The following is a 72,089-nucleotide window of genomic DNA, read 5'->3' as shown; positions in this document are numbered from 1 at the left end:
GACTTTTGTCTCAACATATGTCCTTATAAAAATCACCATAATGATGGGATCCCCAAATATAACTTCAAAAAAGCCAACTATGATCTCATAGACAATGACCTCTCATCCCTTGATTGGCAAATTCTATTTCCTGGCTGCAATACTGCTGAAGACATTTACAACATTTTTTCACTTGAAGTCAAAAGAGTCATCAAACTATACGTATCACTAAGAACCCAAAAACCAGAAAAAATAAATTACCCATAACAATAAGGAAGTTCCAATCCAAAAAGAAATATCTTTGGCGAAAAACCAAAATGGATACCTAGCCAATTTGGTATTTTTGTTTAATTGTATCACCCAATTGTCCCAGTTTAGGTTGAGGGGAGATGGATCTCCACTCCTGGGCTTGGTCTTTTTCCCCCTGAAGACTGAAGTGGTGGTCTAAAATGGCCACCCCAAAGAAGAGGACTCAGCTGGGCTAAGATTTTTGCAGGAGAGAACAAAGAGGCTCCCCTCAACCTGGCTTGCGGCTTCCCCTTACTCCACCGCCCCTCCAAGGCAGCTTCAGCCCCTAATCACAATGATTGGGGCTCTCCAATGAAAGAGCACAGACTATAGCTGTGGACAGTTGCGATCTACGGTCTGTCAGTGAGGAGGGCTCAACCCGGAAGTCAGACTTCTGTAAAGCCTTTGATTCAGTGGTACATGACAAAATACTCCTAAAACTAAAATCTTACAGTATCTCTGGACACCTGCATAACTGGATAGAAGCATTCCTGTCAAACAGACAACAAATAGTCAAATTTGGGAGCGTCCTATCAAATTCTGTACCTGTCAACAGTGGTGTCCCCCAAGGCAGTGTTCTAGGACCAACTCTTTTCATATGCTACATAAATGACCTCTGTGATCATATTAAGAGCAACTGTGTTCTCTTCGCTGATGATGTAAAGCTATTCAACACCACAGACAGTACTGCTACCCTTCAAAAAGACCTTGACTATGTATCAGAACGGTCAAACAAATGGCAACTTCAAATCTCAACAAATAAATGCTCTGTCTTACATATTGGCAAAAAAAATCAGAAAATAAAATACAGGCTGAATAGTCAAGACCTTGTTGATGAGCCAAACTCTGTCAAGGATCTTGGAGTACTCATCTCTAATGATCTAAGTGCTAGAGCCCACTGTAACTACATAGCCAAAAAGGCATTAAGAATTGTTAACCTAATCTTACGTAGCTTTTTCTCTGGTAATATTACACTAATAACTAGAGCATACAAAACATTTGCTAAACCAACACTCGAATTCAGCTCATCAGTCTGGAACCCACATTATGTATCTGATATTAACACAGTTGAGAAAGTCCAGAAATATTTCACAAGAAGAATTCTCCACTCCTCTACTCATTGCAGAATACCTTATGCCACGAGACTTGAAATTTTGGACCTAAACAACCTAGAACTACGCCGCCTTCGGTCCAATCTAAGTATAGTATATAAAATCACACATTGCAATGTCCTACCTGTCAATGAATACTTCAGCTTCAACCATAACAATACAAGAGCAAACAATAGATACAAACTCAAGGTTAATCGCCCCAAACTTGATTGCAGGAAATATGACTTCAGCAACAGAGTGATCAATGTCTGGAATACTCTACCTGACTCTGTGGTTTCTTCTCCAAACCCCAAAAACTTTAACCTTAGACTGTCTACTATTGACCTCACCCCTTTCCTAAGAGGTCTGTAGGGGGTGTGCATAAGTGCACTAATGTGCTTACTGTCCCTGTCCTATGGTTTCTTTTATTTTTTTTATTTTTCTTATATGTATCCATGTATTCATAACTATGTTTTTACTTATACCTATTATCTTGTAAGCAATTGACCAACCAACCAACCAAATAAATAAATAAATAAATAACCATAGGGACTGCATAGGATAGCCATCCAGGCCCAGCCACAGCAGCCCAACTGCCCTTTGGTGTCAGGAAGGCAGGGTCAGGTATTGGGAAGGGGGAGAAACATTTATTATTACTATTACAATATTATTACTATTACTATTAGTATTACTATTACTATTAGCATTAGCATATAATCTAAATTATTATATTATAATTCACATTATATTATGAAGCAGTCTTCAAATAAGAGTAGAGTATTCTTCAGTCTTGGGAAGATTTAAAAATATTGTTTACTTCTTACTTCTGTGGATTATTTTAAACATTCCTCCTATCTATCCTCTTTAAAATTCAACCCAAGACACTTCATAGTATTTATTTGCCAAGTATAAACTCATTTTTTCAATGTTGTCTTACAAGTCAATTATTCAATAATAAAAGCTGTTAATATTATGTGATAAACTTTAATATGCAGACATCTATACTATTTAAATATATATTTACTTGAATATGGAACAATACTCAAGTACTTTGAAGAGCTTAATGTGTAACATGGACATTTTTCATGACCAAGTGAACTTCGCCATCATATTCTTAATGAAAGGTTTCTAAGCAGAAAAATGTAATAAAATCTAAGTACCTGGGGGCAGCCGCTAAAGACTTAACATATTCCTATTTCTTAACATAAAAATTGAAAAACCTGAAATAGACAGAAATTAACACTTTCATTCTGCCTAATACATTTTTCAACCATTTCCTTGCTTGAAGACAAACTGATAAAATCTACTTAAATCTATATTTTCCACTTTACTAAATGATAAAATTTAAATGGAATTTAGCAAGAGCAATAACACTTAGGCTTATATACCACGTTGTACTGCTTTATAGCACCCTGTAAGCAGTTTACAGAGTCAGCATACTGCCCCCAACAATTTGGGTTTTCATTTTATTGACCTTGGAAGGACAGAAGGGTGAGTCAACCTGGAGCCAGTCAGGATCGAACTGTGGACAGTCAGCAGAGCTATCCTGCAATACTGCATTCTACCAACTACAGCACCATGGCTCCATTTATTACACAATATCCTTATAACTCAGAATATTAAGGAATAATTTTGGAAAAAAAAACACAGTAGAAAACAGTAAAAAAAATTCTACACTGAGAAATTGATTCATGTTTATAGAGTTCAGTTTCTGAACTCTATAAATCTTCATTATTATAAACAGTTCAATATAATGTAATGGTTAAAATAATGAAAAATAATACTTTGATTTTAAAACCAATCTATCAAGCATATGCTGATTTATAGAAGCAGTGAGAACTTTGGCTTGTTCTTTGTATTCCTGACATTCCATCAAATGCTTTCTTTTGCTCATCACTTATGGAATTCAAGTGGAGTCACTAGGAAGATTTTTAGGGCACATAGACTTTCATATCTTGCAGCTGTTAAGAAAATATATTTCTTGTGCCAATATGTATCACATCTGTCAACAATTCTCAATTTTTGGAAAAAGACATCTCCCTGAGGCCAACTTCACCTCACAAAACTTTAACAAGAAATGTGTGATGTTTGAAAAATATCAGCAGCTACCATGGAAGGTCGCATGCATGGCAAGGTTTGTACACTAGACTGGAAAAGTTTTAATTTGGTGACAGTTATTTATACACTGATGAGTTCTTTTCCAGGGACCAATAAATAATTTCATGAACATTCAAATCTTGAACAAATCATCTCCCCTCAATAATAAGGGCAAACTTTTACAAATACCAAATGCAATTTTTGAAAATCTGTTTAGTTTTGCAAGTTGAAAAGAGGAATAAAGAATATATCCATTTTTTTTCTTCCATGGTTTTAAGGCATGGTGAGGAGCCTCATGGAGTTCATCTTGGTTACAAAAATGTGCAGTCCATGAAGATATGGGACTTATTTTTATAAATTGATTTCTGGTTTCCTGTTCCCATTAATGGGAAAAAAATTATCATTCAAGACCCTGACAACTAGCTAATCATCCTAGCAGTTAAATGGCAAGTCTGCATTTCTGATTACCCATTATTAACGTACCAAGAAATAAGAAATCTAGAAGGGTTGTCAGCAGAGCAGAAGTTGATAGACGGAAAACAGAGCATGCAAACATGGTTTGTGTGTAAGAAGTGCTGCATAGAGCCATAGTAGCACAGTATTGTAGGCAAATTCTGCTGACTGCCAGCAGTTCAAATCTCACCCACCTCAAGGTTGACCCAACTTCCATCCTTCTGAGATCAGTAAAATAAGGACCCAGATTATTGGGGGCAATATGCTGAATGTAAACTGCTTAGAGAGTGCTGTAAAACACTATGAAGCAGTATATAAGCCTATGTGCTATTGCTATATGTGCATATGAGTGTTGAACCCACTGGCCCATTGATTAGACAAACTTCACAGAAGTCAAACACATAAAGGGTTGATTACCTATACACCAATAAATTATGGCTAAACTTAGTTTTTGTTTCATATATCTTAAATATGAGCATCATTGTCCTACGGAATTGTAACTCTTTTTCTAAGCAAATATTTTTGTGACTGCAGCTAGTACTCAGTTTTATGGATACTCATGCTACTGAGACTATCATCTTCTCCATGAATTTGGAGCAGAATGTGAAAGATTTCAGATGTAGCTTTGCAAGTCTCTGGATTTTATCATATTTATTTTCATTTTATTTGGAATAAAGGGTTAATGTTAGCATTATTGCTTTCGCTTCCCTTGATTTTGAGACCTTAACTTTGACCTAGTGGATCATGTCATATGACTTTCCCTGTAGTCTTCCTGTGGTTCATGTAAGAGTGGCTGTCCTTTGAGAAGACAAATCCAACCCTAAAAGCAACACTATTTGCTGAGATAACAAAGCTGCATTTATCTTTATCTTTTTAGATTTCAGGTGCAGTTTCATCTCCAAATTTAAAACTTTACTCGTATGGAAAAATAAGGCTCTAGCTTAATCTTTATCCTGGCATTTCTGGGTATTCTTTGGCAAGATTTTTTTTTTAAATAGAGAATTGTTTAATCATATGAACTTTACTTTCTGCTGGGTACAACCCAGCCACAGGTTTTTAGCCTAAGGATCAAATTAGATCTTAATAAACCATCCCATTTCTTCAATTTCTTCAACTATTTTGGATATATTTTGGTGAGATTTCAATGCTTATGAGACCATTGAGCTTCATTTCCAAGAACTTCATTTAATCTATTTTTAGGAATACAGGCCTATAAAAATATTAGTCTCTGTGGCTAGTTAATTGTTATTTTATTTGGTCACTTGCTTCATTGTTTAACAAAAGAAAATCTCTTATAGCATACCTCAGATAAGAGTGGCCAAGAGCAATAAAAAAATACTTCGAATCACGAAGCAGAGAACCATACTTTTTTAAAAAATAACATCTGCTTCCACACTTGTTCAAATTGGAGAAACAGGCTGTAGATTGTTCCACTTCATAGCTGGACTGTGTACTTAATCAAACTGAACACTGAGCTTCCAGATAAAGTTGAACTACTTTGCCTTGCCAAGACTCTGAAAATGTACAGGTCACACGTATTTGTAGCTATAATAGTCATGTTTATCACTTTACTCAAAACGTTTTTTGTGTGAACTTCAGGGAGAGAGCTCTAGACCAGATTAGAAGAGAAAAGTACCAGAGGGTCAAAGTTTCCCTGCCTTATATTTTGGTTCTGAACAAGGTTAATTCCATGTACTTACTTTGAAGGAAAGGGGGAACACTGCAGGGTAGTTAGTTACTACTGTGTTTCAGAAATGTTGCAGTGGCTATGCTCAAATTAACCTAACACCTCTGCTAGATTAAACTTTAAATTGACTTTTACTTTTATTTTAAGTTAAGTATTCATTGAAACCCAAAATATCATGTATCTTAATAATTCTAAAAATGTTAGGTTGGGATTTGAGTGAAGGTCAAGATTAAATGAAGGTTTCTTTGAAGATTACCCATGGCACCTTTTAGAACAGGGTCCTCAAACTTGACCGCTTTAAGGATTGTGGACTTCAACTCCCAGAATTCCTCCTCCAGTCATGTTAGTTCAGGAATTCTGGGAGTTGAAGTCCACAAGTCTTAAACTTGCCAAGTTTGAAGACCTTTGCTTTAGAAATTCATAGCACAAAATATGCAAGCTTTCTGATGATATTACATCCTTTTCCAGGAGTTTATTTCACTTTTCTTTGCCTTTTTGGAAATCTGCTTATTTGTGTGTTTTACTCTTTTCATTTGACTTCGTATAAATATTTTTTGATGTTCTATTTTTGCATTCACTATATTGGTTTGAGTAAGCAGAGTATAAATGTGCTGCATAAATAATTTTCCCTGGAAAAGAGCTTCATTATAAAAGAAGGATGGCCTTGTGTGTCCTGTGCACTGGCTGCATTTTTTTTAACTAACTGAAGCCTGCAAATACAGTTGGAAAAACCTCAAAGATACTTTAAAGAGAGTCAACAGTAAGAGTTCCCTTAAGACTGATTTGGCAGCTAAGAATTAGTAGAAGTAAAATGAACAGCTGGGCCGTGCTCAGTATCCTTTCTGTACTCATTAAAAGCTATTTCAGCTGTGCTTCACATGGAGTCATTAGATTTTCCTCAGGGAGTTAATATATCTGGTGAGTAGAGTTCATGTACTGTCCAAGCAACTTCAGAGACCTAGCCAGGCCTTCAGATGAATGCTCCAGTTATAGTTAGGTAAGTAATATTAATGGGCTTCAGATGAAAGCTCATAAAATTTTAATGACAAGAAATAGACAAATTAAATCAATGCATTAGATGGAATATTCATAACTTCTACTTACAGTGTTAAAAGTATTTTATAGGGAAAAGATTAAGATTCTTCTACTGAACATTTGCTTTGGAATTCACCCCAGACTAATCGAGATTCATTTTCTTCTAAGGTGTTTTCCAGTCCAGAAAGCATCCTTATCTCAATGACAAGGCAGTTTTTATAACACAGTAGTCAGAGGTTGCCACTGCATTAAAGCACACACTATCCTGGGTTTGAAGAATTACTTTCCTTCTCTGGATTCCCAGAGAGATTTATCTCCCTCAGCTGAAAGTGCAGTTAACTCTTTGCAAAGTTGATGCTGTGACTCTATCAGGAAGGGAGATTAGTGGCTCATTTTCCCTCTCCTATCCTGGAAAACTGATTAAAAAAACCCTATGTTGTAAATAGTATGTAATAGCTTTATTTCATTAATAAGCAGCATCAACTATACAGATATATAAATAACTACAAAGTAACACATAGGTGTAAGAACTTAAAACCAATGAACAACTGAATTCAATGTGATGATCTTTTGTCCTTTAGCAATAGCTTGCCCAGAGCTAGCATTCATTCTCTCTTTCAACTTTACTCACATATGAACATGATTTCTATCAATTGATTACTTTTTTTTTACTTTGAAAGATCCTGTCAAATGTTCTTTCCTCCGTTGATTAAGGTGCTGTCAACTAGGAATATGTGCAGGGTCATAAAAAAATTCAAGATAGTAGGAATGACTTTATGACTTAAGTCTCATTTTTTTAAATATTCCTCACATGTACCTAAATGAGAATAGGTTTCAGTTGAGTTGCTAGAAAAGCCTCACTAAATAGAAAAGACTGGAAGGGAGGTAGAGTCTGCAAAAAAGCTCAGATCAGTTAAATAATCTTGAAGTTGGGACAGCAAAGTACTTGATGTCCTGATAAAGATGTTCTGAAATTGCTTCTTACTCTCTCTGCTACATGAATAAAGTAGAAGGGGAAGGGAAGGCACAAAGTTGGTGGCTCTGCCTCTTTCAGTCAAATCCTTCAAATCTGATGACACTCAGATCTATTTCCTCCAAACATTTTGCAAATACAGTAGGATATTCTAAATGCTTGTCTGCAATTAGTAATTGGGTAGAGGAAGAACAATAAATTGAAACAGAGTTCAGGCAAGACCAAGCTGCCCATTTTGAGTGTCATAATTCCACTTCCAGGAACAAAGTAGATCTGAACGTTCTTAATGGAATGACACTGTTCTAAACAAAGCAGGAATGCATCTGATAGTGCTTTCGTACACACATTTGTCTAGTTTCCCAGACTGAGGCAATAGCCAAGAGTGTTTTTATCAGCTTGAATAGATATGTCCTGTCCCATTATGGAAGATGTTAACTTTAATAATGTGGAGTATCTGCTGGTAATTAATCTCCAGATCTGATTATAATATTCTGCTGTAAGTTGGATGCCCCACTGTCTAGCTTGGAAACTTCAATTGTAAACAAATCTTGGCAGTCAGATTGGATTTGGGAATAATGTGAAGATACTGTATCATATTACACCAGCGCTTAAAGTACTGCAATGCTTTGATTTGTTTCTGAACAAAATATAAATGCTGGTCCATTTTATATAATTTGGAGGGGGGGGGAATGAACAGGCCCAAGCTCAGTGACATTTGCAGTAAACTTCTACTAAAATTATATGTGCACAATCACAATGTCCAATTCAAGGATGTAAATATGATGACAGTAGACACCCATGAATCACTTAAAAAAACAAATCATAAGATATGGCCTTGTAAAGAAGTTGATATTTTTATCTTAACTGTAAAATGAATTAACTGTAAAATTAATTCTGGGTGGCAAAAATCAGCTGCTTTCACTGAATATGAAATCATTTTTTCTTAATTAAACTATATGGTACATTTGTCTAAAGTAATGTTTTTTCTTTTTAAAACTTAAAAAGTGAGTCAGGTCAGCATAATGATGGAAGGAAGGAAATAATATGTGAGTGTGTGTTAATTGAAAAGTTGGAATGATCCCTTATTTCATTAAACATTTCATTTATATAGAACATGTGGCTTCAGATAATAAAACAACAAATCTTTTAAAAGTTTTTTTTAATAGTTCTATGTTTTGTCAGATTTAAAATTAAGAAAGTGCAATAGTAAGAAATTTAAGGAGATTATACTACATTCTAGCCTTCATGTCCTACCAAAAAGGTGTTGTTGATAGAACTTCATCTATACATCCTGTTTATATTTTAAAGGGAAAATATTCCTATATTTGTTTTGTGATTCCTAATTTAGTTGATGTGGGTTTTTTAAATAAAAAAATTAATTTTATTTTTTTATTTTAGTTACAGAACAAAGAAGTATTGTCTTTGCTATAACATTGTAAATATTGAATCAGAAAATTATCTATGGTTACTGATGATTTTTTTTGTTTCCTTTTTCACAGTCATGTCATTTGCTTTGGGAACATGTTTTTGCATTTGGTGAAGAAATCTCATTCTAATACATTTTATATGACCCTCCAGGTTTGTTGAAGTTAGAATGAGGGGGAAAAACACCCCATTTAAAATTTGTTTTATCTAATCTAGTATTTATGTGTGTGTGAATATTCATCACTTTCTCCCTGTATTACAACCCTGTCAGAGGTTTTACCTGGAAGCTATATATTTTCTGATCACTGCAGGGAGCTGCCATCCTGACTTCTCGTTCTAGGAGAAAGAGCTGAAGGATTAATACAGAAGTCCCTTTTCATTATAGCTCTGTTATAATAATCCTGCAACATTAAGAACTTGATCCATTTTCTTTTTCCTCTGCATTCATTTTTCCTTCAGTGTCTTATAGATAAGATATATTCAGTGTCATTTGGCTTGGGACTGTTGGCTACACTAAGGTTGTGTGACACATCAGAGCATACATTGTCTGCATAGGCAGGGAAAGATATAATTTGATTTCTGTGTTTTTAAAGGATTAAATAGGTAAATAAGCCTTTGCAAATAACCCCTTTAAACCATATCTTACAAAATGGGGCTGAAATATATATATTTTAAATAAAAGTTTTATTTAAGTTTTCACAAAACATACAAATACAAATAACTTTTTTTTTGAGAACAGCGTGGCCCCAGGTTATCACTTCTCCATACAGACATAAACTCAATACATATTTATCTTATACATTCTAATCCATATCTTATAACTATTTTCACAATTTTTTCAATAGCTTTTTCCTTTCTTTACTTCCTATAATCTTATTTTAAATTACCTCATTCCTTTCATAATTCAATTACATATCTTTTTTTAATTTTTAAAATCTTTCTAATCAATGTTTTTATACTTTTGTACAATTTCATCTTATCTTTTCTCATAAAACAAATTTTCCCCTGTAATTATTAGACTGGAGTTTAATACCTTTGTATCTTTTTTCAAATCTTATTTAAAAAATTAAGTTACATCTTTACAGTTATAACATTCATTTTCTAACCTCTATTTTACAACACATACCTATTTTCAATCAAATTCTGCTTGGTACATTCCCTAAAAATACACACTAAATTCTTAAAAGAAAAAAGTATATATGTATGTATGTGTATATATATATATATATATATATATATATATATATATATATATGTGTGTGGATCTTTGGTTGTTCGGGTTTCTCGCGTAGAACCCGAACAACCAAAGATCCACATACAAACACCCAGCGAACCTCAGAAAACAAATATATATATATATATATATATCTGTGTATATATGTATAACAATAGTAAATGGAATAATTATTCTATTCACATACAGCTCTGCCATTAATATTAATAACAATTTTTTACATTTCTATTTCTTTTAACAAACATTACCTAGTAATATCAGTTGTCTTTCACTTTAATCATCTATATTTCATATTTTACTTATTACTGTCTTTAAAAAAACCCAAACAATAGTTATTAACAGTAGTCAATAAAGTTATTATTCTTATTCAAGTTCATCTTGTCAACTGATAAAAATCTTCCATGTTTCTTTTCAGTTTTTTTAAAATGTTTTTTTTTAAATCACTGAGAGCCTTATTCTCTTTACAAACAAATATTCCACTATACATCAATAGAAATTTTTTCTATCACTTTAATCATCTAACATATTTTCTAACCCTTTTCTATTTCTAATATAACAATGCTATCCCATGCACCCTTGCAGAATCCTCTCCTTAAGTTAAATTTTAACCATTGTCTCTGTGTCTTTTAAATAGGTTTATACCTTTAATTCTTGTACATTTTTCCTGTGCCTCTATATCTTGTTTCTGTCTTTAGTAGCTTCTTTTCCTTTCCCTCTTACCTCTCTTCTTCTCCCTCCCCTTTTTATTCCCTTTTCTATCTGATTCTCCCTTCTATGATCCTCCCTTCTGCTTCTTCCTGATATTATGATTACTTTTCAAATTACTCTTTTTTTGATTGTTGCTTCAGTGCTTAAGTTTTAACTCCCTTACCCCCCTTTCCCTTTTTTACCCCACTTAAAATTGCTTGGTCATTAAAGATGGCTTCTTCATTGTCCCGCCCTTCTTGTTCTGCCAGCGTTTCTTGTTGTTTTTCATAGTTCAAGATCTCAATTTCTAAAAATTGAAATATGAAGCCAAAAAAATCCTCTTCCATCTTGTGCTTGTTCTTTTTATTCTTTAAGTCTCATTTTTAACTCTTCAAGGAGTGATGCCATTTTAAAAAAATGTAAACAACCCCCAATTGATTTTATTTTATTTCATTAAGATCCTCCATCCAAAGTTCCAGGAATCATCCAATAACCCAAAACTTGCTTCTTTTCTCACTTTCTCTTTCCAGGGGCTTTGTTTTCTTGTAACAAAGTTTCAGCTACAATGTATCTTTTGCAAGCCTTGTTCAAATTCCACTATCATTTTTTTTTAAAGTTCCAGGTGGTCTCCTCCATTTTTCAGATTCCACCCTCTTTTTTCCTTTTTTCATCTGCTGCTTTCTTTGTTTTTTTAAAGAAAGTTTTTAAATTATCCAATAATCTTTATCCCCTTGACACTTTATTTTCATCTAGAAATAGCCTATTAATGTCAAAGTGGATTAGTATCAATTTCTTATTCTTTTTCTTCTTAATGTTCCAAGTCAGTTAAAACTGTCGATGCTGGAGGAAAAAAAGACAATTCTGTTTCCTTTCCCTTTCTCTTTCGCTGCTTAAAATCTTTTTTAGGAATAGTATTAGTCTTTAAAATTCAGGTTCCAGGTACCTTAAATAGATGTTCTCCATTCAACCTGGTCAGTCAAACTTTCTCCTTTAAACTTCCTCCTGCACAATCTTGTCCAGTTGGGTTCTTTTTTGAGGTGGCCATTTCTGACCACCGTTGCAACCGCCTTTGGGAAAGGGAGTAATGGCCAGCCAAGGAGGAGAGATGCAGCTCTCCTCAACCCCGCTGATGGCTTCCCCTTCTTCACCACCTCTACGGGGTGGCTAGAATCCAGGCGGCTCAGGGCGCTCCAGTGGCGAGCACGGATCAAAACCACGGACAATCGTGATTTTAGTCCGTCGCCGAAGAAATCCAAACCGGAAGTTCAAAATGGTGCTGAAATATTGACCCAGCCTGTCCTGGCAGAACAAAAGGAAGTTGGGAAGCTTCAAGAGGGATGCTAGAAGGCTACAGAAAGAATCTCTTATTTTACATTGCAGACTAGAGGGCTGAATCTGTCCCTTTTTCATTATTGTGAAAACCATTTTTTTTTTGTTTAGGTGGTAGGTGTAACAATGTAAAAGTAGGCCTCAGCTAAAAATTGGCAGTAGGCCTACTGAAAGATACATCCAGCAGTCATTACCTGCAATGGCTAATCATATACCTCATTATCTCAGCTCCTGGCACGCAGCATGCAACTTCCATTGCCTTTCAAGAGTGAATGCTAAGAAATAAATTATATTTTATGTAAAATATGCAAGGTATGCAAAGTTGTATTTTGCAGAAATTTGATATAAGGTAAAATATTTTTACTTAAATAAATTTAAATACTTTACTTAAGTAAATCCCATGCACCTAGTATTGCAACTTACAGTATAGGTAATGCTAGTTAAAAAAACAAAAAGAAGGCATTGAAACTGTCAGAAGCAAAGGTTATCTCTTGTAGCACACAATACCTTTTGGAATGTGGGCGAAGAAGAAGAATGGAAAACTGTAGACTGGGTTATCTTCCTTAAAACTCAGACATTCTGTTCTTTAGTTTTCAAGAACTGGCTGTTCAGTCATGTCAGTGACTGATGTGCTAAATGAGTCATCATAAAGAAAAAAAGGATTTATATGAATTATGGATTAACTTCAACTGGATCAATTCAGTGAACATCCTGAATACTATTACAACAGCATTTCAGATCAATAAAATATGTCACTTATAAAATTTAGATGCTTCAAACAGCAGAAACTTATGAGGGAATTAATGAAGTAGCTTTCTGCTTCCACCTGTGGATATTATACAAGTTTCATCCTTCTGGGATGTCACGATTTAACTAAAGTTAAAATTTGATAGGATTTGGGGATCCAGAACATGTAGCTGGAAACAAAGATGATTAAAGCCTCATTTATGTTTCTTACAGAACAAGACATTTTGATGTGACATATTATGAAACAACTAATATATTGGCAAATTATCCATTACCTGCCATTTCACAATATTTGTCTCCTCAGGCAACCTTAAGTGTTTCAGCAAAAAAACATAACATTAGACACAGCTGACAAGACAATGAGGACTTCTCAGCAGTTCTTGTGTAACTGGAATACATTGAAAAAAGCTGTTGCTTTAATATTTTCATATATTGATACAAAAGAGTCTGGTGAATAAGAAATAAAGGAAATGAAGCCTGATACTATACTATTAGATATATAGTTATTAAATAAAAACCAACTACCAGAAGCTACTTGTGAAACAGAGCATTTTATTCAGGGGTGGGATTCTATCAGATTGGGCCAGTTCGGGCAAACTGGATGTTAAGTTTCCATCTGGTTCACCGAACTAGTATTTCAACAGATCGGCTGCCCCTCCAAAACACTTTACAAAAGATGTGATTTCAGCAAAAGACCAAAGCATAATGACACTAGTATTTTCAGTGTTTCCTTCCATGTTAATTTACCTGCTTACTAATAACAGCCTTAAAAAAGAGGCAGCCTCCAAATTTGATAAATAAAAACAAATGTCCCATAGTAACCAGTTTATAGATAGACTCTGTGAAACTCAAACTAATTTTCTTTTTTAACAAACATAGTCTAAAAATGTTTGCAGTTCATTAATTGCTTGTAATTCTAACATAGTTGTTACAGCAAATCTGGTATTTTGATTTGGTGGATTTGCCTAGATGTAGATGGAACAGTCTATTTATGGCCTTTCTACTCTTTCTACATCTGTTCTATTTCGATTCCACAATATTTTTTTCTTCTTAAAAGGATCTAACCTAATTATAAATATATAATTGCATTTTAATTTTTTACAAACTGTATTTTTTAGGGAAATTTTAAATCAAAGAATGGAATCAAGGTAACTGCATTTAAAAACAGTTCTTGAGCATTAGTTTCAGAAATGAAATTTCTTTCCATACTTCCTGGCCTTTGGCCTTAGATCAGATGTTGTATATCTAAATCAGGGATGTCAAACTGACATCATCATGGCGGCATGTGATATATCAGGACTTTTTTTTCCCTTTGCTAAACTGGGTATGGGTGTGACCCGCATGTGATTCATCCGGCCCACGGGCCGAGAGTTTGACAGCCCACATCTAAACGGTGCTTCTAGAATAGATGAAACAGGCTGCAGATGTAATGATTCAACTGCCCCCAGGTTCTTCCTATGAACAGCAGGGAACATAGATATTGGGTAATATCTGGTGCTTGCCTACTTAATGTGTTTTTCATCCCATCCCAATGTAAAAATATTTGAGTTGCTTTAATATTTAATCTGAATTTATACTTAAAATTAGTAGATAGTAATTTCATTGTTTTAAATGTAGCTGCTCCTACACAGCATAATTTTGATAGGTAATGTTTTTCATTAAAATACCTGGACTATGTAGAGAATGATGATGAAACACCTATTTGAATCTTTTGCTAGTTAAATGGAGAAATTCTATGTCATTTAGTTTTAAAAATAACTCTGGCAAATTCTACACATGTTGCTGCAGTAAACAAATGAAGTCTGGGAATTTATTCTCTCATTCATAATTTTAAAGCTCAGAAGTACTTCAGTTTTCTCCCTCTCTAATATTAACACTTCATCATATTTTTTGAGTCTGCTCCCTCCATGCTGTTTCAAATAGTATTGGAAAAACTATGTAATCTTTATTTTTATGTAATTCAATGATAATGTATTACCAGGTTCGAACTTATTCAGCAACTAACCAATATTTTTAAAATGATGTAACACAAACACACACACAGGCACACAGACGTGTGTGTATTACACACACACACACACATATATATATATATAGTGTGTGTGTGTGTGTGTGTGTGTGTGTGAGAGAGAGAGAGAGAGAGAGAGAGAGAGAGAGAGAGAGAGAGAGAGAGATTACTGTTTTTTGTCCAGTTTGGAGTTAGTGTTTCAAAAGTGGTTTGTCATTGCTTATCTCAAGTTTACTCAGTTGGTATCGTGCTTAAAGTGGAACTACAACTCACTCTCCCAGTTTCTGACCTGATGTCTTAAACACTATATCAAACTGGCTCTCTAACAGAGAGTGTTCCATCTGTCAAGATGATAAATGTCTTGCTACAAACTTTTTTCTCCACATCCTGTAAATGTCTGATGAGGTAGCTGAAAATAATTGCCTTTTTAATAGAGCATTTTAGAACATTTCAAAGGTGAGAATATAGTTTTAGCTACAAAGATGTCAGGCACAAAAAGCAAGGTCCGCATGTGAACATTCAATTTTACTGATTTAATACTAAGACTATGTAGAGGAATTTTCTCAAGTATCAGTCAGCAGCTGGTTATATAGTAAGATAAGGGTAACTTCAATCAGGGGGTGTTGGTGTTGGTAGACTTAATTCATTTGTGGCTATGTAATGATTCTAGGCTGAATCCTTTTTTTCACTCCTCCCCCTGGCTCTGCCAGTCCTTCTCCTGCTTTAGATAGGTTCACTAACTTGACACAGCTCACATTTTGATACACTGCGTCCATACTGCAAAGGTGGCAAGATACAATTCAGACATATTTTTACAAATAGAATGTATTTTTGTCTATATAGTACAGTTGTGCTGCTCACAATGGCAGTAAGTTTAACCCCCCCCCTGCCTTAGACCGTATGCATTTAAACAATAGCATAGAATTATAATTCTGATATCAATAAGAAAATGGAACAGCAGATTCAGCAGCAGAATGTCAACCCTGTTTTCAATCCTCACTTCATGCACTGTGCTATATTATTGTCATTATCAACTTATACTATAAACACACATGCACATTCATTCATCTAAAGAAGGCTTTTAGCTAAACAGTATGATGTACCTGTTAAGTTTGAGCAATGAGAGGCTGAACCAGAGCATGAGTGCAACAATACTTTATTTTACAATAAAGGGCTGACCCTGCTTGCCACGCCTGGAACTGGCTCGCAGCAATCAGCAACTGGTTGGACCCCGCAGCCTGCTTTTATAGCTGGCTGCTGGAGAGAACCAACCAATGGGAATGGGGGAATAACGCCCACACAAAGTGAGTGGACCTGAGTGAGAACTCCTAGAGTTCTCAGGACATAACACCCCTTCCCCCAGATGCGAACATGCATAGTCCTTGAGGTAGACGGGGGGTTTGTGTTGGCGCCCGGAACGGCGCAGCTCGGGAACATTGTCTGTCTGTTCGGTATCAGTCTGTGACGGTTGAGCCGGCATAGTGTCGCCAACGCTCCTCCGGACTGGGCATCCTCGGAAACCACCGGGTTGGTTACTGGGGTCGAGCTCTGTGGGTTGGATCAGGCTGGTCAACTCTCTGGGCGCTGTTGTCCGAGTTTGGGTTGACCGGAGTGACCGCTGGTGCAGACTGGTCGTTGGGTGAGATGTGGCTGGGCGGCGGATGTGGTGGTTCCTCTTCGACTGGAGACTCTGGATTCTTGTTGGCAAGGGTGCTGGGGCGCCTTCTAAGCTGGTCTATGTGTCTCCTCCAGGCGCGACCATCCTCCAGCCTGACCCTATACGATCTCGGCCCGGTGACGGCGATGACCTCGCCTGGAATCCAAAGTGGGTCCCCAGCGAAATTCCTTGCGAATACTGGCTCCTGTAACATAAAATGTCTAACCCCGAAGTAGAAGCGAGGGGAGAGTCAGGGCAGTATTGAGGGTGCAGTCTGTCCAATACAGTCCTCAGGCGCCGGCCCATCAGAAGTTCCGCTGGGGACTTATTGGTGACTGTACAGGGGTTGAGTGCTGGCTCATCAGGAACCGTGCGAGTTTGTGGTGCCAGTCATCCCTGCCAAACCTAGCGAGGGCCTCTTTGGTGGTCCTGATGGCCCTTTCAGCCAACCCATTACTGGCAGGGTGAAATGGGGCTGTGAAAATGTGGCGAATGCCCAGGTTGGCAGCAAAACGGCTGAATTCTACTGATGCGAACTGTGGGCCATTATCGGAGACAATGGAGTCGGGTAGTCCATGTGTAACTAACAGGCGCGTTAACACGTTGGTGATTGCTAGTGTGGTGGTCATGGATAGCTGTGCCACGTCTATCCATTTGGAATAAGCGTCCACGACCACTAGGAACATCTTTCCATGCACGGGGCTGGCCAGATCGATATGGATTCTAGACCAAGGCGCTGGCGCTCTCCCATCTGGTAGGGGTGGCGATGGGGGAGCAGGACGGGATTCCTGGCAAATGCTGCAGGAACTTACCCAATTGACAATGTCCTCGTCTAGACCCGGCCACCACACGTAGCTGCGTGCTAATGACTTCATTCTCACGATGCCGGGGTGTCCCTCTTGCAATGCCTCCAGGACTCGGGTACGCAGCGAGGTCGGAATGACCACTCGAGTGCCCCACAGTAGACAACCCTGCAAACTGGACAGCTCCTGCATGCGAGTCTTAAAGGGTGCGAATTTGTTATCAACGTTGCCTCCCGGCCACCCCCTCCTCACCCAGTCGAGCACCTGGGCGAGCGCTTGGTCTGCCTTGGTTTTAGCGGCGATGTCAAGGGCGGTGATGGGCAGGTCCAACTGGGTGATTTCGAAAATGGCGTTGACAGGAGCTGGGTCTTCAGCCGGAGCGGGTAAGGGGCAGCGACTGAGAGCGTCGGCGTGGGATAGAGTTTTGCCCGGGCGGTGAATAAGTTTGTATGAGTAGGCCGCTAGAAAAAGTGTCCACCTTGTCATACTAGGGGAAAGGACTTGAGGTGTCTGTTTGTCGCCGGCCAGTAGGCCCAGGAGGGGCTTATGGTCGGTGACCAGTTCGAAGAAGTGGCCAAAAAGGAATTCGTGAAACTTTTTCATGGCCGCAACAGCTGCTAGGGCTTCCTTGTCTATTTGGCTGTAGTTTCGCTCCGTGGCCGAGAGCGTCCTGGAGAAAAAGGCGATGGGGGCCTCGGCGCCATTGGGGAGTCTGTGACTAAGGACCGCCCCAATTCCAAAAGGGGATGCGTCTGCTGCCAGTACTAAAGGAAGGTTGGGGTCGAATTGGATGAGCACTGCCTCTGACGTAAGTAGTGATTTGACGCGTTAAACGCCTGGTCTTCTTTGTGCCCCCAGTGCCACGGTGACTTTTTGTCTAGTAATCTGTGTAGGGGTTCGGCTACTGAGGCTTTAGGGGCAAGAAGGATGCATAAAAGTTCAGCAGCCCCAAGAAAGCTTGTAGCTCCGTTTTGGAGGTTGGTGTGGGAGCTTCAGTGGATTGCCCTAACCTTGGACTCCAGGGTGAATGCCAGAGGCGTCAATTTTATAACCCAGAAAGTCCACCTGTCTAGTGGCAATGGCGCATTTTTCTTTTTTAACTTGAGGCCATGCTGTCTGAACCTCTCTAACACTGCTCGCACTCTCTGGAAGAGTTGGGGTCTGTCCCTGGCCGAGACCAAGATGTCGTCCGAAGTAGGGTACTACACCAGGGAGGCCCTGTAAAATCCGCTCCATGAGGGATTGAAAAATACCGGGCAACACTTACGCCAAATTGGAGACGCTTGCATCGGAAGGCACCCCTGTGAGTGACGATGGTCTGAAGTTCCGCTGTTTGGTCATCAACAGGGAACTGCTGATATGCTTGAGACATGTCCAATTTAGCAAAAATACTGCCCGGCTCGAATGTGTGTAATAAGTGCTGAATGACGGCACAGGGTAGGCGCTAACTTGTAAATATTTATTGATTGTTGTCTTGTAGTCCGAGCAAATTCTCAGGCTACCATCTTTTTAAGGGTGTGACAATGGGCGTCTCCCACTTGGCGAAATCTGTTGGCTCAATGACCCCTTGTTTTAGTAGTTTATCCAATTCAGCGTCTAGTTTTGGTCGAATAGCAAATGGAACTCTACGTGGTTTTAATCTGATTGGGACTGCCTGGGGTCAACGGTGAACGAGATGGGGTTCCATTATAACAGCCCAGCTCCTCGCTGAACACATCTGCGTAGTCAGCGAATAAGGAGTCAGTGTCTGAGGTTGAGACAGCATGGACTCCTGTTAGCCCTAGGCCGAGGTGGGGAAACCAATCGAGCCCCAATAAGGTGGGTAGATTGCCGTTAACTACCACTAGAGGTAGGTGGCCTTTAAAAGCTCTAAAACTGACAAAGAACTTGCCTCTGCCAATCACGGGAATGGCCTTCCCCTGGTAGTCCTTCAGACCGAACTGGCATCTCTGAAGCCGGGTAGTAGATAGGCTGGGATGGAGTCTCTTGAGGGTGCTCCACGAGATTATTGAGAGCGCTGACCCTGTGTCAACCTCCATGTGGCACGGTTTACCTTCTAGGGAAACGGAGAGAGAAATTTTACTAACAGTGTGGCAAGTACGCCTGGCAAGGCGGTGCGTGCGACAGTTTAATACTTGCCTCTGTGGTCCCGAGTGTGAGGACGGGGTCTGTGTGCAGCGCTTTGAGGGGCTTGGCAGACTCTCGCGATGTGCCCCTTTTATGGCAGTTGTTGCAAGTGGCTCCTTTAAACTTGCAGGTGGCCTTTGATGCGATCCCCACAGGCTAGGCACAGTGTGATGTGCTTGGGTGGACCGGTGTATTCTTGTTTGGCCCTACCTGCGACCGTCTGTCGTTGGCGAGGCGGTGGACGCCGTTTCATCGTTGTGGGTTTCCTCTGCTTCCACCTCTTCGGAATGGACTGGGAACGATGCCAACTTGGCACTTGGGCCCTGAATTTCGGTGGCTGAGTTCGTTGCTAGCTCGGCTGCTAGGGCCTCCTCGACCGCTTGCGCGAGGTTGAGGTCTTTTTGCTAGCAGGCGCCTCTGTAGGTTGAGATCCTTGACCCCACAAACTAATTGATCGAGGAGCATGTCCTCCAGGTATGTTCCAAACCGCAGTGCAGGGCTGCTGTTCTGAGGGCGGCCATATATTGATTGATGGTCTCCTTACTTGATTGCTTCCTCATACGGAACGTGAACCTCCTGGCGATTTGTGAAGGCCTGGGCGCGTAGTGGTTAGTGAGGATCTCAAGCAACTCGGACCACGGAACGTTTTTTCAATTCTCTCGGCGCCACGAGTGCTGCGGCGGTATCGTAAACGGTGGCTCCGCAGTAGATTAGGAAATAGGATTTCTTCCGATGCTCTCCCGCATCCGCCAGGCCGACCGCATCGATGTAATGATTGAAGCGGTTCTTATACGATTCCCACTTCTCTTCGTCTGGTTTAAACGCCGGGAATACTGGGTTGGAACTCATGGTGCTGGAACGGCTGGGCTACCTGCGGAAAAATCTCTCTGGGACAACGGCGCTCGTGAGTTACTAGTGATATCAGCTCTGGAGAGGTTTTTGCTACCCTCTCTTTTTCTCTCTGGGTTACCACGTTGGCTGCTAGCCGTTGGAGGTGTCTTGATTCGCGCCAAAAGTGGGCGTTAGTGACTTCCTACAGCGCTGTGCTGTGTCTCCTACTGGCTCGAAATTCAAATGACACCCGTTTGAATTTCGCGCCAAATACAGAGCGGCTGCGGCTCGCAGCGCTTCACTTTCCCGTAGCGGGCTAACAAGCGGCCACAGACGCTTCTAACTTTTTGAACCAGACCGCTTTCTCTGGCTGCGGATCAGCGTTTGCTCTTTTTGATCGCCTGCGTTTTGTTGGCTGACCGCTCTCTCTGGCTGCGGATCAGCGTTTGCTCTTTTTGATCGCTCGTTTTGTTGGCTGACCGCTCTCTCTGGCTGCGGATCAGCGTTTCCCTTATCGCCAGCCGATCGCTCTCTCTGGGCTGCGGATCGGTGGCTAGTGACTCAGCGGTTGCATGGTGCTTCTGGTAGCCATCCCACCCTCGTCGCCAGTGTTAAGTTTGAGCAATGAGAGGCTGAACCAGAGCATGAGTGCAACAATACTTTATTTTACAATAAAGGGCTGACCCTGCTTGCCACGCCTGGAACTGGCTCGCAGCAATCAGCAACTGGTTGGACCCCGCAGCCTGCTTTTATAGCTGGCTGCTGGAGAGAACCAACCAATGGGAATGGGGGAATAACGCCCACACAAAGTGAGTGGACCTGAGTGAGAACTCCTAGAGTTCTCAGGACATAACAGTACCCACAGTGGAAAATTTGCTAGATGAAGCTTTGCGTGATGAACTTGTGGTGATTCAGATGACTTGAGTCATTTTAGACAGATATGAAAGTGATTTTAAATTTAATGGAGACTCTGGATTTGTGATTCTCTTTTAGTCCATGGACAAAAGTATATTGAATAAAATGATGATTTTGTTTTCGGATTTTGACATGAATTTGATTACCATTACAGACCTTTCTAGTACCTATTATTTAATGTCCATTTGTAGGGAAATGTAAAGAAACCTATCTGGGCAGAATTAATGTGCTTCCTATTTTTTTCTATTATGCCCAAAAGAGAGAAACAACTGCAAGTATTTAGGTACCTCTCTGTTATACCCCATGGGTGATTCTTTTTTGAATGGAATATCAAATCTCACATTTAAATGTTAACATCTCCAACTTGAATATGGATTTTGGCTGATTCACATACCTCTATAGCCTTCTTTGTTCCAGATCTTTGAGGTTTAGGCTTAGTCCTATGTTATGCTCTAATTCAACTTTTAAAAGATTGTTATCTTTATGAGCTACAAATGTAATTATAGGAGTCCAAGGTTTGTTGAAAGCAAAACATCATTCTAAGCTAATGTGTCTATGAGAAAAAAATTCTTTATCATCTGATTGTTTATTCACACACTTTTCTCTGTTTAGGGAGAGAGTGCATTGCACACATGTCACTTAAAAATAGGTGAGATTTTGATCATGCAGCTGTGGCAATGAGGGGGGGTTGTTACATACCCCCCCTCAAAATATCCCTGTTTCTGTGAATCTGTAATTGACAGCCCTTTGTATCTCATGTAAATGATTTTTTTTAAAGAACAGGAATCCTGATGATGATGATTTTTATAAATATAATATTCCCATTATCTGGCTGTGTATGTGTATATATGTATTATATATGCACATATATAGTATATACATGTCAGTGTGTACATAATATACCTTAACCATTCCAATAATCTCTTACCCAAATCTTTCAGAAACCAAAACAGCAATTCGTATTTGTACAACTTGGTAGGCATGTCTTGACAAAAGTGCCCTGGAAAATATACAGCTTGCCAATTATCTCTATTTTAGAATCTATGTATTACTCTCTCATTTCCCTCTAAGAGTAATTGTTTATTTGAAAACTGCAAATCACAAAAGACATTGTCCTTTGTAAACATTGAGATAAAGGAATGTTTTTCTGCCTACCAAAGAGCATTTAGTATGTCTCAATAGCCAGTTTTGGTACTCTGGCAAAAGACTGGGAAACTGGAATGCAGTAAACATATTGGTATCACTTCAGTAAATGAATGTAATAAACTACAAGGCAATCTGGTTGAAATAAGACAGTAATAAGATGTCCAAAATGTTGAAATAAAACATAATTTAGAGTACCATATCAGAACACTTGACAATGTGTTTGCAAATTATATTAATTAGTGAAATCTGTTAATTAACATGGAAACAAACTTACATATTTACATAACATACGACTTTGAGACACATGAGATTTTGAATATATCCACTATTGAGATAAAATGATGTGAATTTAAAGCATAGTGAAATAATCTCTTTGGTAAATACAGTACAAGACAAGCAGGAAACTTAACTGTGCTCTTTGAACCATTCTGGGTCTAGCTGATCTTATGTCAGAAGGTTTGAGGGTTGAGCTAAATAATTTCTGGATCTCAATGAGATGATGAAGGTGATGATGGTGATGATGGCGATGACGATAACAACAACCATGACTAAAAAGCAACGTGTAAATAATAAGACAGGGGCTCCACAAACATATTAACTTCAGAATTAATAACTGCATATAACATTTTCTTCTACAATATTAAAGAAATAGAAGAGTTGTATATACCCCAAATTTACTAAAAAACTAGACTATATACCAAAATCCTAACTGAAAGCATTTCTGAATGTATATAATCCCAACGTCAAGTGATTGCTTGCAATCATAATTTTCATTTGAAATTGTTCAAATCATTACTGTGTACATATGAAGAAAAACTTTCAATTATGTTGTGTTTTCAACTTTAAAAAGATGTAGAATTTAGTTCTTCTGGTCACTGGCTATAATTTGTTTGTCTTGCTTAGCAAGAGCATACATTCTGCTAAAAGGGACTAATTTTCTCATCCAATATAGAGATTAGCAGGAAGGAAATCTAATAATTTGGCAAGTAGGACAAACCTTCATGGTAAGAAGTACCATGAAGAGCCCTATGGTACTTCAATGTAGGCTAGGCAATATGAATTTTCTACAGCACATAGAAAATGGGCCAATGAGGAGAATGAGATATGGAAAAATCTACTAAGGGGTCATATTAAATCTATTTACAAAATAGAATTCTTTATAGAAGATAGAATTCTTTATTGATCAAGTGTGATTGGACACACAAAGAATTTGTCTTGGTGCAAATGCTCTCAGTATACATTCATCAAGAGTCAAGAATCATAAGGTACAACACTTAATGATAGTCATAGGGTACAATAAGCAATCAAATCATACTAGGAAACAGTCAATATAAATCGTAAGGATACAAGCAACAAAGTTACAGTCATACAGTCACAAGTGGGAGGGGATGGGTGATAAGGAGTGATGAGAAGATTAATAGTAATAGTAGTGCAGACTTTGTAAATAGTTGGACAGTGTTGAGGGAATTATTTGTTTAGCAGAGTGATGGCTTTCGGGAAAAAACTGTTCTTGTGTCTAGTTGTTCTGGTGTGCAGTGCTCTATAGCATTGTTTTGAGGGAAGAAGTTGAAACAGTTTATATCCGGGATGTGAGGGGTCGGTAAATATTTTCACAGCCCTCTTTTTGACTCCTGCAATATACAGGTCCTCGATGGAAGGCAGGTGGGTAGTAATTGTTTTTTCTGCAGTCCTAATTATCCTGTGAAGTCTGTGTCTGTCCTGTTGGGTTGCAGAACTAAACCAGACAGTTATAGAGGTAAATAAACACAAAGAACTAAAAGTTGAACACCCTCATTTTATTTTGAATGTGTTGGCATGTCTATGTGTATAGTAGACACTGAAGATGTATTCTGTTTAATATATGCAAACTCTGCATATTATTTTAAGAGGAGCAGGTAAACTCTGCTAGATTAAGTCATTGGCCATAAACATTTTGTTTCTTAAATGACCCTCTGGATAGGAAGTCAATAATGGGTTTTCAATAATGTGCAAAGAACTTTATCTGAAGGAAAGCTTGAACAGATTTCATTACTTTTTTTGGTGATATATCCATTTTCAGACAGTTTTTACAGTTTACATGATTCCCAGGTGTCAGAATGCTATCCATTTTCAGCAACCACTTTCAGAAGGGAGCAGAGACTAAGGAACTTCATGAAGGCCTACATTGCAGATTTTCCAACATGTTTTATTGTTCTTCCAAGTTCTATTCCTAGATATGCAAACAACAACCCCAATATAATCACAATTAGTACAGGTCCTCCTTATAGTAAGTTAGTTTTAGACTACAAATAAAGATAAAAGCTTTAAATGTTTAACAGGATTTGAATAGTTATTTTAGTGTAAAAACGTTTAAAGTATCATAAAGCTTCCATCTAATTGAACTCGCCTAGAGTCAGCTGTAGTTGAGATCAGTGGTATACAAATTTAATAAATAAAATAAATTCCTGATGAGTAAATGGATGCATCCATGTGTTTTGGAATATGGAAATGATTTGTCATTGCCTTCATCTAAACGTTTCATTGTTCTTTTATTTTCAATCAGCTCCAGAGACTTGGAATGTCTTGGTGGCCTTTCATCCAAGTTAAAACAGCTTCATTTTAATGCATACTTATTTGGAAGTAAGTTCCACCAAACTCAAAGTAACTTTCTCAACCTAAGTACTAATGCTACTTACTTGAATTCCTAAAAGAACATAAAAAAGTGTTGCTCTTATTTCAAACATTTTCTATTTTGTTTCTTTTTATTGAGAAGTTCCCTTTGCTTTTCCATAATCCAGATATGATTTACCAGCCAAGTACTGCAGTCTGCCAACTGCTGGACCCCACTTTTTTTTTTCATAGACTGAGCTAATTGCCGATTGGGTGAGCTGTACAACTGACTATATCAATTCATTTAGTCATTTTGCTCAAATCATGATCTCAGTGCTTTGAGCCCCTTCCAATTCTTTCACACATTTGCTCATTGGGAGTGATCAAGTATAGTCATACAAATCCAGAAAGGAACTTGTGAGAAATTCTAGGCTAACTATAACACATTTTGTTACACAATATATTCCTATAGTCTTAATTTTCTTAATATTTCAGGAATTACTGAAGTAGGGGATTGTTTTGTAGTATAAAATTTTTACTTCATGTTAAATTTATTACTCACTTTATCATTTAAGTTCACTTCACCATAGGAACTTATGAATAAATACTGTAGAACTGGAGATATATTTAAGTACATTTCTTAAGATTGCTAATCATACTACACAGCTGCAGTACAATTCATTAATGAACATCCAAAGCTTGTTTACAGACACATCACTGGTTATTGTATAAACATTTCTCAGTTTGATGGGTCTTATGTTGTGGTGCCAAAAGTGTGTGTATACATAAGTCTTTCTGTCTGTGCTAACCATATTTCACCACCATCCCTCCTTGGAAACAGAAATGAAGGGGGAAGCCTTTGGAAAAGATATCCGATTTGTCAAAGTCTGTGCTGGAATAAATGCAAAGGATCTGCTAAAGCAGGGGCCCCAACCTACAGTCTATGGCCAGGTGCTGAGCCACAGCCCATTTGGAACCAGGTTGCAGAAGTTGTGGGGGGTGACTGCAGGGGTGGATTCTATCAGTATGGACCAGCTCTATAGAACTGGTTGTTACAATTCTGCGTAGTTTGGAGAACCGGCCACTGGCTAGTCTCGCCCCTCCCCACCCAGTCCAGTCACTCCTTACCTGGCATGCATGCCATCCAACCTGCCTGTGTTGTGCCTTCACCTAATTTTTGGTAAGTTGCTAGACCCCCCCCCCCCCAAACGATCAGCTGTTCCAACTATCATTTGTGCTGGGGGTTTAGATTAGGCAGAAAGCAGGAAATCATTGGATTTCTTGCTTTCTAGCTGATCTAAATCACTGTTGTCCTGCTTTGCCTTTACCCAGGAGGCTTCTCCGAGGCCCAGTCAGGGGTGGTATTCAGGGGGTTGGGGGGGGGGAGAAGTGGCCTGAGAGCAAAGTTGAACCTTCCTTAGGATTGAAGCTTCTATTTTTCAGTGCAGACTCAGACAGCAGATTGCAGAAAGGTAGATCTGTGAGTGAATCTGTGATTCCATCAGCAATTTAATCTGCCTGCCTGCTTTGCCTGATTTTGGGTAAAAGTTGCTCTTTTTTATAAAAAAAAATCAGTATTCGCATACATGGTGTGTTGTGAGTTAATTTTGTGAGTTTTCCTGCTAGCAAATTTTATGAGTTTGCTTGCAAGCAAATTTTATATGACAGACTCAGGCAGCAATTGCAGAAATGTAGATCTGTGAGTGAATCTGTGATTCTGTGAGCAACTCAATCTGCCTGCCTGCCTGATTTTGGGTAAAAGTTGCTCTTTTTTATAAAAAAAATCAATATTTACATCAATATTTACAATATTTGCATAGAAGCCATACCCAGCCAGTCACATGACCACCAAGCCACACCCAGTTAGCAAGCCACTCCCATCCAGTCACGTGACCACCAAAGGCACACTCACAAATTAGGCCACGTCCACAGAACGGTTGTTAAGAAATTTGGATGAGTGCATGCGTGTGCACAAAGCTGCATTTGTAAAACTACTTTCACATTTGCGTGAAACTACCCCATCTCCTCCATCGCCACTTCCACCAGTCTGACAAGCCAAAAAGCCTGGAGACCGTTGTGCTAAAGGGACATAGTTCTATTAACTGTAAACAAGTATGCAACAAATTTAATAGACTAAAATGTGGGCACCTTTCATCTGGGCTTTAAACTAAAACTTTTAGGCTGTGAAGATACTTCGACTATGTCTTAGCTGGTGTTGTGGCATAGAAATTTGCCATCTAGAAAGCCAACATTCTAGAACTGTGATTGCCAACTGAGAAGAAATATGTTATCTAAGCATGTATGGATTTTAAAGAATCTGGATCTGCTAGAAGGTTACAAAATATCACTGTGGTAGTGAGCCATCTGTGACATTTGTTGGTACATTTATTACCAAGAAGGGACAAATGACAGTAAAGTAAGAAGCATAAGTACAAATATGTTCACATGCAAATTCTGAAGAAAGCAATTTCTGGAGAAAGTGGTAGGAACTAGTTATTGCAAGGGCTATTATTTATTTTAATTGATCCCAGCTGGGCTTGGAAGATAGCCTGGCTCAACACTCTACAGTGCTTGCCAGCAATCTGTCATACATCATTGCTCACACTACTATGAACTTGGCGCAAGGAGGTCAGTAACAGCAAAAACTAAAACTAAACCTACTCAGTATCCAGGCTTGCTTAAAAATGTAGACATGCTGCCAGCTGACTATTCACTTTTCAACTTTGTTTTAAGAGGCCCTGATTTCTTAGAACTGGGGGAGGGATGGGCAGCTCAGCAATGAGATATTCCACATGTGGAACTATGGGCAGAGGAAGCTGCTCTGCAAATTTCCAGACATCTGTTTTTATTAAAGCTCAATTTATTGTGAATTAGACCTAGCAATACGATTCAGCACATACCAGTTGATAAAGGTGTGTTTTAGGAAGTTAGGCAATATCTCTCCCAACAAGTATGATCTTCGAGAATATCACAAATTGTTTTAGCAGATTTGTTTTAATTGAAATAATTAAAGGTTTTTGGCTATGCATTATGTTTGATGAACATTAAATACCATGGGACAACATTTTAATAGGCTTGGAACAATTAATATGCATCCTAAGCAAAAATCATTAAGTAATGCCTCTTTATAGTGCACACAAATGGTCCTAGAAAATTATGTTTTAGTTGTTAAGATGCACAGAAGGAAAATTTTCCATTAGTGCTCTCTGGTATTCTTCAGAATCATTACCCACAGCATTCATAGAAACAGTACAGGCTCTTCCAAAGGATTTTGGCTATGCATTGTTGCGAATGAGAAGGATGAAAAGAAATCTTTCCCCTTGAACAGTTAAAAATTATCTTAGAATCTAATCTAATTCGAGGTGATGTTGAATAATGTAAGGCAGATAAACCTGAAGGTTATGGAGAATGAAAACATTACCATATAGTCAAACAATTCTTTCTTAATATGTATGCAGTTTGTATAGAATTAAAATATATATAGACCAAATAGATAAATCCAGGCCTACAGATTATAGTGGAATTAATCAGAGTGCTCATGATCCTTACTGAGTATTTTTATTAGAATAGACAATATTTTAAAAAAAAAATTGTAAACACTAGAATTTTAATTTATACACTGCTTCCTTCTAGCAAACTATGATGAAAGCAGGTAAAGGTACACAGGGTTAACAATACAGTTTTCAAGAATCATCAGTGTGAATATAATAAGATTTCAGGTTTAACATGTCAGTGTAATAATAGCATTCAAACACTGAACTAAAGACTACTAGTGTCATCATCTTGGAACAATGATAAATGTTGGTAAGTTCTACTGAAAATGTTTAGCCACTAATATACCTAGATAAAGTTTATTCTGTCTTCAAGATAAATAGATTTTTCCTATATATATTTTCAAAATTCTAGGAGGTTGAAAGCATTTCAGATGATCTGCTGGACAGATCTCTGCCTCCATCAGTCTGTCATATAACAATAATGCCTCAGATTTTCAAGCAGTTAAATTTATGGGATAAATAGGTATATTGCAAGCAGGTGAAGAAAAAAGAAAACTACAGCACATATGTACTAACTGACTAGGGAAATCCAATTTATTTGCTGGAAAAGTACTCTTTGATTCTGTCACCTCTCTTTTAAAAGTAATTTCTAGGCCATGCCTTAATATTGGGACCAGTAAGCATTCCCAGAACTCATCCATGAGAAAATATTTATTAACCACAATTCCCCACTTCTCGACATCCTGTCTCTAATTCTTACCTCCGAGGAAGAACAGGAAAAGCGCCATTTTAAGCCACTAAGCCACAAATGAGGTCTCAGAATATGAATCATAGGACATCCTTTAAAATTTGTCCAGTTCTACTTGGAGCTAATGAGTCACTTTGCTCCAAAAAAAGTATCATTTAACATTTATTGAGGAGAATGGTCTTCATCTTGAATTTGTGGCTGCTTTAAAATTAATATTTCAAAAGTTTGAACATGATTATATGGAAAATGTTTTTGGAGTATCTTAATTATGCAAAGGATAACATCTGAAATAATTTATGGGGAATCTTATTAAAGAAAAATGTGATATAGCTTTGGTTATATTGTTTTCATAGCATACTTTCCTGTATTTTTTTTAATAAGGTCACTATAACACTGCTTTGGAAGCTGCACCATGAGCCTCAAAAGGTTCAAAGTGTGCTAGATATAAAATTATGCATTCATGCCCTATGCACAACATCCACAATCATTCAGCAGCCTCTAAAATATTTAGACATGTATGGTTTGCAGGAAATTGTAAATATATTTGGCTGAACAAATAGCCTGTTTTATCATGATTTTCAACAGTAGAAATTTTCCTATGACTTTCATTGAATCTCCTGCCCACATGGAAATTTGCCAAAGTTGTGGGATTGTGGGGTAAGAATGTCAAGTCTATACAGGTATTGTTGCCCATGCCTTAACTTCAGTTGTCATGTACTCAAATTAAATAAGGGTTTAACAATATATTCTTGGATGAAGAACCACAGCTTTAAATTTTTTATACTTGTTAGAAACAAGTAACAACAGTTATGCAAGCAGTAAATGAAGGATAACATTTTGGCATAATCACAATATGCTGTAGACACCACGGGTTTAAGGCTGTAATGGAGTAAATAAGACATTTGTCTTTTCATTTTGTTTGTTTGTTTGTTCAGAAGTGGTTTACCACTGCCACAGGCATAATTTTCATCTACTAATCATCTGAATTCCAGAAATTCGAAGGAAGTGTATAGAATGTCCTTGAGATGGATTTTTAATTGCAATTTTTCTGAGCTAAACAAGATTGTAACTCCAGAAAGATCCCAGAAATTGGTAGCAACATTTACATATCCCTCCCTCCTGTTGTCCAATGCACTTAACTGAATCTCTAACTTGGGTAAGTGGATAATAGACAAGCCAGGTTTGCTTAAAGATACATGAAATCATTGTTAACAATAACGTTATATACTATCAGACACAAATACAAGTTTCATAACTAACCAATGATTGTGAAAAAGACTGGGTTATATTAAATCACTTTCTAACTTATACCATTCAAAATATAAAATGACTGCTCTTCTTACATAAGCATTAACTTTACAGTTGCCAGAAGCAACAATCCAGCAATATCCTTAAGCAATCTTTCTATTCTCTTCTATTTTTATCCATTTTGTCTTCTACTTTTATCAATTTATAGTTTGCTTTCTTTTTTGTCCAATTCTAGATTAGTGTCTACTAAGTGTTTATTTCTTTATCCTGTAAAGCTGTATTGGCTGTTTAGAAGAATATAAATAATAATAGCTAAAACAGTTAAATAATTCCAGACCTTGAAGGACAAATTCAGCTTCTTAAGATGATAAATTTTAGTTTTCAGCACATAGAACAAAATAATTTGAGACTACTTCTCTCAATGTTTGGAATGTAAGTTACTAAATTAGAATTTACATATAACATTGTACTCAGATTTAGCCACATTCAGCAAGCTTGGCAAAAATACATCGTCTCCCTTCCTATTCTCCAAAGCAGTGTCTCTTAAGCCCTCGGAAAATCATACATAGAAGTATTGTGAAGTACTTTTTAAATATAATTTTTGAAAACTATACTAAACAGATAAAACTAATAGAAAGAAACCTAACACACAAATACAAAAAAGAAAAAAAAACTCTTCAAAAGTATGGGAGAAAGGAAAAAATCTCCCCCCAAAGGATGATAATGAGAGCAATAGCACTTAGACTTATAGTGCTTTACAGCCCTCTCTAAGCGGTTTTCAGAGTCAGCATATTGACCCCAACAATTTAGGTTCTCATTTTACCTACCTCAGAAGGATGGAAGGCTGAATTAACCTTGAGCCAGGTGAGATTTGAACTGCCAAATTGCAGGTAGCCGGCAGTAAGCAGAAGTAGTCTGCAGTACTGCACGCTAACCACTACACCACCACGATGATGATGATGATGATTGCATGGCATTGTTACAGTAATCAGGAGACCACAATGCTATTGCAGAGTAGTAGTCGGCTTGCCAGGATACCAGCACCGTGATAGGATAACTTTGCACGCTTCCCAAGATGTATTGTTGGAGGGCGAGCGGGCTTTGCATCAGAGAGAAAGACAAGCAGGTCTTCCTGCCGAATCACTCAAGATCCCCTCCTTTCCCAGAACTGCCTCATAAATGAGCAGTGCAACTGGGAAGCCATCAGGAATTAGATTGTCTGCCAAGAGCACCAGCTCATCTCCTCACCAAAATGGTACCAATCTATCTACTTGCATAGGATATTCTTTTCAACCTGTAAAGGCTGAGGTGAGTAACAGTAGCTCATCCTGCTACATAGTGCTTGGTCTCGAACCACCAGAGCTGGGACCATTACCAGTGTCATTAATCCATGGAGCCACAGCCTCTCCCCAGAAGGAGATAATAAGAAAAAAATACTTCCCCTTCGACCCCACCATATATTCAACATTAACATTTATTACTATTTTGCTAAAATGCAATTAAATACATCTTTTTTACATGTCACTCCATTTTCTATAAACTCATGTTTCAATCTTCAGTTCCCTTTGTTAATCAGCACAGGTGCAGTAAAAATCAATAGAAATGACAACATAATCTCCTTTAATCCAAATTCCCCTCCTCTCTCTTTTAATAATATTTAACAATTAAATATTGCAAAAAATTAAAAAAACTATTAAGCATTACCAGAAACAATAACCCCTTGCTTAGATAACAAAAATGATGATGTAAATATTGCAAACTAATCCATTACACACAGATGAACATTTCGAACAAAAACAAACTGATCTAATCAAGATAACCATTAAGCATCACCAGAGATAGCAAGTTATAATTTAACCATAACCAATTTTGTATCTTTTTTTCTTCTTCCTCTAGCCATCCTTAAGTTGCATAGGTAGAATTTTGACTCCTGTTTCCTTCTACTATCTTTGCTTCCTGTCTTAAAATTCTTTATCCCAGTCTATTTGGAATTTCCCTTAGACCTCATATTTTAGTTTAAAAGGGCAGGTTACACTGCTTCTTGCGGTACATTATTTGCATGAGATTTTTAATTAAAAATGAATATCTAATTCATAAATCCAACATTCCTATCTCTTTCTTATAGGTTATAACTGCATCTTAAAGTCCATTTCAGTTATCTTCAAAATAACTTGTTCATTTTCAGTAAGACCTTTCAGTTCCCATATGGAATTAAAAAGTTTGAGCATTTCACAGACCCAAAGGTCAAATGTTTCATTTAAAATAGCCATCTTTTGCTCCAGTAATTGATCTTCAAAGCCTTGTTTTGAGTTAAAAATGTAAACCAGAAAGATTTTTCCCATATGAGAGAATTTTCCTAATTAACTTCAAAATCTTTATTTAAATAAATTTCATTCAAAACATTAGCGTTTAAAAACTTTCCAAAAAAGAACTGTATAATCATCCTTTTTGTTTTATCCTGTAAAAATTTTCAAAAAATAAATATCTTCTGAATCTGGAAACACAGTGATCTTTTTTAAAAAGATTGAAGAAAAATTTATCCAGCAACTGGTAAACTTGTAGTTCTGAAGATTTTTCAAAATAATAATAATAATAATAATAATAATAATAATAATAATAATAATAATACAGATTAAATGGATGGAAAACCAAAGCTTTGCAGGGGCAGCACTTGAAAAACATTGAAGGAAAATGTGTAACAACTTGACGTGGGCATGGCTTAAGAGAGGAACCGTCAAGAAAGAAATGGGAGGTTTAATACTTGCTGCTCAAGAACAAGAACTGTTAGTACCAGAAGCTCTCAGATTCAGGTTTTCCCATATGTGCCAGTATAACTACTCTAATAAAAGGAAACTTTGAGAAAATGCCTCTCAGAGTTTTTAATTGGAGTTGGGTTTTTCTGGAACCCTGAGAATTTGTACATTTTTGAAAGCAAATATGCAAAAGTGGCAAACAGTTCTAACAGCAAATGGGGAGAACACTGGTGAAGTCAATATCAGATGAGGAATCTTCTAGGGGGACTCACTTTCACCACTACTGTTCAACATAGCATTAACTCCACTGACAATAATCCTATGAAACACAAAACTGGGATACCAAATCTTAAGCCAACATGACTAGATAAACCATCTACTATACATCGATGACTTAAAAATGTATGTGAGAAGCCCCACTGATCTTAAATCAATATTCAACACAGTTCATCAAAATGAACTTTGGACTTGAAAAATGTACTATATTATCCCTGCAGTGAGGAAAAGTGGAAAAAATAGAAGGAATAGAATTGGGAAATGGAAGCATAGTGAAAGCATTAGTAAAGGATGATAGTTACAAATACCTAGGCATATTGGAAGCAGATAACATCTTGAATGGAAAAGTCAAAGAGTCAATGCAAAAAGAATACATCAGGAGGGTCCACAGAATATTAAAATCAAAGCTGAATGCTGGAAACATAATTAAATCCATTAATATATGGGCAGTTCCAGTGATGCGTTACCCAGCTGGAATCATCAATTGGACTTTGGCTGAACTGGAAAACTTGGACCGGAAAACGCACAAACTTTTGAATATGTACCATGCTTTACATCCACAAAGTGACATCGACAGGTTGTACCAGCCAAGAAAAATAGGGGGCAGAGGGCTATTGCAAATCCATCAAACTGTAGAAGAAGAAAAATGAAGTTTGAATGATTATGTGAACCAAAGTACAGAAAAATTGCTGCAGGCTGTGAAAACGGAGAACATTATTAAAACAACAGAAACAAAGGCAGAATATAAGGAAAAACAGCTGGATGACAGATTAAATCGATGGAAAACCAAAGTTTGCATGAATAGCACTTGAAAAACATTGAAGGAAAATGTGATGAAAACTTGACGTGGGCATAGTTTAAGATTGGAACCACCAAGAAAGAAATGGAAGATTTAATACTTGCTGCTCAAGAACAAGCACTACAAACTAATGCCATGAAAGCGAAAATACAAAAAAAACACCGACAATCCAATCTGCTGACTTTGCAACAACAAAGGTGAAACTGTTTCATATTTAATATGTGAATGCAGCAAAATTGCACAAACTGATTACAAAGCTAGACACGGCCGAGTTGCTAAATTAATCCACTGGTCATTATGTAAAAAATATGACTTACCTGTATCTGAAAAGTCATGGGAACCTAAAGTGGAAAAAGTTATCGAAAATGAGAAGGTGAAGATCTTGTGGGACTTTCGAATACAGACAGATAGTCATTTGGAACACAACACAGTTGTTGAAAACTGAAGTGTACAATTTATTGATATCGCGATACCAGGAGACGCCAGAGTTGAAGAAAAAGAACTGGAAAAAAAATCATAAAATATCGCAACCTGGCCATCGAAACTATGCGATTATGGTTGAGCCTTGTGTAGTAATGATGTAGAAGAAAAAAATGAACACAGCAGAACAGTGAGATGGTACCAGATTAACTGTACTGTTCTGTAGCCATAGTTGTCATAATGTAAGACAACAGACTTATTCTGGAAAATAAAAAAATGCGTCTAATGTATGAGAACTCCACGAATTAAGGATCATTGCTGTGATGCTTTTACCAGTGCGGACTGTTTTCTGTTAACTGGATGTCATTGAAAAAAGGTGCAAAGACTAGATAACATAGTTATAATGTCATATTTTAACTTCAAGACCCCACATCCCAAATTAAAATTCATTAGCACCACAATATTTAATTACAAATTCAATTATTTTGATAGAGCTTTGAATGAATCATTCTTTTTATTTAGACATAGAGAAAGTATTTTAGTAAAAATGTACCATCATGAAATATACAAGATGTAGCTTATTTTTAAAATATTTCATTATTATAGCAAGGTTTGCTTCTGCCAATTTCAATATTAAATTGCAAACCAGACATTTGAATTAATGCCTTTTTTATTAAACTAAATATGTGTGCATTAATCAAAATCAAAATATTCTTTTCATAAGAAAGAAAACACCATTATTTCTAATCTTTCTTCTGAACCTAGTACAGAGGTATGTTGAATAATGATATGTCAGTACATAGATAATTCTAAGGTTTGTAGCCAGATAGAGATGAATTTCATTTATCTAATCAAGATAAACTAAAGTTTTGTTTTAGTAACTGTTGGTAACTGTTCTGAATACTGGTACAATACTATCAAAATACATGTGTTTCTCTTCACTGTATTCAGAAATGCTGTACTCCGTAGATATTTGAAGTGACATGTTTTAATTTTTTTACAACATATATATCAGATATAACAAACCACTGCTCTTTCCTAGATGATTACATTGAAAATTTTGAAAGAAATGGTAAGATACCAGAAGATTGAAAAAGCACAAAACAGTGTAAATATTAAGAAAGGAGAAGACCGAGGACAGGAAATTATACGTTACTAATTTAATATCTATACTGGTTATCAATGGTTAGAATATAAAATATGGTAACGAAATATGTAGAATTTTACAATATAAGGAGAATAGAACTATATAGAGTATATAAAAATATATTATTATATTATAATTATGGGATGGATTTAGGATGATAATATGAATTGTTATAGATAAATCAATTTTAAAATATGGAATATCTCGCATAACATGAATAATAGTATAGTCAAATGATTGATTAACAATGATAATAAATGTATTTAGAAATATCTGTATGATAATATGAGAATATATACAAACAATTGTGAGGACTATGGAGAAGATGCACAAAAAAATTGTAACCAACCGACACACTGTATGTAATTGGAAGATGGCTTTATGTTTTTATGTTTTGTTTGTGTACGTTTGTCCAAAAATAAAAAAAAACTTTTATAAAAAAAATATCTATACTGATTAATGTACTGCAATAGCACATCCTGTCTAGCAGGATGTCTGCAACATATTGAGGAGAATGGTGGATCAAGGGAATGCTGCAGTTGTCATCATCAGCATCCACAAAGCACGCATCATAAGATCAACCTCTGATTTGCATGCATCATTAGGACAGGTATGGAAGAGTGGGGTTTATGCCAGGCCTAGCCCAACAATGGGTTACACAATCCAGCCAAAGTTTGGTTCTTTATTTGCTTATATATAGGCAGAATCTTGTCAGACTAAATTTGTATTACACTAACCTATTGGATATACCCTGGGAGATTCTAGTGTTTGCTATCCTAATTCTATTCCTCGTCTCAGAAGCCAGCTCCAGACCGTCTCAGCCAGTGTCCTTGGATTTTGTTCTCTCCTTCCTGGGAATTTGCTCCATGACTGTAGTTCATCACAACACCTCTCCCTTTGTAGGCACATTGCATCAGTTTGCCTTGTAAAATCACACTACCAATTTCCCTTTATTATTGTCATTGTTACCTTGATCTCAGTGAAATATTTTGTGAGGTCTCGCATTATATCCATGTGATCAATCTATATAAATATGGACAAGCGATAATATGGTCTGTGTATTTGCCATCATTTGAACGATACTTTGAAATAGTTTCTCGGGATCTTAAAGGGAACAAGGATCCTCAAGCCAATATTATTTAATATTTTTCCATTTAAAAACAAGGGATGATACAAAAAACAAAAACAACATAAACAAAATGGAGGTGTCAAAGAAAACAAATTTAGTTTATTGTCATTGCATCTCGTACAACGAAATCAAACACCATCTTCAGTGCACATCATGACCATGAAAATAAACACACTCTCACCATTCACCCTTCACACATTGAACCGGAAACCCCCGACACCACACCAACACTGCACTATACAGCAGAATTCAAAGGAGCTACTGCCCTGGGATAGAAGCTGTTTTTCAGCCTATTTGTCCTTGTTTTTAATTATTCTCTACTGTCTGCCAGATGGTAATAGTTCAAAAAAAGGGTTCCCAGGATGAGATGGATCTTTGAGAATGTTTTGAACTTTCTTAAGGCAGCGGGAACTATAAAGCTCTTCCAAAGAGGGGAGAGGACAACCAATGATCTTCTGGGCAATGACATTAACCCTCTGGAGTGCTTTCCTATCTGCCACTGTGCAATTGGCAAACCATACCGAGGTGCAGAATGTTAAAATGCTCTCTATGGTGCAGTGGTAGAAGGTCACCAGCAGTTTCTCATTCAGTTGTTGTTTTCTGAGAAGTCTCAGAGTAGTAGTATAATCTCTGCTGGGCCTTTTGACCAGGGCTGCAATGTGGGCACCCCAGGTCAGGTCCTCTTTTAGGGTAACACCCAGAAACTTAAAACTAGCCACTTGTTCCACTCGGTCTCCATTGATAAGCAACAGCTGGATGTCTGATCTGTTCCTTCTATAGTCCACTATAAGCTCCTTGGTCCAAGTGTGTGTGGGGGGTGGGGGGGGGGGGGGGGGGGGGGGGGGGGGGGGGGTGTGTGTGTGGGGGGGTGGGGGGGGGGGGGGGGGGGGGGGGGGGTGGGGGGGGGGGGGGGGGGGGGGGGGGGGGGGGGGGGGGGGGGGGGGGTGGGTGGGTGTGGGGGGGGGTGTTGTGGGGGGGGGGGGTTGGGTGGTGTGGGGGGGGTTTTTTGTTTTTTGGTGTGGGGTTGGGGGTTGGGGGGTTTTGGGTTTTGTGGGGGGGGTGGTGGGGGGGTGGTGGGGGGGTGGGGTGGTGGTGTGGGGTGTGTGGGGGGGGGGGGTTGGGGGGGTGGTGGGGGTGGTTTTGGGGGGTTTGGGGGTGTGGGGGGGTGGGGGGGGTGGGGTGGGGGGGGGGGTATTGGTGTTGAGGACCAAGTTGGAGGTTTGGCGAAAGGGGGGGGGGGGGGGGGGGGGGGGGGGGGGGGGGGGGGGGGGGGGGGGGGGGGGGGGGGGGGGGGGGGGGGGGGGGGGGGGGGGGGGGGGGGGGGGGGGCCGCCCCTCAGCGAGTGCAAGAGGTGTGTACTACGGAGGAACTGGGGGGGGGGGGGGGGGGGGAGGGAGTTTAATGGGCGTCCACAGACCGCCTTGTCTTCCCCATCGGGCACCACTTGTTAATCGACCACTGTTGCGGGGTTTGAGGGGGGGGGGGGAAGCGGAAAGCACCGGTCCACTCTCATCTTGGTCATCTTGGTAGCGCAGTCTCATCCTCCCAGAGATAAGTCCCACCACTGTTGTAGTCTGCAAATTTAGCAATAGTATTGGTTTTTTTTTTGGGAATTAGGTTTGGTGGTCACCAGGATAACGATTCCCTGGTAATCTAACGATGAGCGTCTGAGCGCGGGAATGCAGACATGCACATAAATGAAAGTACCTAAGGGGCGGTACTGAAGAGGTATGATTACTGATTACCTAATCTGACCCTCTATGAGCGGCCAGACAGGAAATCCATAATCCAAAGGCAGATTGAATTAGAAAGCCCAAGGTCCAGAAGTTTAGACACTAGTCTATGTGGAAGAATTGTGTTAAATGCAGAACTAAATTCCACAGAAAGCATCCTCACATAGCGCCCCCCCTCCCCGCTGTTCTAGATGAGTCAGATATTTCAAGTCAATGCAATCATCTGACTTCTTTCCAAGGTAATAAGTGACAAAACATGACTTTACCCTTAAACAATATGAGAATACATTTGGATATATTATCTAAAGGGTAGGATTTGTATAAGAATGACACTTTAAGCTTATCTCACACTTGAATTGACATGAGGAAGCAGAATCATGGGAACATGGCAAAAAAAAGTTATTGCCAAGATATATTTGTTAAAGTGTAGAAAGGCCTTTACTGTAAAAGAACTTAGGTGTTTTAAAAGAGCAGAGAAGAGAAGAAAGATATTTTTTTAATTAAAATGATAAATTACCAGCAAGTAAACTTATACTTTAGCACAGAAAATAGTAGACAGAGAAGAGTCAAGACTTGTTCAGCTGAAACTAGTCAAATAGTTTCTTCTTGTTGATTTTAGATTTCCATTAATTCCAGGAGAAACTAAAGCCATTATGCAGGACAGTTTTAAACCCTTTCCAGTTCTACAATTATGAAGTCCCCACATAAAAATTTTCAGGGAAGTGCTGTAAATTTGATCAAGCAGGTTATGGGCTCAAGAGAGGACAAAATATACTCTGTAAAGCATTTTAGACCAGTTCAGCTACTCTTATCTGAATGACCAATGAGCACTGTTTTTTTTAAGATATTTTTTTATAATGGTACAAATATATATATATATATAAGAAATATGTATGGTATTCAGCTTTGTTTGGGTATTTTCCCACGTCATTATAGTTGTGCTTTTAAAGTTGTAGCAACGTTTTGGCAGAATCTCATCTGCCATCATCAGGCTTCTGTATGGGATGTTAGTAACTTGGTGTCATTGGCACCCAAAAGCAACTTGCACAAAGAGGAACTAAAAGCCCTGCAAGCCCTAAAAAAGGATAGCAGCATAATCATACTTCCAGCAGACAAAGGGAATGCCACAGTAGTAATGGATAGAAAAGACTATGAAACAAAATTGACAGACCTACTCCAAGACTCCACATACAAACCCATAAACACGGACCCAACCACATATCTGGAAAAAATAACCAAGAAGAAAATTATAACCAGCCACATGAGCAAAGAGACCCAACAGATGATCATCCCAAGAGAAAAATCTTCCAGATGCCCCAAACTATACAGCCTCCCAAAATACACAAAGAAGGCATACCTCTCAGACCCATAGTCAGCTCCAGAGGAGCACCACTGCAAAACCTAGCTAAACACTTAGCAAAACAGCTACAGCCCCATGCTGAAACAGCAGCTTCACATGTTCAAAATTCATACCACTTCTTGGAAATGATCAAAGATCTACACATGGAACAAGAAGATCTGCTTGTAAGTTTTGACGTGGTTTCACTATTCACTCAAGTCCCGATAAAAGAAACTCTTGAAATCATCAAAAATAAATACCAACCAGCTAAACACCTCATGGAACTAGCAGAACACTGCTTAACCAACACATATTTCATATACAAAGGACAAAGATACAAGCAAATTGAAGGAGCCCCTATGGGATCACCACTGTCACCCGTCATTGCAAACCTGTTCATGGAAGAATTCGAATCCAGAGCCCTGGCTAACGCCACCCACAAACCCAAACTATGGTTAAGATACATCGATGACACATTTGTGATTTGGCCCCATGGAAAAGAAAACCTAAGCAATTTCCTAACACACCTAAACAGCACACACCCCAAAATCAAGTTCACCATGGAAGCAGAAACAAACAAAAAACTACCATTCCTAGATGTACTAATCTACAAAAAAACAGATGGCACACTAGGACACACCATATACCAGAAGGAAACACACACCAACTGCTACCTCAACGCCCAATCCCACCACCACCCAGCACAGATAAACTCCGTGGCCAAAACACTAATCGCCAGAACCAAACGCCTGGCAGACAAGATACGTTGCTACAATTTTAAAAGCACAACTATAATGACGTGGGAAAATACTCGAACAAAGCTGAATACCATACATATATATATGTGTGTGTATACATATATATCATATATATATCATTCTGGCACAGTGTAGGCTAGCACCAAATTTAAAACAGAAACGCCCGTGAAAGTCTGACTCACAGACGAACCCAATACAGAAGCCTGATGATGCCAGATGAGATTCTGCCGAAACGTTGCTACAACTTTAAAAGCACAACTATAATGTGGGAAAATATCCGAACAAAGCTGAATATCACACATACATACATACATGCATACATATATACATATAATTTTATAATGGTATTATTTTATAATGGTATAATGGTTTTTTATAATGGTGCCCAGTTATAATAAAGACATTTTATATAATTGTAAAAAAAAAGATATATTTGCCAATAATGCATGAATGAACTGTTCACTTTCCTTGGATCTGGTAAAATAACTACTACTAGAAATAGTTAATGTGATGCTATTCACATATTTGTCTTTAGTATGTAAAAAAATAACTTTTACTATATATTATTTGAACAAGTCTACGGTACGTAAACTGTAGCCCAGTGCACATTTACCTGGATGGCAAAGAAACTTCATTGTGAGTACACAAGTGTTGGATTCATAGTTTATTTGAAGACACTGTATTAAAACATGTTGAAAGAAATACGTGCATAAATATATATTTTGAGTTGTTGTATTACATTTATGCATCGCACAAACTTAAATAAATTATTTCCTAGCTTGTCTAAACATATTTTTAAAATGTCAATAACATTCTTCAAAGAAAGACATTTTAAAGGGATCCTGCATCAAGTGGCAAGGGAAAAGAAGTTCCTGTAATAACTACAAAAGCCCAGTTCTATGGAGATCTGAATCATTTCTAACTCCTTGGATCAATCTTTTATCTATCTGGGAAATGTATCTGCACAGAATGTTGCAATTGCTTCAACATGTGTTGATTAAACTTCCAGGACACTGTGATCTTAGATTGTTTTCCCTGATCACTGATCTTAATACTAAAGATAGTGCCATATTCCTATTTCCACTTTAGTTTTCTAAATATTCTATGCCTTGAGGCTATTTCCAGAAGGCTAGCCATAAACTCTTGATTCTGAGAAAGGAAAAATATGTTGTACTGACTGTAAAGATGCCAAACAGAAATAAGGGAAAAGGTGCTTTATTGAGATGTAATGTTTTATTTATTTAACTTTTATATTTTCCTCAACATATACTTATTATCACCAACTTCTGCTCTTTATCCTTTTACTCACTGAAAAATGACGGTCTGGCCAGGAATCAAAGAACAGGACAACAAAAACATGGAGAAAGAGAGAATCCTTGTAAATAAGTCATTTTTTAAGCTTAAAAAAGTTACAATGAAAGACAACCTACCTGCCTCAGCCATCTCCAAACTAGCACAACCTTCTTTTCCTACTTTTTTTAAAAAAGAAATGTTTCACTTTTTGCCTAAGGAGTTAAAACACACCCTTTCTTTCATAGGGCACAATATTCACATTAACTCCAGGGACTCAAATTAAGGCTTCATCTTAGTAATGCATACAACCATAAACATTAATTTAATCATGTAACAGCTAAACTTGAATTCATCATGAGTTTTGGGCTATTTCTTATAAGTTTTCTTATCAAGCTATTGTATTTGTATTAAGCATCACACTGATGCACAAATGACTGTGTCACATCAACGTACTCTTTTCTTTATGTTTATTATTTGGATTTCTGTCTCTCACTTCTCTTTGCTGCTCCACCTATGTATAGCTGAGAAATATTTGTTTCTTGGAACAAGTTCCATGAATCTGACTAAGTAAGCTATGATCTAGGAAAACCTAATTGATTATATATTTGTCAGTCTTCAGATTCCTGTTGCTTAAGATGTAGCCTCAAGGGAAAAAAATCAGTAGGGAAATACAGGATGAGTACAAATCATTTCAGATGTTACCATTTAGGGAACTGTTTGTTTTAATTTACTTTAAGAAACATAGTTGATGCAGCCATTAATAATAAAGGATTTAAATGGTGATCTGAGATTTTAATAGAAGAGATGATACTTCAAAAGAAAGAAAGGGTTAGAAATTATTTCAAATCCCAATTGGGAAGAATAGTATCAAATTTATTAAGCAATTATTTGTTAGCAATTTTAAAATGAGGCCTGCAAATAGATAACTTTGACCAAACTGTTGATTCTGGGACTTCTTGTATTATCATTAACATTTCTCTACAATAAATAATCTAACATTAAAAAGAGATCAAAATTCTGTCAACACTGCTGGAAAAAGAAAACAGATCTCTACTTCCAGGGGTAATTTAAATGATAAGAATCTAGATATGTTACAAAATATACACCTTTTAAGAATAAGATTTAGCTGTATAAGGACTATTAGAATGTATAAGGACTATTAGAATGTATTTTAATCAAGCCATCTGACCCAAGATATGGTGAATTTATATTATATTTTGCAGCCAGAGTTCAGAAATCTTAGCAGCTATTGAGTTACTGTTTGGAGGCTTGCTGTATTAGCTGATTCAATAGGAAATACTATGTTTATCTTTACCCAAAATGCTTACATTGACATTTCTCATTGGATGGCTATTCTCCCCATCCCCCAAATAGGGATGTACTAAGAAGCCTCTGTGCAGAGAATTATCAGGAACCAGAAGCCTTCTAAAGTTTCTTGAATTGGGAAGTCTTGCACATCTCTTGGGAAAGAAGAAAGCCCCTGTTTACCTGAGTAATTATTAATGAAAGGATGCACCCTGCAAACAGGGTTAGATTTGAATTGCAGCTTTTCTTGGCTAAATTACCATTCACTTTCACAGCTTAATTATATGCTTGGAAAGGGAAGAAAAAGGCAAACTGTAAAATCTATAAAAGTCCACAGTAGTTCCTCCAAGTTTTGATGAAGCAAAATCTCTCCTGAGTGATCCTGTTATGCTATGACATATTTGGAAGACAAATGAAGATGTGCCAGTTTCCTTAATATTTTGGGTCACTGCTCATTTTAAAAGTGAATAATTTTCAGCTATCAATCCTTGTCCAACTTTTCTATTAGAAATGTTCTTGACAACTACATCTGTTCAGATGGCAAAATGAAATTAGTAAAAATTATAGAAAATTAAAGGTGCGTTTTTGAATATAACTGGGTAAAAAACCATAAATTAACTATTTTTGTGTGCTGAAGCTGACATGTTGAAGTTTAATAGCTCAGTCAGTGTACAAACTTAAGTAGGCAAAAGAGTTTATGCCTTTGTAGCATAAATTCAGTTTTGCACTGGTGGCTTATATGGGGGACTTCTTTCTTTCTTTTTTTTAAAGATACTTTTTTGGGGACATTTTTCAACATTTTATAACACTTATACACTATTTACAGTGCTACAAGCATCGAATGTACTCATATATACATGATAATTACATTATTAATTGTTATTTCTATTTTCTAATTATACCATGCGTCCCAGACCAAATAATGTTCCAATTCACCTCTATCTTTTAATTCTAGTGTAAGCCTATCTATCTGCATGCAATCTAAAATATTTTTTATCACTATTCCCTCAGAGGGAATGCTATCCTGTTTCCAGTTTTGTGCGTACACAATTCTGGCCGCCGTCATTATGTGCAAGATAATATATTTAACTTTTTTGCTATATTCTGCTCTTGTTATCCCTAATAAAAAAGTTCAGGTTTAAACTCAATTTGTTGGCTTGTCATTTCCTCTAGCCATTTTTTTATTCTGATCCAGTATTTCCCGACTTCTGGACATGTCCACCACATGTGAAATAAATCTATCTATCTATCTATCTATCTATCTATCTATCTATCTATCTATCTATCTATCTATCTATCTATCTATTATAGGCTGTGGACATTGTTAATTTATAATTTCCCCCCAATTTTTTCACAGTATTCTAATTCAATACTATATCCAAAGTTCTTTGCCCAGGGTGTCATGGTTTCTTTAACTGTTTCTTCTTCCATTTTAAAACTCAAGAGAAAATTACATATTTTGGTTACCATCTTCTCCTCTGTCATTTTATCACCAGAACAATTCTTTGAGGTAGATTTGAGCTAACGTTGGAAATGAATTCTGAGCAAGAAGATGTGGTTTTGAGCATATCCAGAGTATTAAAAGAATACTAATTTCTGTCTTAACTGATTTAAAAAATGCTAAAATTGTATTTTCCTGGAGTTATTTGATAAGAAACAAACAAACAAAAAACAAAAATGTAAACCACAACAAAACCTCTAGTAATTAAGGAACCCTACGTCACTGCCAGATTTAGAACCAGCAATCTTCTATTTAGAAGGATAATTTTACAGCCACTGTGCTGTTGTAGCATTTTACATAAAGCAGGATATGCTGTAAGATGAAAAAAAGATTGGACAACTGTTTGTCCAGAATGGTATAAGACAGTGGTGGAATTCAAATTTTTTTACTACTGGTTCTATGGGCGTGGCTTATTTGGTGGTCATGGCTTGGTGGTCATGTGACTGGGTGGGGATGGCCAACTCAATGTCACTCGTGTCAAGGGGTGCCTCACCTGGCCCCTTCCCCTTCCAGCCATTCCTTGTCACACCCAGCCTCAATGTAGCTATAGCTCTGTAAAAAAGTTGTACACCTTTTTTTGACTTTATTATCTATGTACTATAGATGTACTTTCATGGAGAAAATGGCTCACATGCTTTGCTCAAGAGTGTGATAGGCAACTGGATTTTAAGGGGCTGCCACAAAGAAAGGGGGGGGGGATGTATTTTCCAAAGAAGCAGAAGACAAACAAGAAGCAAAGGATGGAAACTAAACAAAGAGAGAAGCAACCTAAAACTAAGAAGAAACTTCCTGACAGTGTGAACAATTAACCAGTGGAACTGCCTGTCTCCAGAAGTTCTGCGTGCTCCATCATTGGAAGTTTTAAAGGAAAGACTGGGCAACCATGTCTCTGAAATGGTACAGGGTTCCCCCCATGGTCCCTTCTAAGTGTTATTCTGTTATTCTGACACCTTTCCCAGCAGCATCCGCCCTCCCTCCCAAAGACCTCCAGCTGTTTGCTTTCTTGCGGGTGGCAGTGACAGAGGGGACATGGAGCACCCCCTCCGCAGTCCTCCCAAAGCACTTCCGTGGACAGCGTGCGGCAGCAGCAGCATCTGCCCGCCCTCCCAAAGACCTCTGGCTGCTTACTTTCTCATGGGCAGTGGTGGTAGTGGGGCCTGGAACACCCTGCCCCAGGCCCCATCCCTCCCAAAGCACCTCCATGGCCACTTGCTTTCTTGCAGGCAGTGGCAGTAGGAGGGCAGGGCAGGCGGATGACCTGGCCCAGGGCTGTTGAAAATTGTGTACCGCATGTGCATCCCCGGCCAGGAATCTGCCCGCCCTCGCTGCACTGTGGCCACCATGTGGTAGGGAAAGCTGGGAATGCATGGGATGGAGCCATGCCAGCTTAGCCAGCCAGCTAAGCCTGGGAACAGTAGGGAAGGCCTGAAAAAGTCCAGGGACAGTAGAGAAGGTCCGGGGACAATGGGGGAGGAGTTAGTCTGACTCGCAGGCTTACCTTTGAGTAGGAAGATCAGGGCTGCTCAGTTGAGGCACAGGCACCATGTGGAAAGGCTAGAATGGCAAGCCACAAGGACCCAGCTTGCTGCATAGGAGGGGGAGAGTGACTGGGCGGAGTGAGTGGGCAGGGCAGGCAGGGTGAGCAAGCATCAGATGGGCGGGGAAAGTGAGTGAGCGGCGACTGGGCAATTGGGTTGGGGGTGTGGCCAGCCAGAAATTACTACCAGTTCGGCGACCCACACCAAATTCTTGCTACCGGTTTGCCCGATTTGGTGCTATAAGGTCTCCTGCTCAAGCAGGCGTTTGGACTAGAAGATCCCCAAGTTCCTTTTCAGCTCTGTTATTTCATTTTCTGTGTTATTCTATGTTCTAAGTGTATACATATGTGTTGTGGCTCCGGGCTTGGATTCAGCTCCTGTGATTGATATGAGTTCAAGTGAGGAGGTCATCGCAGTAAAATATGAGCCGGCCTGGCTTAGTGATTGGACTGATAACCAGGATGAGGAGATGGACGTGACAAAGGACGACAGACCTGATGTATTAGAATTGTCAGGACCTTTGACCTCCTCTGGTTCCTTATCTGATCAACAGCCAGGAATGGCTGACAGGGAAGTTTTGAGAGAGTCTTCTAGTGGAGATGAGAATTTGGAAAATTTGTGGTTAAATGTAAAAAATAGAAGACGGTTGAGAAGGCAAAATCAGCTGGAGCGAATGAGAAGAGCAAGTCAGTAAATTAGCACGTTGCCTCAATGAGTATAAAAGGACACAGCTGGGCTGGTACATTTTGCCAGGAACAAAATGACTATTTGAGTGAGGACGTTACAGCAAGGAGCTCTGAGACTGGAGATTTATTGCCAGGACTGGTTTGCCGGACAGAGTAAAGATTTATGCTGTGGTTTCTGCCAGCCGTTATCTTGTAAGACTTCTTTCCGTTTGATTTAATTGTGAAACGGCTGCTTTCTGTTTTGTTCGTTTGAATTTTGAAGGGGAGTCATAACACATATGTTTATATAAAACTTACAAAGAGCAAGATAAAAGTAGCAGTTTACAATATATTGTAAAATATATTTCACAAACTGTACATATACACATATTATTTCAGAGATTTTTTTTTTTAATGGAAATTAACTGTTTTATTTTTACTCAACAAATTCCAGTTGGGAGATTCTCCCCCAAAATGTCTGCTGAACGGTACAGTTTTTTGTTTTTCCTGCCAATGATCTGCTGATTTTGCTACCAAAGCTGGTTCTTTGGCAGAGCTGCTCCCAGGATTTGAATGGGGGCACTTAAGAATGACCCAAGATGGCTTTCAGACAGCTGTCTATCCACCTGGAAAGAGAAGTCTTGAAGATTCCAGATCCCCATGAGAGCGGTCAAAAAATCACTGATCCTCCATTTCCCTCTCCTCAGTTCATTTTCTTAAGCATGCCTGGGTTTTAACTTCACTTTTTGAATATTTTGTTTCACTTTGCTTTCGATCTTTAAAAATTGACTGGCTGGTTGAATGCTGATTTATTTTAATCTGCAGTGGTCTTTTATCTGTTCTTTTTTTCTTTTTTGCCTTTGATTTATGTTGTTGTTTTGAATAACTTTTGCTTTTCTGGAAGGAAACATGGTATTTTTTTAGGTAGTGAAAGTGTTTTCATTTGATTTACATCTAAATTGGATTATCACTACAGCGTTTTTTAATTTTATTAATTTGCAAAATATTTGGAGCTTTTAAAATTTTTCTTTTAACTTTGGATCGAAATATCCAGAAAATATCTTCCTTGCTTCTTTATCTATTTCTTCACTTTGCTTCAGTGATCCTGTGTTTTCTTATCTACAGTATAACATGCTCTGTGTAACTTAGTTAAAAGCTTTAAAAAAAATTGATGAAATTATAATGACAGGAAAATATTCAGATTCACAAAAGCATCAGATTCATTGGAAAGAAATAGGTATGGACCGAGTCGATTGCACACAATTCCCTGAAGTCTGCATTCTTTTACAATAGCAGAAACCTGATTGAGATGAGAAGTGATAAATTGGTTTTCCCTAAGAGGATTCAATAAGATTGGGGAATGGATTTATTACGCTTAACTGGAATGGATTTATTACGCTTAACAATTTCATCTGTACTTTTTTGGGAAAATGGATTTATTGTATTTAACCAGACAACAATTGATAAGATATTAAGAAACAAACATAGATATTTGATCCAGATGAATCACTATAAACTCTTGGGGCGATTTGGGATAGATAAGTAGCCATGGTGAATTTTCTGAGTTGATTACAATAACAGTTTGTTAACAGTGAGTTTTGCCTTTTTATTATTATTGTTCTTCTTGTGAACATAGTATATAGATGACAGGTTAATAATTTGCAAATAGGTTTAGTAGTTTAAAATTTGGGATGGCTGTTTTGCAAGGGGTGGGAAACTAATATTGTAGTAATATATTAATGAGTATTCTGTTGACAGAAATATGTGCATATGTGTTATGAAAGTTTTTTTTAAATGCACTTTTAAAAAATCTTGGTTTTTTTATCTTTTTTTAAAATAAAATAAAAATCGAATCAAACACATAACCCCCCCAAAATTCCAGATGCCAGCTGAAGGAAATTTTAATTTCTAGGATTATTATTCTTTCAAAATTAACTACAAGAAAGAAGTGCTTTATAGTAGAGTTCATCCACTTTGGTCATTCATTTTTTCTCTTTTCATCTGCCTGTCCCAGTATTATAGACTTCTCAATAGACCTGGACTGTACTACTGGTTAAGTCCCCTCTTTTATCTTGGAGCTTAGACAGATATTTATAGATAACTTTTCTATGAACAGCCTAATCAATTATAAGGGTAGTTTTCTGCATGTTGGATAACTGATTTGTCATATGGATTTTGTTAGATTACTATTCTGTACCATTATATTGTTATTTTTTATTAATAACTTAAGGAATATTTGTAACTTTCATGGTATTTTCTTTTGTGTTGGTTTTTAATTTTACATATATTTGCTACAGAGTTGCAGTTGGTGAAATGAATGGCTATATCAATCAATCAATCAAACAATTACTCAATCACATAAATAATGCAGGCATATATTCTTCAAGATACTCTCTGTGTGTGTGCATCTTATAAATGGCTTTTATAAACATGTTCTATAACCCTAATCCATATATATATATATATATTCTGATGAATCAGTGTAGTTAATAAAACAATTGCTTGGGTCTTTTCCAACTGCTCTGTTCTTTGAGTGAGTTTTCTAGCACATTTCTTGGCACCATGAACGGGAAAGGAAGCGCTGGTATTAGGGAGGGTGCAGAGAGGGAGTGAACCCCTTGTCCCCTTAGCAGATGAGTATTTTCCTTAACTGGCTGAGATTGTCTTATCCTAATCCAATTGAGGATGATCTTTGTTTCTTCTTGGACAGCACCTGACTGCTGTTTGGCTCTGCACTCTAATTTGGATGACTCCAGTTTTTGTATGTTTTGGCTTTGCACTTTCACATCAGGGCTGTTTGCCTCAAAGCATAGGATATGGTGACTCACTGCATTCAATAAATGGTCTTCTGGATCCCCTGCCTTTGTTCAGACCAGTTGTTTGAGCGTGCTTTCGATCACATTCTCAACCACACAAATATCTCACTTCATTTTAAATCAGAAAACATGCTGGTGGAAGCAGGTTTATATTTAATTGTCCTTTCTTTCCATTTTAGTAATTGGTAGGTTAGTTGGCAGGGTTTATTCAAAGGCTGGGGTCTGCCAATGGATTGATTGTCCAGTGACGGTAGTTTTGTAACAAAAGAAATACATGGGGAGATTAAAATCCTGTTGTATGAATTTTTAAGAGTTTAAAGTGGTTGGAATTTCAGATGTTTAAGAATGTTGGAATAAAGCAGAAAGCAAAATGGACAGCCACTTCCCACTTTTCATTATTTTATTTATTTTGATTTAGGAATAAAAAGGAAAAAAAAGTTTAGATCTACATTCCAGATTTCTCAACATACGTAAGACAATAAAGTTTCTGACGGCATTCTGTCTAATTTTGGAGAGGAATATAAGAGGAGGAAGGAAAATGAATGGCTTTTAATGGGGTGTTTATTCAAACTGAGGATAGTGCTTAAGAAGGTTTAGATTTAATGGGTTTCATTTCTTTTCAACTCTGTTAAATATCAAAAGGCTTCACTCTTAACATCTTAAATGGGAAAGCTGCTATCATGCTTCAGTAGGTCACCACAAGGTCAGCTGTATCACAGCCTAAAAAGTGGAAGCAAATGTTAGCCAGAAGCTATTAACTTCCCATCACATCACAAATTATTTCTTAGTGTTTTGATACTGAGATCCAAGATACATAGAACAGTAAAGTTAAAAAAATAAGTGTATCTCTCTTTTAGGGCAATGTATCCTAACTTCTCCAACTTTCATTTAAAGTACAGTTAAGTTTATAAAGATTTTGCAAATAGAAGTTTTGTGTCATCAATGGTCTTTGTTTTCTGCAACATTTGTTTGTTCTCAAGTCCCCACCCACCCATCACAAGACTCAGTTTTTCAAATCACAATCTGGCCACAAGATGTCAGTGACAGCCTTTGTAGACAATAACAGGTTTTACAGTAGCCAGCATTTACAAACTCTTTTGCTCTTCTGTTAAAATTTAAGGTGGCCTAAAAAAGTTTTTATTGGCTATGAAGACTGGTCTATTAGACTATTCAGATTAAGACAAGTGTATCAAACTTCTTTGTTATGAAGAAATGAAGGCGGGAAAACTGTTAAGTAGCCAATCCTGAGATTTCAGAGGATGGGCTTTAAATGCAATGTGTAAACAAATAATGATGATAATGTACATTTGTTCCACATTAAAATATAATTAATCTGATATCGGGAGTTGAACAAACTTGTCTGACCAAGGACTGACCTAGATAGCTTATATGAGATTTGTTTGACATTATAAATTATAAATCAGAGGTTCCTGTGAGAATAGATAGATAGACAGACAGACAGACAAACAGATAAAACCGAAATACCACTCATGCATCATCACAAAATCTCCAGAACCCTAAAGCCTACAAACTTGAAATTTGGCACGTATGTTCCTCTTAGCTTCTAGGTGCTCACTAAGAAAGGATTTTTCAAAATGACTATCAGAGCATTAGTATTTTGTATATTATTATTAACATGCTCTGATACTAAGGAGTTCTACTCCCCCTTCTCAACTAAAAAGAAATCTGTCCCAAATGCAAAACACAAGCAAAGGAGAGGACTTTCACTTTCACTTTTATTTTCACAGCACTAAGCAGCTTTAGTACAGAAGAGTTGAGCTAAACCACGCCCAGGCTTCTTGCTGTAGCCTTCTTGCTCACACAGCAAATACTGTTTCAGTTTCCAAACAGCCTTCAACTCTCTCACAAACTGACAGGACACTAGCCAAATGAATACTGATGGATGGTAGGCAAAGGCAGAATCCCCACCCTTATTTTCCTCCCCAAAACCTCCTCCCCCAAAACTAAGCCCAACCACATAATTTCGTAATGAAACACGGGTATCGAGCTAGTTTGACTATAAAGCAGTAAGTGAATCTAGCTGAATTCTTTAATTTATGCTTCTCTTGTTTGTTTTCATCACTATATATTGAATTGAAAGTACCCACCAATGTGGTAAACTACACATATTAATTGATATTAGTATATTAATTTAATGGTTTGGTAACTTTTTTTCCCCTTTCATGTGAGCAGACTCCCTGGTTCAATCAAAATCTCAGCAACATGGTGAGAGATTAAACCCTGCCTTTCTCAGTGTTTGTCAACTTCTCTGATATTTATTCTTCTTTAATTCTAAAATAAATCCAGATAAAAGGTCTATGCTAGTTTCTATAGCCTGAGATCTATGATATGAGAAAGATGAGGAATATAGGTAGGCCTTACTTAATGAAGGCAATGTGTGTTACCAGGATTGTGATTGCTAAGCCAATGTCACATCACTTAGAATGGCAATCTGGCAATTCCCATTTGTTAAGAAAGGATTTCTGGGTCATTAGGGAAGGCCTTTCTTGGCTGGCTTCCAATGAGTAAAGTCAGTGAGGAAGTTGTAATTATTGGGTGTTTTCAAGCAGCCCACATGGGGATAAATGCTGCTGTGCCATATTGTAGCATGAGAGTGGCCAGGCAAGCAAACTGTGTGGGAGGTGCAGTTTGCTACTGTTAAATGGTGCACATGTGCTAGTGAGGATAAATGCAGAGGTGTGTATGCAGATATCAATAAGGAGTTATTTCAGTTTCAATTTCAATTTAAGTAGGTTCACTCTGACTATTATATTGATATAAATATAATAGTGCAGTTCACCACTGCAGTTCATTTATTTTGATCTAATTATTTACAAACCCCGCAAAGATTCCCTTCTGTTTCATTGTGGAAAATAAATGTAATGTAATCAATCAACCAATCAACCATTTCACTAACAAATTTAACACTTGAACACTTTCTAGAAAATAAAATGTTTTAAAAGAAATGTAACTAGATCCATCTTTAGCCCCTCCTTTCATTTCTTTTTCTGGAAGTGTTTTAATTCACTATTTTCCTTATTTTTGTATTAGTATATTTTCCTGGGCCAGTTGCCTTAATAAAAGCAGTTTCAGTGTCAAAGCTATGTAATTTCTTAAACTATGGATGTTCAAGGAATTTTATTCATTTCTATTTACTTCCAGAATTATCATAGCTCTATTCTGTTGGAATCTGTATCTTAATATGCAGACTATGTGCACTGGATTTTGAAATAGAACAAATGGAATCTTAGAGAACTGAGTTAATACAGTAGGTTAATAATTACAGGCAAGTGATTTTTTTTCCTTTACAAGAAATAATTTCTTTTTATATAGAAAAGGGAGGACTCAACTAAAACCCTTTAGGTATAGTACAGTTTTTCTAGTTTGATCCATTTAGGACAGGTATCCTTCAGGCCTACCTTACATATCTTATAAGAACTGTTTAGTTCTTCTAAACTCTTAACTCCTTTACAACTTCTGATTTTGAACTCTGTAAGAAAATGGGAGCAAATAAAAAAATGATAAAAATGATAAATCCTTAGAAACTCTAATTCTTGTAGGAGATATTTACATGAACTGCAATTGATCACAATCAATACAGAATAGAATATTGATAGGGACAACTGTTAGCCTGCAGACATGATAACTGGTATCTCCTACTAAAACAGTGCCAAATCCAACAAAGATTTATGGCTGGTTTAAGTTTTCACTTATAAAATAGATATATGTACATTTATCCATAAAGTACCAAGGAAAATCAATGGAGGATTTTGGGTTCAAATAACTGATTTACTTAAGAGAATGCTCCACATGTACTAATTTGTAGAAAATTTAATTTATAGATAGAAATTTTGGTATCAACCAATTTGGTATCAGTGATCAAATTTTAGATACAAGTGTCGCTGTAAAACATCTTTTCACATTATAAATTTGTAAGAGTAGAGATCTATTAAATACTTTTTAACTAAGGAACCTTACATTTTAGAAGCTTTCCATTTTTATTTTTATTGGGTATTTGTGATGGATTGAGGGATTGCTTCAAGATAGGACTTCTGGTAAAAATAACTGCTATATTAAACTGTAATATATAATATTGTACTATATGACATCCCATTTCAGAGCACAGAGAGCACCAAATATCTTTTTGTAGGAGCCCTGTCTTTAAAATTTTGCATTAATTTCATTGCTAGCCTGAGGCATCCAGAAAGTCATTTTAGATAACTGATAGAAAAAAGTATTTTTCTCTTATCTTCACAAAAATGTGCCAAATGGACAGCCTATGAAATGATTTCATAACTGATTCATTCTAAACACCCATACTACTGCCTATTGGTTGGATGCTTCATAGGGCCATTAGTTCCTTGGAAGATTTCTAGTTCTATTAAAATATTCATGCAGTAAATAATGCAGTAAATAATTCAAATAAGGTTTAAAGTATTAAATTACTAATTGATGAGAATAATTGGTAGTTAGATCAATTTCCCACTAACAGATTGTGCTGGGTAGGAGGAGAAAAGGCAGTAGGCTGAACACTGCCTGAAGCTACCCTTCATTGTTTGAAGATCGGAATATTGGTTGGCTTTATTGCTTAAGTGGGTCGAACTGTGGGGGTAACACACTTTCTTCCTGAATAAAAGACGGGAAAGAACTCCAATAACATTAATATTAAATTCTGGCATATGTTTGAAAGAGCAACATGCAAGCCAGTTGAAGAAGAGAAGAGAAGGGAAGGGAAAGGAAGGGAAGGGAAGGGAAGCTAAGCTGTGGTGCTGCAATGGTTAGAATGAAGAACTGCAGTCTCACTCCAGGAGTTCAATTCTGAATGGCTCAAGTGTCGTATATCTCATACGAACAAAGGACGCGAGTCAGTGACTTGGTTCAGCTCATTTATTGGGATAAAAACACAAGTGGGGAGAGTGGGAAAGAAACACGGCTTATAAAGGCTTTCTGCTGAGTGCTGCGGCCAATCGGGTCGTTTTGAATCGCCCGCGATCGGCTCAGCCAATCGCGGTCGATTCCGAGCGACCAATCAGTGCCGCGCACTCAGCCAATCCGTGGCCGTGCGCTTTAGCCAATCCGGGCTGCGGATTTCGAGTATGCAGATGTCTGTACAGAACACCCTCCCCTCTTGGTTTGGTCCTACGTGACGTAGTCCCGTAAGTAGGCGGGCTCCGTATTTTCCGACTTGACTTGCGCTGGTCAGTTGTCTCCTGTTTGTCGGCCGGTTCGGTGGGACTCCTGTCGCTCTCCGTCTCGTTGATGGAACCACCTGGAAGGGTGAGTCAGGCCTCTCGCGGCGGCTCCATCCTGGTCTTCCCGGTCGGTCGAGCTGCTGGCTTCGCTGCTCCCGCTCGGCTTTTCCGGGCTGGTTGAGCTGGCTTGGCTGCTCCCGCTCGGGCTTCCGGGGTCGGTTGAGCTGGCTCGGCTGCTCCTTCCAGGTGAGGCTTCGAGTGGGTCGCTCTCCGGTTCTTCAGATGGTGAGTACTGCTGGTTCCTTTTCGGGTGGGTTTGTTCTTTTTGTTCTTTGGGGCTTCCCTCCCCTCTTGGTTGGTGTCTTGCCGGTTTCCTTCTGTACCTGGTGTCTGCGTGTCGGTTGTGTTTCCTGCGGTGGCTCTTGATCTTAGTTGGTCGATGTGGCGTTTCCACGCTCGTCCGTCAGCTGTTTGGAGGCGGTACAGAGTGGGCCTGTTGCTTTGGTGATCGTTGCCGGTACCCAGAGGGGGTCTCCGGTGAGGTTTTTGCGTAGACCTTGTCTCCCGGTGAGAATGTTCTGTGTTTGCTGGTAGAGTCAGGGGTCTTTCCGGGTTGTATGTGGGGTGCAGGCGGTCGGCGGGATCGCAGTTTTCTTCCCATTAGTAGCTCCGCTGGGCTTTTGTTCGTTGTGGTACTCGGGTTATGTGTTGAATTAGGAGCATCCGATTAATCTTGTCCTGTATGTCCCGGTTTCGATCTTTTGAATGGTCTTTTTGTAAATTGAACCATTTTCTCCGCTCTACCGTTCGCCGCCGGGTGCGCCGGTGCCGTTAGTGCGTGCCGGATCCTCGTTCTGCTAAGAATTTCTCGAACGGTAGTGCGGTGAACTGGGGGCCATTGTCTGATACGATGACATCAGGGAGGCCGTGGGTTGCGAAGAGTTTGCTGAGTTGTCTGATGACGGAGTCTGTGGTGGTTGTCTTCATGTTGCTTACCTCCAGCCAGTTGGAGTAAGCGTCACGGTTACCAGGAAGGTGTGTCCTCTGGTTGGTCCCGCTGAAGTCTACGTGGATTCGGGACCATGGCCCCTGGGGTTTCCCACTCCCGGATTGGGGCGGCTGGGGGTTTGGTCTTGATTCCTGGCACTGCTTGCAGGAGGCTACCCAGGCTTCGATCTCCTTGTCCATCCCTGGCCACCAGGCGTGGCTTCTGGCCAGGGCTTTGTCCTGATCGATGCCGGGTGCCCTTCGTGCAGCATGCTCAGGACTCTTTTTGTAACTTTTCCGGGATTACGACCCTGTCCCCCACAGTAAACAACCTTTTTGTATTGACAGTTCTGTTTGTCGGTTCCGGTAAGCTTTGAACTCGCTGTCCCCGTCTTTTTCCGGCCAGCCTTTCCCCACCCATCTCAGGACCTGCGCCAGACGTTTGTCTTTATTGGTTGCTAGGGCAATGTCTGGCGCGGTCAGGGTAGGTTGGGTAAGGTCTCGATGCTCAGGGTTGACGTGGTTGGTGCTGGGTCGGCGTCCAGGGTTGGCAGTGGTGTGCGACTGAGGGCGTCTGCGTGCGAATTGTCTTACCGGGCGGTGGATTAGCCGGTAATTATAGGCGGCGAAATTCGACCACCTTGTCATCCTTGGAGAGAGGATGATTGGGGTGGCCCGGTCTCCTGCCAGTATTCCCAGCAGCGGTTTGTGGTCCGTGATTATGGTGAAGGTCCTGCCGTAAAGGTATTCGTGGAATTTCTTTACGGTCGCAACGATGGCTAGAGCCTCTTTATCCAATTGGCTGTAGTTTCGTTCGGGTTTTGAGAGGGTCCTCGAGAAAAAGGCGATGGGTGCTTCTTTTCTGTCGGCGAGGGTATGGCTGAGGACGGCTCCTACTCCGAAAGGGGATGCGTCGCACGTTACCGTGATGGGGAGTGTCTCGCTGTACTGGATGAGGACAGCGTCTGATGTGAGAAGGTCCTTGGTTCTGTTGAAGGCGTCCTCTTCTCGTCTCCCCCACGTCCAGGTGGCTGCCTTGTCGAGCAGCCTATGCAACGGCTCCGCCACGGTCACCTTTTGGGGCAGGAAAACATTGTAGAAATTAATCAACCCCAGGAACGCTTGTAATTCCGTTTTGTTTCGGGGCTTCGGGGCTTCTTTAACGGCTTTTATTTTGCCCTCGGTGGGGTGGATTCCATGCCGATCTAGTAAGTACCCCAGGAACTCGACTCGTGCCGTGTGCAGTTGGCACTTCTCTCTCTTAACCTTGAGCCCGCACTTTGGAATCTCCTCAGTACTTCCCGTGGCGGTCCTCTAATTGTTTCTGGTCAGCCCCGGCTACCAACACATCATCGAAGTAAGGCACTACCCCTTTTATGCCCGGAGGAGTCTTTCCATGAGGCTTTGAAATACCCCCGGGGCTACGCTGACTCAATTGGAGCCTCTTGCAACGGAATGCCCCCGGTGGGTAACTATTGTCTGCGCCTCGGCGGTTTCCTCGTCGACCGGCAATTGCTGATAGGCTTGGGCCAGGTCGAGTTTGGCGAAAACCCTGCCCCCTCCCAGCGAGTGCAAGAGGTGTTGTACTACTGGGACGGGGTAGGCGCTTTGTTGTAGTGCGCGGTTCAGGGTTGCCTTATAGTCCCCGCAGATTCTCACAGACCCGTCTGGCTTTATCGGGGTGACTATAGGGGTCTCCCATCGGGCATGGTCTGTGGCTTCGAGGACTCCTGTTCAATGAGCTTGTTTAGTTGCTCATCGATTTTGGGCCGGAGAGCGAAAGGCACTCGCCGGGGTTTGAGGCGGATGGGAGCAATGGTGGGGTCTAGGCTGAAGGATATTGGGGGCCCCGGTACTTGCCTAGATTGCCGTCGAAGACCTCCTGGAACTCGCGCACGAGCTGTTCCTCCCAGTCCGCCTCGGCGACGTAGTTGGTGCCGGTCACTTCTAGTCCCAGCGGCGCAAACCATTGCAGTCCCAAGAGGCTGGGCGGTCTCGTTCGACGACGGTTAGCGGAAGTATCTCGGTGCGCCTTTGAAGGTAACCTTGAAGTGCCCGGTCCCTACCACGGGAATGCGATTCCCCTGGTAATCTTTAATGATGAGCGTCTGGTTCTCCAGCTCGTGCCGCTTCATGGAAGGTACCAGTCGCTTAATTTCCCGCCACGCGACCATGGACAGGTACGATCCGGAGTCGACCTCCATTTTGCAGGGGCGGTCCTCGATTTCGACCTCCACGTGGACTTTCCGGCCGTCCCAGTTGGAGGAATGGCGGCACGATGACCGTTTGGTGGGTTTCTCGCGCTGGCGGCCTTCGTGAAACGGCGGCTCCTCGATTCCCGGCTCCAGCGGCTCTCACCATCCCGATCGCGGTTCCTCGGCGGGGTGTTGTTGCGCCTGGCACTTTCGCCTCCGGGGGTGATGTCTCGGTGGCGGGGCTGTGGTTCCTCTTGAAGCGGCAGACCTTGGCGATGTGTCCCGTTTGTCGCAATGGCGGCAGATCGCGTCGAAAAACGGCATTCTGACCTTGGGTGCTCCCCGCAGCCGGCACACTGGAACTTCGATTTTCGGTTCCGTGGTTCGCGCCTGTCTCGTCCCGTCTGCAGGCGATGGGCGTCTTCCTCGTCGTCTTCCGATCCGGAGGGGGACTCGAGGTCACCGTGGTGCGTGGATGTGGCCGCCCAGTAGTTGTCGTCGGTCCGGTTTTCGGTTGTCGCGGCTGCGGCGGCCCGTTCCGCGGTGCCGGTTTGCTTCAGTTGGGCCGCTGATCTCCGGGTTGCTTCCGCCGCTGTGGCTTCTGCGAGGGCATCGGCGAGGCCGATGTCGCCTTTCGCCATGATCCGGCTTTGCAGGACGGTGTCCCGGAGGCCGAGGACGACGCGGTCCCGTAGAGCCTCGTCTAAGTCGGTAAACCCGCACAGCCCTCCGAGGTCCCTGAGTTCAGCCACAAATTTGCTGACGCTCTCACCCGGCTTCTGGTCGCGGCGATAGAATTCGTGCCGCCGAATGAGGGTGGGCACAGCGGGCGCGTAGTGGTTCCTCAGCAGAGGTTCGAGATCGGCCCAGTCCATGATCTTCACATCGATCGGCTTGGCAAGGGCTTTTGCCATTTTGAACACCGCGGGGCCGCAGTGTGTGAGAAAAACGGCTCGCTTCCTCTGTCCATTTGCGTCCTTGAGATTGCTACTCTCTAAGAACATGAGGAATCTGTCGATGTAAGATTCCCAGTCCTCGGTAGCCGCGTTGAAAGGAGCGGGTGGCACGTTGCCGCTGGCCATGTTGCGGTTGCGGTTCCGTGGGCCACGTGCGATGTGGAATTTTGTTAGAATCCCATCCTCGCGCCAGTGTCGTATATCTCATACGAACAAAGGACGAGTCAGTGACTTGGTTCAGCTCATTTATTGGGATAAAAACACAAGTGGGGAGAGTGGGAAAGAAACCACGGCCTATAAAGGCTTTCTGCTGAGTGCTGCGGCCAATCGGGTCGTTTTGAATCGCCCGCGATCGGCTCAGCCAATCGCGGTCGATTCCGGCGACCAATCAGTGCCGCGCACTCAGCCAATCCGTGGCCGTGCGCTTTAGCCAATCCGGGCTGCCGGATTTCGAGTATGCAGATGTCTGTACAGAACATCAAGGTTGACTCAGCCTTCCATCCTTCTTAAGTCAGTAAAATGAAGACCCAGATTGTTGGTGGAATATGCTGACTCTGTAAACTGCTTAGAAAGGGATGTAAAGTACTATGGGGTAGTATATAAATCTAAGTGCTATTGCTATTATATGTATATGAATATGTATATGTAAAAAGGAAAAAAACAATAAATCGGTTACCCCAAAAGTAAAATTAATATTCAGATCCCTCTATTAACCATCTGTCATTGCATTTAACAAATAGAAAGTTTTCTCAATAGCATGTAGTAAACCTTTCCTAAAATAGCAGATTCTGTACTACCGGTCTTTTCCCCTGAAGTTTTGTATTTTGAGAAGGGTTACAGTTGTTCCATTCTGCACCAATCTATTCTTTCAATTTTGCAAGTTATAGGATTATGTAAACCTGAAGAAGATACTTTATGTTTAAAGTTTATTTAAGATCCCCTTCTTGTAACATTATTTTATTTTTTTAAAAAAATAGAGCACAATTTTTATTTTATTTTCAAGGGCAGATTTTAATTCCTAAATAAAACTGCTTAGCTCTTTTCAAAGGAAGAGGAGCAATTTGATATGTTCTCCTGAAACAACATCATCTATGAAATATTACTGCTTCTGAGAAACTGAATTGGAAAACATTGTCACATCAGGATTATAACAGGGAACCAACTGATATTTGCCAGGCCTGAAAAGAATATACAAAGGCTCCAATTAATGATGTCCTGTTGAAAAGTGTCTCATTTTGCAGAGTAAGTCAAGTTGGAAGGCCATGAAACAAGAAAGAGAAAAAAATTGCCAAGAATATTATGCCTTAGGACATATTTGAAATCTACATTTTAAATAGTTTTCTTTATTGACCAAACTCTTCTGGTAATGTGTGCAAGATGATAATCTACATATTTTAATCTTTATTTTACAATAAATTCCTTATTATATTATTGTAGAACTAATTATTTTATAATATTTTTATTTGGTAATATGATGGTAAGATTGTGTTGTGCCAGATTTGTATGCTCATCATCATTAAAATATAAACGTATTTAAAAAGCCATCATTCCTGAATGTGGTTAACTTGAGCCTCATGACTCTCATGAATTGAGTAAATGGGAATAAAAACACAACTTTCAAACAATAGACAGCTACATTACTTCCCTGAAACAAGCTATCTTTAATTTTTTCACTATACGTAATCTGTGCTTATGAACTGTTTCTTCTCGGAATGGGACAACTTTCTACTGCCAACTTGCCATGACCAACTTGTCACAGGAGAATTCAACAATTCAATTTAATTATTTAAATAATTAAAACATTATTTCAAGGATTTGAACTAACATTACACTAGATAATTTCTGTGGTATACAACTGTATGTTTTTATAGAAGTTTTCTTTAAGATTATATCATAATATAAATTTACATTCTTTCAGTTAAATTTTCCTATTGCTTCATCTGCATATTATAACCAAAATTCCTATCCCATTTTATTATACATTTTTCACTCGTTTTTCTCCTGTTTCAAATTCCAATACATTCTTATGCTTTTTAGCAATCACATGCTCAACAATTTGTACCCAATTCTGTATCAAAGTCAGTCTTATAATATTCAGTATTATAAATTTTTTGTCTACTTTCAATCTTTCTTATAATTGTAAATAAAAAGACCATTGACAATTATGTCCTTCTGCTTCTTGAAGGTGGAGTCAAATACATTATTAGTCTTGAATCCCTATGTCTCCTTCCTGGAAATCTGTTGAATCGTATTTGGTGCTAATTTGCCTGGACCTTTAATAGATCAATTCTTGTGTATAGGTTGCATGGAATAAACTTGCAGTGTTTTTGAACTCTATCCAGGCACCTGGTTTCTTGTACCTGACACCCACTGTGTCAGTCAAACCAAAGAGCAAGCTGAAAAATACATTTCCAAATGAGGTTAATCCAATCATCTTCTTTCTATTTTATAACATCTTATTTTTAACTGGCGGTTATTTTACCATGCATACTTAGATTAATCCTTTTACCACTATTTAAATGGTGCATGCCATGGGTATTAATAAAAACTTAAATCTTAAAGATGTGTTTGTGTATTTCTCTCTTTGTCTCTATTTTTAACTTAGTTCATACTATCCTAATTAGAAGTCTCCAACAATCAGTTCAATTTGAATGTAGATCAAACTGGAAGTTTGCAAACAGTGTATTATTATTAGGCTTGTGTAATAGCTTGGATCAGTTAAAATTGAATATAAATTATTTGAAGACATTTGAATTTAATTAAAGTTTATGAGATTAAAAAGCAAATTATTGATTCAAAATAGTTCAGGAATCAATTAAAAATATTCATCCATAGACTATAATGGAAAAGCCGCAGATGCCTGTATCTGTTTTGTCTTTCAGCAAATTGGAATGAAAATACTATGGATGGTAGAGTTTTTAAAGAACATTATCCAACTCGTATACTTCATCACAATACATTTTGAAATATTTTTCCTGAACTCTTTTGGTGTAAAAAATGATGAGGGAATGATATTAAAAGAACAAACAATATGGCTCATGCTGAATCAATTCAGTAATATTGTGTTCTAGCTAAAAAAGACAATTTGTAAGGAAACTTTCCAAACTTTAAAAAAAAGCTGTTTTGGGGATATCAATCTTGAATAAAGGCCACTAACTTTCCCTTGTGGAACAGTATGCTTATTTTTCTATAATGCTAGCAGAGTTGACAGAGTTGCTTGGCAACTTGATCCTTTTTGCATTGGAAGGGATTTCTTCATCGCTGGCTGGACTTCATTGTGGCAGGGTTGAGGCTTATTATTTAGTTAGCAGAAGCAGCAGAAGCAGGATAATGCCATGCGATGCTATGCCATAACACTGAAAAAATTGAAACAGGTCACACAAAGGAAGTTGATATGGATAAATTGATGTTTGTAGACTTCCCATTCTTAAAAACAACACATAAATGTTTGATCAGCACTTATATTAACATGGTAGCCATTTATTCACTCTTGAGATATATAAACCCACCTTCAACCCATAGATTAAAATAAATTTAACTCTCAAGAGTGTAAACTAACAGGACCCAGAATATTACCATATGAGTCAACTTTGAACACATACTGAAAGTACTGAGAACTTAGTTGAACTCCTCATTAAACTGGGTGCTCGGAAATGTACTATTAGAAGAAAAAAGAGAAAGCAGTTAACGCTTGTGGCTCACCACACTAAAGAAACCGAGAGTTGAGAAAGGAAATGAAATCCAGAGGAATATTAAAGACTTTTTTTTTATCCCCCAAAAGGTCTGATGGGAAGAAAGTTTAATGAGGTGAGAAAACAGCTAGCTGCTCATGTCAATGACAGAGGACCCTTTGCATCACTCAATACCCTTCTGCATTTTATAGATATGGAACTGAAGTTGCACCATTGTCTTTTACCTCCCTTGAAGCAACAAGAAAGCAACTAACTTTTTTGAGCGACTAGTTTCACAGCACATCAGAGACTGCCTCCTGCCTCCTTTGAGCAACATCAGTTTGTTTATAGAGCAAACCGATCTACAGAGGATGCTGTGGCCATCACACTTCATAGAGCGCTGAGTCATCTGGAGAACAAACAGAGCTATGTGAGGATGCTCTTTGTGGACTACAGCTCTGTGTTTAACACTATCATCCCAGATATACTAGTAACCAAACTGTATAATCTTCAGGTCCCCACCCCCACATGCTCCTGGATTAAGAACTTTTTGACAAACAGACCACAGTCTGCTAGACTTGGCCCCCACTTTTCTTCCACTATTACACTCAGTACTGGTTCCCCCCAGGGTTGTGTCTTGAGCCCCCTGCTATTTGCCTTGTACACCTTTGACTGCTCACCAAGCCATGCAACAAACACAATCATAAAGTTTGCAGATGACATGACTGTGATTGGTCTCATCTCCAGAGAGGATGAGACAGCATATAGGGCAGAAGTAGAGAACCTGTCTATCTGGTGTTCACAGAACAATCTGTCACTGAATGTCCATAAAACCAAAGAACTGATTATGGACTTCAGGAAACATGGACAGGACCACGCCCCACTCATCATCAATGGAGAATGAGTGGAAACTGTCCCTACAATCAGATTCCTTGGAATCCATATTTCGGCAGATATCTCCTGGTCCCCTAATACCAAGGCCATAGTGAAGAAGGCTCAGCAGCGGCTGCACTTCCTGCCGGTTCTCAGGAAGAACAATCTGGATAAGAAGCTCTTGCTGGCTTTCTATAAAGCCTCTGTGGAGAGCACGCTGACATATTGTCTGGCTATGTGGTATGCAGGCTCCACAGTTGAGGACAGGAAAACTTTACAGAGGGTGATAAACACAGCTCAAAAGATCATTGGTTGCCCTCTGCCCTCCCTGGAAGACTTAGCCAGGTCCCGCTGCCAAAGCAGAATCAAGGCCATTATAGAAGACCCTTCATACCCTGGCAATTGTCTTTTTGACCTACTGCCATCTGGACGGCATTTTAGATCAATAAAATCCCACACCACTAGACTATCAAATAGTTTCTTTCCCTGGGCCATCCAAACCGCAAATAAACACGAAGTCACTACCTTATTAAGATGTGAAAAGATGTGAAATCGCAATACCCCAATTCATATGTATAATAACATATTACAGTACAATCCATCTCTTGTGTATTATAGTCGGCTAAGTGTTACAGTCAGTGTTGGATGTATATCTTGTGTATATTCGTAGATGTTGTACTCTCAAATTGCAAATGGAGATGTGGGTACTCTATTTTTCTTATCTTCATTTTTAAGTGCTTTGGTTTTATTGTATTGTGAACAAGTTGTTGGGGTGCATCCACAGTTTCATTGTACTTGTACAATGACAATAAAGTTCTTATAATTCTAATTCTAAATTTGCAAAATGCTTCAAAGGGCTCTGAAGTATCTTAAAGAGATTAATTCAATTTGCTGGTTTAAAGCCGGTCCATCCTTTGATTTGTAAATCTTCAGAATAACCTTAATTATTGTTAATTTTCTTGTATGGATTTATTCAATTAAAAAAAATAAAGAAAAAAGATACTATTTCATTATTTTGCTTCCCATTTTCATTTATTTGCTATATATTCAATCAGAGGTTAGTATATGTTGATAACTTGATATCCATTACTAATGTAAATAGTTTTATTGCCTTTTAGAATAGCTAGCAGTTGATAATAGCTACTAAATATGACATAGTGAATATAGTCCTAGTTCTAGCAGAGCAAATATTCTAAGTGGAATCATTTTAGATTTTCCATTTTATGAAAGTTCTGGTCCAGTGATGATGAACGTGACACATGTCACAGGTGACGTTATGCCATTTTTAATGACATGACATGTCTCCAGATCCTCTGGAAGCTGTGTGATTGCAGCTTCTGAGGCAGCCTAACATTGTGCAAACATTCTCATGTGATTTTCTGAGGCTCCAGAGGCCCTCCAAGAGCAGAGTCTCTTGCCTGGGAGAAGGTGTATGAAATGCCAGCAGAGTCAAAGTAGGCCTTTTCTGAATTTCTGACACACTTGTTTCACGTATAGTAAGCACACTACAGGGCATCACTGTGCAGAAACCATTTTACTAGAGAGAGTGAGTAATATAACAGGAATAGGAAATACATCACAGGAACAATAGAGATGAATTCTAGAGTGGCAAAGTGATACAGGAAACAACTACAATAGAGAAGAATGATAGAACTGCATATAAGGTAGACATAACACCTGTAACATATTCCCCTTTTCATGTAAACCAAACAACATTGTAGAATTTAATCAGATACTTTTCATCAAAGGACTCATTGTGTGCCAAGAATCCAACCTAAATAAATCTTGGACCTTTGAGAACAACTATAATAGAGAAGAATGATAGAGCTGCATATAAAGTAGACATAACGCCTGTAATACAGAGGTGGTTTTCAGCAGGTTCTGATCAATTCTGGAGAATCGGTAGTGGAAATTTTGGGTAGTTCGGAGAACCGGCAAATCCCACCTCTGACGGGAGGTTTTATAGTATCCTCCCCCTGGCACACCCACCAAGCCACAGCCACAGAACTGGTAGTAAAAATATTTGAATCCCACCACTGCTGTAACAATGCTGAGACCAAAAGATTCACCATCATTGCTCTAGCCGGTAGATAAATCAAACATGAATGAGATCTGAATATAGTTAAGCAGCTTTATTTTTTCTTGTGACTGGCTTTTTTCTAAAGACAAATGGGAAAGTTAAAACTGAATTGGCTTATTACTTGAACAGAATAATATCCAAATGTTATCACATTTTGTTTAAAACCTTGGTATGGCGAGTTATTATTTTTCCAGATTATATATTTATTTTATTGTACTTTTAACTGAAATCTTATATTTTCATTTTTTAGGAAAAAATATGTGGTTAACCACTTTGCAGCCAATACAATTTTCAATAAATCAAATAAAATCACCCAATTTATCCAAAGTATCATGTCCCCAATGTGTGAACTTAGCATTATATCTGATTGACAAAGCTACTGCTCTTCCTTCTAGACCTTTTGTGTCAGACCTTGGACCTATTGAGTTACAGCACTATCCAGCCATTCTTCTGAGATGAGAAAACCATAAAGATATGAAATCTCTGTTGTGAATCATTATATTTCTATTGTGTCTGTTCTGTTCTGAGTTACCGTGGAATGTTTTGATTAGTTTTAATGTTTCTCTCTTAAGTTTGCCACTAATCAATCAATCAATAAATAAATAAACAAACAAATAAATAAATAATGTTTCTTTCTTAAGTCTACCACTAATCAATCAATCAATAAATAAATCAATAAATAAATAAATGTTTTTGAATTGTTTTACTTCAGTAGCAAGTAGGTATTAATCTAATCAGAATGTCTGGTCTTTCTGATCCCAGTCTTTCAAAAAAATTGAATTGCTGGTTCATTTATAATAATTACCAACCAATATTATGCCGGTTCCTGTGCTGGCTTCCTTGTGTGCTTCCTCAGATGCCTATCCAGATGCAAGCTCAAAGGAGGATGAGCTAGTCCCAGGTACATTGGGATGGGGTGGGGAGTTGACAGGATGTCCAGAGATGGCTGGTAGCTCTGAGCCAGCAAGACCAAGTGTGGGAGGATCGCAGGGGAGTGACTGGACAAGCAGCCAGATAAGCATGGGGCAGTTAAGACAGCTGCAGCAGGATTTCTGACTTCAAAGAGTACACTAAGCTCTTGGCTGCATAAGAAAACAGGTTCTCTCAAGCAAATATAACAAATTGTCTACTGCTCATCTTTCTAGGCCTCACATTGTTTCCCAACAATAAGTCCAAGTTTGATTGTTACCAATTGCCAATTTAGGCTAAATGCCCTTGGTAGAAACATATTTTTTTTCCACTCCAGCTGAAATTGGTTCTAATATTGTTTAAACACTGATCAATTAAAAAAAAATCCTAAACAATTTCAACTTTCAGCCATACACAATCTTTTAATGAAATTCAGAGGTTCGTGTCATGTCCAGACTAAACAGGAAGAATATTTTTGAGGATTTTATTTGAGTGTTAGTCAAAGAAAAACACAAGTTTTCAAAAATGTATTATTTTTTGGAACTCAAAAGAAGTTGAAAATTATTAAGTATGGATTTTTTATTTATATATTTTTTATCAACATCTATAGAGATCAGTTCAGATCACCCTTTAAAGTTACTTGTTCTGTTATTCATTTTAATTATTTTATTTTTTTAAAGTCATCCTTTTGTTATAAGCAACACAGCTTATATCACCTGTATACTGTACCTGGGAGTCATAAGTGGAATTTATTTGTTTTATATGAATTTTTAAACTATAATCTAAACCTTACTGGAAACCTATAATTAAACTTGAGGACCTAAAATCTAATTCAAATTTTTCACCGAGGACATTGTAATTTTCAATGTGTAAGAAGAACAACAAACTAAATACAAATGAAATCAAATACATTTTTTCTAGAGGAATATAGTAAAAATAATACAGAAAAATACATTGATATTGAAAATTATCAGCAAAAATGTGTGCATTATGAAAACAGTGCAAAAAATCTGGATTGGAAACATATATCAGAAATGCTTATTATTTTCAGATTTTAAATTTATGGTCAGAAAAATATAAAATTCATCAGAATGAAAACCAATTCACCTTTGCTTAATAGGTTTATTATTTGCATAAATACATTGAAGCCTGAACTACATCATATGAAGTACTACTATATGAAGTAGTATATCAAATCTGAAAGAAATGTAATTGAAAACAAATTAATATATATGTGCATGTTTGTGTGTATATATAAACACAGACATAAATATACAGAATGTACACATGTGGGGAGTGTAATGGCTCAATGGTTAAAGACACTGAGCTGACAGCCTAGGTTCGAGATGCAAGCATTGCATGATGAGGTAAGCTCCTGTTACTTGCCCCAGCTCTTGAAAATTTAACAGTTTTAAAGCAAGCAAATGAAAGTAGATAAATAGGTACCACTGTAGTGGGAAGGTAGCAGTGTTCTGTGCATTTCAGTGTATAGTCATGCTGGGCAACTGGTCATGGAAAAGTTTTCAGACAATGCTGACTTCCTTGGCTAAGAAACAGAGATGACCACCACCACCTAAAGTTGGACATGACCGGACAGGGTAAACCTTTATTGTAAAATATATAAATAGTCTAGTTAATAATAGCTCTCTAAAGAATATATATTACAATATTACAAGAGTAAATTTCTGACAATTTTGCTAGTCTCTATAACTTTTATAGAGTCAGATATTAAATAAGTAAGATCTATTTGGGAACTTGTCTGGCATGAAAAATAACAGTAAAATCTTCCTTGAGTTAAATCATGATCATGGTCAATTCATGCTTTTGTCTTAGAATTAATATGGAGTAGTTTGACATTACCCTTAATATCTCAGGCTAGTACATAGCCCTGGGAAGGCAGTATTTAATCCCAGTGTTAGCTGCTTAGATTTTTGTGTTCAATCAAGATAGAAAAGGTGCTACTTCTTTCTGTACAAAGTAGGATCCATTAGCAATTGTTATCATATTCAGCTAGTCAAGAAAGGAGTACTCATACATTACTAAGCCGAGGGGTGGGATTCAAATTTCTTAACAACCAGTTCTGTGGGCATAGCTTAACTTGTGGATGTGGCTTGATGGTCATGTGACTGGGTGGGTGTGGCTTTGTGGTCACATGACTGGGTGGGCGTGACCAACTCAATGTCACTCACATCAAGGGGTGCCTCGCCTGGCCCCTCCCCTCCCAGCTATTCCTTGTCACACCCAGCCTCAACGTATCTGTTAAAATGTTGTTCACCATTTTTTGACTTTATTATCTACGTGCTATAGATATACAGTACTTTCATGGACCTCTGAAAGGAGGAAATGGCTCACATGCTTTGCCAAAGAGGGTGATAGGCAACAGGCTTTTAAGGGGCTGCCAGAAAGAAGGGGGGCAATGTATTTTCCAAAGAAGCAGAAGACAAAACAAGAAGCAATGGATGGAAACTGAACAAAGAGAGAAGCAACCTAAAACTAAGAAGAAACTTCCTGACAGTGAGAACAATTAACCAGTGGACCTGCTTGTCTCCAGAAGTTCTGGGTGCTCCAACACTGGAGGTTTTTAAGAAAAGACTGGACAGCTGTTTCTCTGAAATGGTATAGGGTTCCCCACAAGGTGCCTTCTAAGTGTTATTCTGACACCTTTCCCAGGACCTCCACTCAGATCTAAAATGTTGCTGTGATAGTTGATCAGAGCTCCTCTGTTTTTTATATGGAACAGCTTTAGTGTTTAGGACAGAAATCTCCAAACTTGTCAACTTTAAGACTTGTGGACTTCAATTCCTGGAATTCCTCAGTTCACAAGTCTTAAAGTTGACAAGTTTGGGGACCCCGGTTTAGGATCAGAGCTAAGTTGGTTGCTTTTCTATTAATATATAATCTTTAAAAGGGCTCTCCTATAGGGACTCTGCATGGTCTAATTCAGAGGTCCCCAACCTTTCTGGCACCAGGGACTGGTTTCATGGAAGACAATTTTACCATGGACCTCTGTGTGTGTGTGTGTGTGTGTGTGTGTGTGTGTGAGAGAGAGGGGGGGGGGGGAGGGAGAAAAGTATATAGTTTGGGAAAGAGGCACAGACAGAAGTGGTAAATTAAATAGTGGGTGGGCCATGCATGGAGTAAAATAAGTGTGGAATTGTTACTTAAAGCCTGCCACCAGATGATTTTGCTTCAGTCCAGGGGGAAATCAGAATAAACACAGGGAAGACTTCACTAGAAAGGGCTTATTTTGCTCCTGCAGAAAATCAGAATAAAGAACTGGAAAAGCCTTCACATGAAGAGGCATTTTTGTTCTGCTCTGGAAGAAAATTAGAAGACACAGAGAAACCATTTTGATTATATCATCTTCATCTTGATTACAAACTGAACACTGGATACAATTAATTATATTGATGTCAGTGGAAAATAGTAGCAATATGTTAGCTTTAGTTTAAATGTTGCTGATTTATTGGAAGATAAGGGTAACTAATTTACAAATTCAAAATTTGCTGTCTTGAGAGCAAGAGTTAAGGATAATTATTTATGCAAGTAGGAAGTCCCTATTTTGGCCTCAGCTGAATGATATGCTGACATCTTCCTGGAAAGCTGCCTGGGTGACTAAAATATGCTGGCAGAATTGCTGAGAAGAGGTGGAGATGGAACACTTTTTGCAAAGAATTGGCCAAGGTGGCTCTTGCAGACCCAATTAATTTCCCTAACGTCAATCCATTCCCAGAATGATCAAAATAAAACTGCTAGTAATTCTTTTGCTTTCTGCTCTTCTTTTTTTTTTTTTTTGTGGAAATTTTATTTGAGTTTTCACCAAAAAAATACAAATAAAACATCTTTTTTGAAAGTAGCGTAATCCCGGGTTATATTTCTTCGTACAGACACAAATTCAATTTCATGCTCATTTTTATGTTCTATTCCATATCTTATTACTGTTTTACATTTTCTGTATAGCTTCTCTCCTCTTTTAATTTTCTCAATTTTATTTTAATTATCTTGTCTCAATTCAAATCATTATATTTATATTTTTTGTCTGTCCTGTTTCAATTATCTATTATCTTTTCTCATTAAACAAAGTTTCTCCTGTAGTTACTGATTGGAGTATGACGCCTTTATATTTTTTAAGTTTATCCATTTAACTCTTATTTAGGCTTCAATATATACCCTAAAGTTATAACATTCAATATAATACATAACTTCCATTCGGATTCTGCTTTGTACATTCTTAAAATACACACTATATTCTTAAAAAAAGAAAAAAATATAAATATATGTAATTAAAACAACACATTCCATTCCAATTCAATTCTATCATTAATATTAATATTCATTAAAATCTTAACTTCTTTGACATTACTTTTCAATTAAATATCATACTTTTATGGGAACAATTATAAGCTTTCCATAATTAATTCCCCCCCTTCACTTATATTTTATAAAACATTAACTAATTAAAACGTTCCCATCCCTTCCTAATTCAATTTTCTCATTTATTTTATTTCACTTATTTTATTAACAAACATTTCACTAAATTACACCAACTATTTTATTCCTCATTTTAATCATACATTGTTTCCAATTTTCTAAAGTTATTTCTATTACTAATATAACAATACAATCTTATGTACCTTTACAGAATCCCTTTTTCAGTTACATTTTCACCCATTATCTCTAAATAGGTCCTGTTTCTCTATATCTTGTTCCGGTCCTTTGTAACTTCTTTTCCTTTTCTTCTTCCCTCTCTTCTTCTCTCTCCCCTTTTTACCCCCTTGTCTCTCTACCCCTATTTCTCTCTTCTGTATTCCCCTTTTCTGTTGCTTTCCAGTATTATACTTATTTTTCGAATTATTTTTCTTTTGTTTGGTTGTTTTTTTAAGTCTTAAATTCTCCATTCTCTTCCCCCCCTTTCCTTTTTCTTCCCCGCATAGAATTACTTGTTCATTAAAGATAGGTTCTTCTTTGTCCCAGTCTTCTTGTTTTGCAGTCTTTTCTTATTGTTTCTCATAGTTCCAAATCTCCATTTCTAAGAATTGAAAAGCGAAGCCAAAAGAACCTCTCCCTTCTTGTGCATCTTCTTTTTACTTTTTAAGTTCCATTTTCAATTCATCCAGAAGTAGTGCCATTGTATAATTTTTTAATCAACCACTCGATTAATTT

The sequence above is a fragment of the Pseudonaja textilis genome, chromosome 7 (genome assembly GCF_049901715.1).
Source record: "Pseudonaja textilis isolate UNSWEBS1 chromosome 7, rPseTex1.2, whole genome shotgun sequence".
Taxonomy (NCBI): domain Eukaryota; kingdom Metazoa; phylum Chordata; class Lepidosauria; order Squamata; family Elapidae; genus Pseudonaja; species Pseudonaja textilis.
Note: the sequence above shows the minus strand (reverse complement) of the source record.